General features: G+C 37.7%; 1 long non-coding RNA gene across 1 annotated transcript; it reads right to left on the bottom strand.

Annotated features, from left to right (window-relative positions):
* Positions 1-1089: 1089 nt before the first annotated feature.
* Positions 1090-58730, bottom strand: LOC145509480 (uncharacterized). Its single transcript, XR_014056109.1, has 5 exons — positions 58503-58730; positions 56475-56611; positions 49045-49190; positions 23607-23822; positions 1090-2668 (listed from the first exon to the last, which is right to left on the bottom strand). It is a non-coding gene; the product is annotated as an uncharacterized LOC145509480 (long non-coding RNA).
* Positions 58731-72089: the final 13359 nt, after the last annotated feature.

Genomic DNA, 72089 nt, shown 5'->3' on the forward strand with positions numbered 1-72089 from the left:
ATCTTATGAATTTGACTCCTTTGAATGCCTCATATAAGTAGAATCGTGCAGTATTTGGCCTTCTGTGACCGGTTTATTTTACTTAGCATAGCATCCTCAAGTTTCTCTCATGTTAAAGCATATGGCAGGATTTCTTCTTTTTTTTATGACTGAATAACATCCCATTGAATGCATATACCACATTTTCCTTATCCATGCTTTGGTTGATATACATTTAAGTTGTTTTCATCTCTTGGCTTTTGTAAGTAATGCTGCTGTGAACATGGGAGTGCACGTATTTCTTTAACATCTTGATTTCAATTCTACAAAATTAAACATACTATTACTATTTGTTGTTCATTCTCTCAGTTGTGTCATGTCCAACTCTTTGCTATCCCATGGACTGCGGCATGCCAGGCTTCCCTTTCCTTCACCATCTCCTGGAGTTTGCTCAAACTCATGTCCATTGAGTTGATGACACCATCCAAATATCTCATCCTGTGTTGCCCCTTCTCCTCCTGCCCTCAATCTTTCCCAGCATCAGGGAAAGTTGGCTCTTTGCATCAGGTGGAATGTGATCCAGAAATCCTACATCTTGGTATTTACCCAAAGGAGTTGAAAACTTATGTCTACAAAAACCTGAACATGGATGTTTATAGCAGCGTTGTTCATAATTTACAGAGCTTGGAAGCAATCAAGCTGTCCTTCAGTTAGTGAATGGATAAAAAACCTGGTATATCCATACAATGCAATATTATTCAGTAGCAAAAAGAAACAAGCCATCAAGCCATGAAAAGACACAGGGAAATGTTAAATGCATATGAGGAAGTGAAACAAGTCAATCTGAAAAGGCTACATATTGCATGATTCCAACTATATAACATTATGAAAAAGGCAAAACAATGAAGACTATTAAAAGATCAGTGGTTTTCAGGGGCTGGGGAAGGGAAGGATGACTAGGTAGGCACATAGGCTTTTTAGGTTGGTGAAACTACTCTATATGATCCTAAAATGGTGGACACATCAGTAAATGTATCTAAATCCATAGGCTGTACAGCACTAAAAGTGATATATCTGTGATATCAAATCTATGATATTATTAAATTTCAATTTTTTTTTTTCTACTATTTTGTCCAATTACTGAGCGACTTTCACTTTCTACTTTTTTTCAAATCCGTAAACAGTATAGCACTTATAGCACTTAGATATAGTGATATATCTGTGATGTCAAATGTACTGACATTATTTAAATTTCAATTTTATTTATTTTTTGCCTACTATTCTGTGCTACTATTAGAGAAGTATACTGAAAATATCACACTTCAAATTAAATTTTTACCAAATTCTCCTTATAAATCTGATACTTCTATTTTGTGCATTTGGATGTATTGCTTGCTACATATGAATTTGTAACCTGACATACTTTCCTTATCACTTATGCCTTTTCTTCCTTATAGTCTTTTTATTCCATCTAGTACTTTTAACCAAAAATTCTACCTTTTGATAAAAAAAAATCACATCTGATTTTTTTTTCTCTTAATTGTTTTTTGGTTTATCTGTCTCCTTCCTTTCAGCCTTCCTATTCAGTATTTCACATTTCTTTTAAATGTATAATTTTAAGTAAGATAACTGAGTTTTGTTTTATATTTGACCTGTTTGCCTGATGATCTCTTTCTTTTAATGAGAAAAGTCAGTTCTTTCATGTACTGTATAGATTGATAAAATTTATTTTACTTACATATTTTACTTGATGCCTATCAGTTTTTAAAGTTATTGTTTGCTTTTCCCATTTGTGTTTTCTTTTTCTTTTTTCGATCAAGATAGTTCTCATTTTTCCTTTATAACTCTGAAACTTTTATTAAAGTTGCTGCTGCTGCTGCTAAGTCGCTTCAGTCATATCCAACTCTGTGTGACCCCGTAGACAGCAGCCTACCAGGCACCTCCGTCCATGGGGTTTTCCAGGCAAGAGTACTGGAGTGGGGTGCCATCGCCTTCTCCGTTATTAAGGTTACTATATTCAAATTAAGAACACATCATGTAAAAAGGAATATTAATAGCAATCTCAACAGAGAAAAGAAGACAGGGAAAGCAGTATGAGGAGGTTGTGTATAAAGAGGAAATAGTAGCCCAAGCCACCTAGTTTAAGTAACTGAGAATGTGGCATATATTACATGCAAGAATTCAGGTTTGCCTTAAATCTAAATAGAGTTTCTTCCCCTCTCCACTATGAGCTGCCTCTCAGAATCTCTCCCAGTCAGTCAGCATCTGGAGTGCTCATGATGTGGAGCCTGGCTTCAAGGGCCATTCACTGGGTATGAGGCTGGTGGATTTTATAGCTATTGAACTAAATTTCCCCTAAACTCCTTCTAGCTCAAGAAAGTTTGACTCTGTTAATACAACTAGCCTCGTCTTTTCTGGAACAATTAAAATTCTGTATCTGCTACCTTTTTCTAAAATCTTAATGAGAAAAATTCAGAGAAAAGATATAGCAATGTCCTTTCACTCAATGATTACTCAAGATCTTTTACCTTTATTACTTTTCTTCCAACCTGTGCCTTTCCCTCTTATTGCTTGGCACCTCTCCCTGATCCATGGAGCATGCCCCACTGGAAATGGAACATAGATTTTTACTATGAGGTTTGGGCAGCAAAATGAAGTGGAGAGCTGGAAATTTCCAAATGAAGAAACTCTGCAATGGTAGGAAAACAAAACAAGTATGAAAAATTATTTTTAAAATATCAATTTTAATGCATTAAATATGAGTTGAACACATTTTAATTTCTTTAATATTTTTATTTGGATATGTAAAGAATATATTTGTAATAGTAACAGAGGTAAGGTCACATCTTGTGATTCCTGAACCAGTTGTACATCACAGTCTCCTGGGCACGTTATTATTAAATGGGAATTTTTAGACTGTACTCTAGAGAGTCTGACAGAAGATTTCATGCGGGCTCCATGAATCTGTAGTTTGAAATTTCTCCTTGGATGACTCTTCATAGAAAGTTTGAAGAACTACTAAGAAAAAGGCAAAACCTAATTTGCCGTTTTCTTTCTCTAAGATTCTAATACATGAAACTTTATACTCAAAAATGTTGATATTTTTGAATGAACTGTACAGCCAGTATGAATAGGTCAGAGTAGTGCTAGTCGCTCAATTGTATCCGACTCTGTGACCCCACGGACTGCAGCTCGCCAGACTCCTCTGTCCATGGGATTCTCCAGGCGAGAATATTGAAGTGGGTTGCCATTTCCCTCTCCAGAGGATCTTTCCAACCCAGGGATCGAACCCAGGTCTCCTGCATTGCAGGCAGATTCTTTACCATTTGAGCTACAGGAAAGTCTACGAATATGTCAAATACAATCAAAACAAATAATTATGTAGTCCAAGTGTCACATTTAAAGCAGTTGTGAAATTTACTGGAATCTTTCACTAAAACCCAACAGAGTTTCTATCTTAATTTAATTCATCTTAGCAGATTTAGCATGATCCTTTTTTCAGTCAGATCACACATAACACCAAAAATAGTAAACAGTATAGTATAACACCAAAAATGTAAAACAGTAAAGGCTATGTTAAAGTGGAATAGCAAATCACCATTTACTATATACATAGCAATCTTGTTAGAACCAAAATATGTAACTACGGCTTTGATTCAAATATGTCATTGGTCACGGAGCAATATACTTATTCCAGTTTTTTACATGCCAAAATGCAGTGACTTTTTAAAAAGGAACTGGTGATAATTGATATTGCAAATTTGCATGGCCACCAAGAACATGGAAATACAAGCTGAGGTAGATTATTGATTACCGTGGATGAGCAAGCCATTCTTTCCATTTTGGTCTCATATTTAGAGATTTAAAAATATATATATATATATATATGTATATAGAAAAATCCAATGTAGCATCAGAGATTAATGTTTGCAACTGGATTTGAAGCTGCATTTTTACTTTTAACATGTATCATGTATTCAGATTTAGTTGAAATTAGCATCTACTAGCACATAAATGGACTAATCCAAAATTGAAATTACATGAAAATAAAAACCATCTTTTCACCCAAAATGTATCTTTATTTTAGTTTCAGACATGAGCTTGCTATCCTCCATCACCCCTGACCTGGATCAAGGACACTTAGAACATTTAAGAATGTGAAGAGCAGCTATTAAGCCAGAAGAATAATTATTATCAAAGAAGGAAAACTAATCGAGTTGTTTGGAGGACTTAGACTTAAAAAATTTCATTGTTGTTCAGCATATCCCCACTCCTCTTACTGAGTGAAGTATTGTAACACATAAACGAGCTGTCTCGAATGGTGTTTTTAGTGTTTGATACACAGGGCCTCAACTTTACAGCTTATCTTCCTGATTATTCACATCTCTGAAGTGAGTTACTCATGATTTTCATTGGCACTTGACAAGTAATTTTGATTGAAAATTAATGCTATGTATATTGTATGTTGCTTTTCAATACTGCAGTTGCTTCTTTGGAGAAACTAAAGTACCTTGGATGTTATATTGATATTTTAATCTACATGAATTCCATGGAAAGTATTACATGTTAATAAGAGGACCCATAGTTGTCTGAAAGTACCAATGGTCCACTTCAGCATCAAGTACTCTCATGTTGCCCATTCAGTGTGGCACACTTGAGTAGCAGATATCTAAGAAGTATTTGATCCAATGAGAATTACAATGGTTCTCATGCTCCAGACACTACAGGCAGCAACACAACCTGCTAAGCAAACAATTCACCAGGTCCCAGGGACCCTTTATTGTCTCATCTCTTAGACTGTATTATCTTTAATCTTTTTTTGTTTTAATTAATTTATTTTTTAATTGAAGGATAATTTCTTTACAGAATTTTGTTGTTTTCTGTCAAACATCAACATGAATCAGCCATGGGCTTCCATGGTGGCTCAAACAGTAAAGAATCTGCACGCAACACAGGAGACATGGGTTCTATCCCTGGGTTGGGAAGCTCTCCTGGAGAAGGAAATAGCTACCTACTCCAGTATTCTTGCCTGGAGAATTCCACGGACAGAGGAGCATGGTGGCCTAATATAGTCCATGGGGTTTCAAAGAGTCAGACACAACTGAGCCACTAACACCTTCACTCTCACTTTTCAATCTTTACTTTGACCTGTCATTTCTCCAGCCAAACAGAGCAGAAATTCACTTTGCAAGGTTGTTTATGGGGAAAAACAGGAAATTTCCAGTTCTCCTAGGGATTCAGAATATTTATGAAATGATAAATAGCAAGTGAGAGTTGTATAGAGTAAGCACCAAGAGGATGATACAGAAAATTCATGGAAAGAAAGGCTTGTGAGCACAGGAATGTTTAAGAGAGGATGTGGACCTCCAGTTCATCCTTTAATAGTGAAAGTGTGTGTGTGCTAAGTTGCTTCAGTCATGCCTGACTTTTTGTGACCCCGTGGACTGTAGCATGTCCATGTATTCTCCAGGTAAGGGTACTAGAGTGGGTTGCCATTTCCTCCTCCAGAGGATCTTCCTGACCCAGGGATCAAACCCACGTCTCCTGTATTGCTGGTGGATTCTTTATTGCTGAACCACCAGGGAAGCCCCTTAATAGTGAGAGGGACTTAGGTCAATGTGGAAGAGAGAGAAGTGAAGGAAAGTCTATGGAAGATTAACGGCGTAAGCACAAGCATGGCAATGTTACAACCCTTCACATATTTAGAGACAATTAAGAAATCGGTTTGGGTAACTATAGGTTTTTATGACAGAAAAAATGAAAAAGCTGCAAAGGGAGGTTAATGCCAGAAAATAAGCAAAGATATGAATAGATAATTCATAGAACAAATTGAAAATGTCAATTAGCATATGAAAAATGTTCAAAGTCATATTGGTTAGGGAAATGCTAATTAAGTTATCAAGGTTACCATTTAAACCCCTCATTGAGGCAACAATTTGAAAGATTAAAGTACCAATTCTAGAGAGGATATGGAGTAAAAGGGGATGTAATAGAAACACCTTAGTGTACACTGGTATCTGGTCTTTCTTGCTGGGCACACAGGATTGCAACCCCCCATCCCTTTGGAGTCCAGATGTGGCAATTTCACTAGTTCTGACTAATCACTGGGCAGTATGGACATGTGTGAATTCTGTGTTTGAGCACTTACTTATCCTTGCTGTTAGCCTGTCTCCCTTCTCACTTGCCATCATAATTGTGGATGAGACTTCACATGATTGAGGTTTCAAGATGACTATTGAGTTGATAGCCCCCAATTCAAAGAAGTCTGAGTCACTTCATAAGGGCAGTTGGCTTGGAGAATTGCCTAGGCTTATATATGATTTTGCATAAGTGAAATTAAACATTTTTGTATTACCCCCAGAAATTTCAGAATTGTCAGTTGCATAGCACTGTCGAGTCTACTCAGATGGATACAATTGTTCTCCCACATTGATGGAAGAAGTGTGAAGGGTTAAGCCTCTTCAGAAGGCAATGTAGCAGCACCTACTAAAATAAAAAAATAAATAAATAAACCTTTGATTGATCAAATTCACTGTTGGGAATTTATCCCATAGAAATAAAATGCCAGTTAGTAAAGCCATTACAAGGATACTTATTGTAGCATTGTTTCTTAATGGCCAATAATAGAAAATGCCCCTAAATCAGGAAATGTTTCCATAATTGTGCTTTTCAAACTCAGCTACATATCACAGTCTCCTAGGCAGATTATTTCTAAATGTTAACACATATAGCCCTTAGAAAGAATGAGTTTGAGTCCTGGGAGATTACTGGAAGAGATTTATGCAAGGTTTAACTATGTATATATTATGATCCTATTTTTTGAAACAATGACCAAAAAACTGATTAAAATATTTATACTTATATCTCTATAGGATTATGTAAGTATGGATAAAAATAGGGAAAAAAAGGTGTCTTATGTTGTTGACATTGCTTACCTCGGTAGGAATAGAGGATGGAGTAATGATACAAAAGAAGAAGGAAGAAAACAAGTTCAGCCTATCCTGATCTCTCTCTGTCTCTCACAGACAACACTCATGCACACACGTATATTCATATATATTTTACACATATGAAGCATTCATATATATGCATACTATTTTAAAATTTAGGAAAGGTTAACTCCCCTGTGGGAATGAGTTAGTAACTGAAGGAAAACAGTCAACTGATCACAAAGGATACATTGATCACAGGAGATCACGCTTCCATGAGTCCCATTCTTCCTGAAACAGCCCTGCAAATACCTAAGGCAATGAATTGTATAGACCTTTAGAAAAGACCCTGATGCTAGGAAAGATTGAAGGCGGGAGGAGAAGGGAATGACAGAGGACAAGATGGTTAGATGGCATCACTGACTCAGTTGACATGAGTTTGAGCAAACTCCAGGAGATGGTGAAGGACAGAGAAGCCTGGCATGCTGCAGTCCAAGGGGCTGCAGAGAGTCAGACACGAGTTAGCGACTAAACAACAACATGGAGTGTATATATTGAAGGACATCTGGAGGAAAAGATATTTTGGCTTCATGGGCTTCTCCCACATGTCATCTCTCTAGAGCTCCTATTTAATATCAATTTAATATCAATATCCTATTTTAATATCAATGTATATGAATATAATTTTAATATTAATTTTGAATTTCACTTAAGATAGTTCTTGCTTCTTCTATACTTTGAATCTTAAAAAAGAAAATTTGGTCTCAAATTCTGTACTATCCCATTTCTACATTTTTCGTCATATTTTTATTCTTTGAATTCTTTCAGTTAGTATTTCAAAAATATAAATTTTTACCTGTAGTCTTCTTTTGTTGAAAGATAAACATTTGATCCCTTTACCTTTATTTTAGAGGCATGCTAAGAAGATTTTCTAAGTCAATTCTGTGTGTGGTCTCTCACAATAGTCTGACAATTTACTTTGTCCTGGAACATCTGAAGAATGCAAATGCCATATTTCTAGGGCACACTCACATGGATTATTTTCCACATCTCTTTGATTTTCAAAAGTCCTCCTATTACTTATTTTGATATGTCCCTTTCTTAAAGTCACATAATAAAGGAAAACAATAGGTTTTAGTTTTCAAAGATTTACATTGCTTTAGTGTTTTTGGCCAATGCCAATGATTTGGGTTTGATGAGACTGTGTGTTTGATCCATTATTTTTGACTTTGCAGAATAAATAGATGGGATAAGAAACAACTAACAAAATGATTCATTATGATTAGTACATCAAGGTTTAAGCCTTTGTCTGAAATTATTTGACAGACATGAGTTAATTTCAGTATCTTTCTTAAGAAGCTGACCAAGAATTTTGGTTGGTTTAGTAAATTCAAAAAAGACTATAAGAATAGGTTACTTAGTAGCATGTGCCCTGCTTATCTACTTTTACTTGACTGAGATTTTGTCTTATAACACTCATATTAACTGTATTTGAATACATATTAACATGTTGCTAGAGACGGAGATTGTTATGTCCATAAGGAAAGTAATTTTTTTTAACTGTCCGGTTTACTGTTTTTTAACTGTTTGGTTTACAGAAGCTAAAGCAATGCCCAGCACATGGTAGGAACTCAATAATTTTTTTTCAAGGAAATTAATGCTAATTTAGGAAACAGTGAAAAACGAATGTGATGAATCTAGAGTAGAGTTTAAATAAGACAAGCTCTATGGTGGTCACTGTGTTCTGGTTTCAGTGGTTGAGTGGGATAGAGCCTTTAGAAAGTGACGTTCAGATGGCTTGAGAAAATATCCCAACTTCCAAATTAGGGATACAGTAAAAGTTGTTTTTGTTTTGTTTTTCTTTTTTTAACTGTGGTAGAATACATATAATATAAAATTTACCATCTTAAACAATTTTGTGTGCACTGTTTAGTGTCAATCAGTACATTCACAATGTTGTACAACCATCACCACTAGCCATCTCTAGAACTCTTTCATCTTCCCAAACTGGAGCTCTGTACCCATCAAAACATTCCCTTTCCACCCTCCTCCAAACCTCTGGTAACCAGTATTCTACTTTCTGTCTCTACGAATTTGAGTATTTCAGATAGCTTGTGTAAGTGAAATCATACAACCTTTGTCCTTTTGTGTCCGGTTTATTTCATTTGATAAAACATTTGTTCTTCAACCTAGACATGATATACTTAATAGGTAATTTGTACTGGTTGAAGAGTAGATCATCAGATTTTTATAAATAGAGCCCCCTAGTCCCTTCTTAGAGTTTTCCATCAGGGGTGAGTTAAGTGGGCACTTTAATTGGAATTTCTTTATTGGAGTTTATGATAAATGCCTTGTTGCTATATTACTTGAAGCATAGTAATGGCTTATCCCTTGAGGGTGATATTGGATATTGATATTACTAGAATGAGGCCTTTTGGATATATTTGTCATGTCAAGAAGTTGTTTACTATGTTTAAGAACGGAAAGTTTATCAGACCTACTGACCTTTTGGAGTATTTCCCAATAAGAAAAGTTGCTCACAGTTCTTGGTTGTATTAATGTAAATTTAATTACTTGGTATGCCTGTGGTATAATTTTTCTTCCTTATAAAGGTAGGTCAGAATATTAGAAAGGTTAAGAATCTCATTCTAATTGGAGCCACAAAATATCGTTAATTAAATCCCCACAGGAGTCGCTCCAGATTGAACTATGTATATATATTGAACTCATAGAAGATTAAACAGTGTAATCCTTTTATTTCTCTAAAGGAGTATAGCATATTTTCTTTTTTCAATTATGATCTTTAACATGCACACTTACATCCTTTTCCTAGCTGACTGTAAGACTTGTAAATCTCTTTCACAAGAAAAATGTCTCTTCAAGTGCATATTCCATTAATAATACTAATACTATTAAGAGACCATGCAATGCTTTTCTCCCAAACCAAGATGCCTTATGAGTAGGTTCTCATGTTTTCTGATGGGACAAAATCATAACCGGGTTATCTTTATATCTTTCAAGTCCTTTTACAATAAATCCTTGTGTAGAATATAATAAAAGAATTTTAGGGTCCCATCAGAGAAATGAACTGGTCTTATCCTGTTCCTTCTAGCGAAATTGTGCTCATAATGCCGTGTACCCAACTTCCCAAGTGTACTTTGAAGCATTTTCACTGTAGGTAAATTCAAAGTGTGATTTTACCCTTCTTTATAGCTCCATTTGCCCTCCGGTGATCCATATGAAGTTCAGACAATTCTATACAGTTGTTTTAAAGTTTATATGATTTTCCATGGAAAGAGTTTGATGTGTCAATAACTAGCCTATAGAGTTTTTGGTTTTTTTTTTTTTTTTTACTGTAAATTGCAGACAGAATAGTCTATAGAACTCCCTATAATTGCTGCCCACCTGTGAAAGGTAAATGTCCAAACTCACTTGATAATACCAATAAAGCTGTTGAAGACTTTTTCAGAATGACTCAGACTGTTCCCTGTGGGTTCTGAGCCAACCACGACACAGGCATAAAGTTCAGATTCCAAATATAAGCTTCTCCCACCCCCTATCCCCAGAAAAATCTGTTTTGAAGGAAACAGCTTCTATTTATGATCAGAACTGCCATCTTACTACCTGAATCATCCAGTTACTGAGCTGAGACACCTTGTTCCCAGCCAACTTCTGGGTCCTTACCTATCACCCCAGGATACGAAAGCAGAAAACAGTTACTCAGTGTGCTAAAGCTTTAGCAAGAGGTAGGTTGAATCACTCAACACATTAATCCTGCCCCCAAAGGGAATATGAGCCCAGAATATGATCCCAGAATCGTTCCCTCTTGCCAATCAGATAAAGGATTAGGCATATGTTAGTTACAAAGAGCGGAGAAGGAAATGGCAACCCACTCCAGTGTTCTTGCCTGGAGAATACCAGGAACAGAGGAGCCTGGTGGGCTGCCATCTATAGGGTTGCACAGAGTTGGACATGACTGAAGCGACTTAGCAGCAGCAGCAGCAGTTACAAAGAGAGTTAGCTAAAAAGAGATGTTCTCCAATACCTCTAAGAAAAGGTCACAATTCAGGAAGAAGAAAGCAATGATGACCCCTAAAGAGGCCATCAATAAACTTGACTTTGCTTTTATTTTTAATTTTTTGTTGATTCTCTTGCCCCAGTATTATCTACGTTATGGTATGAAATAACTCATGCATTTTCCTTTGCATCTTATCCTATGCTCTCTTATTCTTTGCCTGCTGAACTGGTTATTATGTGTCCTTTATGACTCAGTTCAAGCACCAGTTTCTCCAAGGAGCCTTTCTTGACTCTATCAAATAGACAGGACTGTTTCATATGTCCTTGTGGTACCTTTATCCTTACCTCACTCTACTTAACTAAACTGACTTGCAATTGTTTTTTATTGTCCATCTCCCTAAATTGATTGTGAAAATAGAAAATATCTAGCATGTAATGCACTTATAATAAATGAATATATGAATAAGGAATGAAAACCTGTAAGCCCAGGGCTCTAATATTAGTTTTGCCACTAACTGTGTTATATCTATTCTTTTGTCAAATGAATGTATAAATAACCCTTTATATAACTTTTGTTGTTATCTGCCATGGATAACATTAGTTAATCAATCTAATAGACACATAGTTAATGAGCACCTTGGTATGTGTGTGTCCCATTGTGCTTTATGTTACATAAAATTAGTTAAGGGGGCAATCATGGTCTTATTCACTTGAGCTTACATACTAACAAAGAATGCTAAGAAAGCAAGAATGTTTTTATCAGGATAAATATAATAACTGTGAGCACTAAATTGAAGATGGAAGAACATTGCATATTAATACATGCTAGACTGCCGAGGTGTGGGGAACCAGGCTGTATAATTCATTCTGGCAGAAGTGTAGCTCTTCTGTGAGGTAAATTATAATAGCTAGCAATCATAGTTGGGCAAGTGACTCATTACTACAATCCCATTTCATAGATGAGAGCTAAAATAAGGTTGGATGTAAAGTAAGAGAATGGCTGACATATAACCTTGTATATTAAGTTAATTGGCTTGAATTTTAGTCTGTGATAGTGGGGAGCCATTGTTTGAATTTTTTAAAGCATTATCATATTTGTTTTTTTAGAAAGATTAGTGGCTATTAGCAAAATGCATTAGGCGGGAGAGGGCAAGACCTTAGCAACCCAGGGTAGGTGATGTCCATCTTAGTAACTGTTAGTATAACAAAGTAGAGAGTGTTGACTGGAGTGAAGTAAAATAGCAAAGAGACAGTAAGGAAGAAATAGCAGGTTGGATGACTCACTGGGTGTGTGGTGTGAAAAGTTAAGTGTTAGCAAAATGCCTAATGTGATAGATTTGGGAGCAAATGTTACCATTCACTAGGGAATACATAAAATAAGAAATATGGAGAATCAGGAGGTTCGAGTAGGGAAGACATATGTTTAGAAATGTTGAACTTGAGGCTCAGTGCATCACAAGTAGGAGTATCCAATTTGTATTTGTCTGTACAGATCTCACCACCTGCAAATGCCAGAGACGTAGGAAACCCAGGTTCAATCCCTGAGTTGGGAAGATCCCCTGGAGAAGGGAATGGCAACCCACTCCAGGATTCTTGCCTGAAGAATCCCATGGACAAAGGAGCCTGGCAGGCTGCAGTCCATGGAGTTGCCAAGAATTGGACACAACTGAGCACATACGCACATATAGACCTAGAGAGACAAGGGTGGAAAGAGACAATGTGACCAGTACTAGGGAACCAGTACTGTGAGAGCTCATAGAAAGAACTCCTAAGCTGTCATGGCTGGTGGCTAAACAAGGCTTTTCTGAGAACATGATCTTAAGTGAGATACAGAACATCTCAACAGCGTGGATTTTTTTTTTTTCAAATTTAAATCGAAACACTTGAAATTTCAACTTTTCACAAGTTTTTTGATACTACAACGGCACTCCTCAGAAATGTAATAAGAATTGACATCTGGTAGTCAGTGAAAATGACTTTGAAATGCTCTCATACTCAAGATGCCTTCTAAAACACATAAGAAAAATCATTATATGCTTGGCATAGTGTAACATTAAATATATTCCAGTATCTTTGAGACTAAAATCTAATTTCTGACAGATACGGGAGTGGTTCATCAAAATATTGGCTTAATAAGTATTATAATAGCTCGTATTTATTGAGTGCTCACAATATGCCAGTCAGTTTTATATGTTTCTTACATGGATACACTTGTGTAAGTCTCAGATCAACCTCCTTTTACAGGTAAAAAGGTTGAGGCACATGGTTAAGAGTTCATGGAAGAAAACCCATCAGCAGTCAGGCAGATTGGCTGCAGAAACTGCACTGATACTGATGACCCTGTGGCAGGCTCTTCCCCAGTCTCTCCAAGTAAACAGCAGATCACTTTCTCGGCTACCTTAAGCACTGATAAAAGTATATTAATAGTGAAATTTGAAGGCATTAAGTTTTAAACATTAGATTATCTGCCCAAAAACAAAATGGAAGGTATTTTAGTGCTTTACTCAGCGCATCTAAAATAACTGCACAGTCCTAATAGCTTCATGTTCTGCTGTGGTTAGACTCTGGGAATCCCACAAAGGGCTGAGTTTGGGGCACCTTTAATCACAGCAAGAAGAGTATATACCAGAAGAGTTCAAGAAAATGCAAAGGTAATTGAAATCCCACATTAATTTTTCTGCTAAATAAATGCTTTTGTAGCAAATAACAGCCAAAAAAAGGAAGACAGGGAAGAAAAAATGTGTTTGATCAAACATTATATATGCAGCGATGTGTTTGTTGGGAACCTCAAGTTTATCAGTAAGCCTCAATCGTTTTTAAACATCTTTGTGATTATATAATACAATAATGGGGACTTCCCGGGCAGTCCAGTGGTTACAACTCCGCACTTCCAGTGCTGGGGTCATGGGTTCAATCACTGGTTGGGAAATTAAGATCCCACATGTCACGTGGCAGAAAAAAAAATCAAAATGTTATTTGATTCATTAGTAGTTGCAAGAGAATTATTCTTCTGCAGCAAATGTGCTGAGTTTCAACTTCACTATAGGCTAAATGTGTGTTGGCCATGGGACCAACACTACCACCATTTACAACACATTTTTTGGGAGAAAATGCTGTGAGTTCCACACAATCAGTTTTCAAATGAACCACTGGAGCATCACCTATTTGTCAGCTGGGAACTGCCTTTAGGAGTCTGACTGTCCTGCCTGGCCCTGGGTTTATAATGAAAAGTCCATGTGTTTGGCTGACAACTGTCAACCTCAGTTCACAGAATGCAGTTTCACTCTTCTCCCTCAGCATATCATGCCTGAAAGCTTCTGACCAGAGCAGGAGTTTACAGGCCCTTTGCACATGACTTTAACACCAGCAGTATGGAACTGTATATGCCAATTTTTCATCTTTTAGTTGATAGATGCTTTACAGCTTCCTCTTCCTAATTTGTCAAGAACCTTAATAATTGATTGGTGTTGCCTGTATACATATATATAAATGTGTATATATATATTTATTTATTTATACACATACACATATTTATTGTTTGTTGTCCAGTCTCTAAGTTGTGTCCTACTCTTTGTGACCCCTTGGATTGCAGCAGGTCAGGCTTCTCTGTCCTCCACCATCTCCTGGTGTTTGCTCAGATTCATGTCCACTGTGTTGGTGACGCTATCTGACTATCTCATCCTCTGCTGCACTCTTCTCATTTTGCCTTCAATCTTTCCCAGTATCGTGGTCTTTTCCAATGAGTCAGCTCTTTGCATCAGGTGGCCAAAGTATTGGAGCTTCAGTATTGATGCTTCAGCATCAGTTCTTCCAATGAATATTCAGTGCTGATTTCCTTTAGGATTAACAAGTTTGATCTCCTTGCAGTCTAAGGAACTCGCAAGAGTCTTCTCCAGCACCACAGTTTGAAAGCATCGAATTGTGCTGGAGAGGCACCAGCCATCAGCGCTCAGCCTTCTTTAAGGTCCAGCTCTCACATCTGTACATGACTACTGGAAAAACCATAACTTTGACTATATGGACCTTTGCCAGCAAAGTGATGTCTCTGCTTTTTAATATGCTGTCTAGATTTGTCATAGCCTTCCTTTCAAGGAGCAAGCATCTTTTAATTTCATGGCTGCTGTCACTGTCTACAGTGATTTTGGAGCCCCCAAAAATAAAATCTGTCATTGCTTCCCTTTTTTCACCTTCTGTTTGCCATGAAATGTTCGAACTGGATGCTGTGATGTTAGTTTATTTAATGCTGAGTTTCAAGACAACTTTTTCACTCTCCCCTTTCACCCTCATCAAGAGGCTCTTTAGTTCCTTTTCACTTTCTGCCATTAGGGTGATATCGTCTGCATATCTGAGGTCATTGATATTTATATACATGCACACATATATATGTATATAAATTTGTGTGTAATTCATGTGTGTGTATGTGTAGATGTATACACATATATACAGTTAACCCTTGAAAAACATGGATTTGAACAATATGGGTCCCTCTATATGCAAATTTTTCTGTAATGTGTACTACAGAAATACACAATTTGCATTTGGTTGCATTTACAGATGCAGAGGATTGACTGTAAAGTTATATTTGGATTTTCAATTGTGCCAGACTGTGCCTCTAACCCTTGAGTTGTTCGAGTTTCAGCTGTATAGAAGCGTGTATTGGTGTGTGTTTACACATTATTTTTGCCTTTTGTATTTTGTTCACTATTTAATTCCAGAGCATAATCAGATATTTCTATACTATTCAGTAAGCATTCTTAGAAAGAGTCACAAATAGGCCTTAACTCGGTTGTTCAATGTATTTGTCCATATTTAGAGAGAGGTGTTGATAAAATAAGCTGCAGTAAATTGATCCACTTGCATTAATAGAGGCATTTAACATTTTTCTTTTTCTGTCATGAGAAACACACTGTAGTCAAGCAGGGGGAGAGACCAGAGGAACCATAAGAAGGATGTTCAGCTGTAATCCATGTGCAAGATCTCAATAGCTTGAATGAAGATGGAAGTGGCAAAAATAAGTGGTTGAATTCTAGATAGATTCTGAAGGCACAGCTGTCAGGATATGGAATATGAGAGAAGAGTCAACAGTTATTCAAAAGTTTTTACTAACTTGGAAAATCAAATTGCTGAAATTCTTCATGAAGAGTAAGTAGGGTGTGACTTGGTATCTACCAAGAAGTCATTGTTGGATATGTTTAGAGATTCCTAGAAGTCTTCTGGGGGCAGACATTGAGACAGAAATTGGATATATGGTTGTTTAAAATTCAGCATTATGAGGTCAAAGTAGCAGAAATTCAGGACAAAGGCTAACTCTGGTAATGAAGAATGTATACTAGCATAGTATATATCCAAGACCTAAGAACAATGATAGGTTGCTGGGCAGGGAAACTAAACAGCAAAAAAGAGGAATCTCATATTTAGGAAAGTTAAAATGACTTGTTCACAAAGAATGGTAAAGTCAAGATCAAGGCCTAGATCTGATGAGCTTGGCAATATGTTTTTACCCACTAGAGTGGCATATGTCATAACATTTAGCTTGTTTTTCTAAGATTTCTCCAGTGAAGAATTCTGCCGTCTTTTTCAAAGCATTTAACAATTATTTTGAACACATATGCCCACCTGATCCATCATATATTTTTATTGTGTGACATCATGCATTCACCAAACATTTGGTACTGTTTTTGGAAAGTTTTCTTTTTTCCCCATATTCAACCAGTATTCCAGATTCCCTATCCAACGTAAACACATTTATTTTAAACCCAGTGCTAATTACTGAACTGTTGTTGTTTAGTTGCTAAGTTGTGGTCAGCTCTTTTGTGACCTGTCAGATTGTAGACCACCAGGCTCTCCTGTCCATGGGATTTCCCAGGCAAGAATATTGGACTACCATTTATTTCTTGAGGGGATCTTCCCAACCCAAGGACCGAACCCATCAACATTGCACTGACAGGTGGATTCCTTACCACTGAGTCACCAGGGCAGCCCATTTAGTGAATTGAGTTCCCTCAAGTTCATATGTTGAAGCCCTAATCCCTGTGATGATAGTTGGAGATGAGAGTTTTGGGAGATGAGGTTTATTTGAGGTCATGAGGGTGGGGTCCTCATGATGGGATTAGTGCCCTTATAAAAAGAGCCACCAGAGGGCTTTTTCCTCTTCTGTCTCTTTCTGTAATGTTTGAACACAATGCAGAAAGCAGCTATCTTCTAGCCAGGAAAATAATTCTCACCAGGTCCTTACTATGCTGGTACCTTGCTCTCAGACTTTAAACATCCAGAACTGTGAGAAAATACATATCTGTTGTTTAAATCATCCAGTTTATGCTGTGCTGTGCTTAGTCACTCAGTCATGTCAAATTCTTTGTGACCCCATGGACTGTAGCCCACCAGGATCCTCTGTTGATATGGATTCTCCATGCAACAATACTAGAGTGGGTTGCCATGTCCTCCTTCAGATGATCTTCCCAACCCAGGGATCAAACCCAGGTATGCATTACAGGTGGATTTTTTACCAGCTGAGCTACCAGAGACACTCTATAGTACTTTGTAAAGCCAATATGCTGATTCTCCCAGGAAATGAGATGGAGTGCTTTGAATGCTCATCTAGGTACTATGCTATGCCCTGGATTTAATTTCTCATATGTATAATGCAGTTAGCAGTTTGTAAAGCACATTCTATGTCCTTCCTTTGGATATTTGGCTATGACAACAACCCTGGACAGTAGATTGTAGATCATGTATGTCTTAGTAGGAAAAGAGCACACTTTCCCTGGTCTCAATCTTGGTAAGTGGTGGAAGTGGATGGGAATGAAATGCTACTTTTTTGGTTTCAAGCCTCATGCTCTGTCCATGATTATAGGACCAGGGCCTCATTACAACCTGCCCATCAGGTAGTGATTCGAGAGAGAAGTAGCAAGGAAAGTGGTTAATAGCACAGGCCGTGGAGCTAGACCCTTGGTTTAAATACTGCCTCTACTTCTTTCTATATTTATGATTTTAGGCAAGATGTTCAAGTTTCTGTGTATCAGTTTTCTTCTTTTGAAAAAAAGATATAACAATAAAAATATCATGTGGATTTGAGGATCAAGTGAGTTAATTCCTGTAGAACATCTCAAACATCTTAAACATGGAAAGTACCCTATAATCATTAGTGATGATTAATATTATTTTTTGTTTTCATACATTTCTTAAAGCTGTGTACAGTGCCCTCACAGCATCCTTAGTACAAAAAAGCAAGAAATGACTGTTAAACTTCCTCTTTCTCATCTTTTGTTTTATTCCACAATTATAGTTACATATGGTATTTATCATCCTCTATGTTAATGCCAAATTATAATTCTCTAATTCCTCTGATGTCCAGTCTGAGAGACATTAGTAATCAATTATGGTCTCCTCTAATCATCCTCATTATGGACCATTTGGCAGAAAACAACTAATCTCTCCCTCTCCACCTTTGCCCTCTTTCTTTCCCTAGATACATTTTTCTATTGCTTACCATTTAATCATCATAAAATAAATCCTTCTCTCATTAAAAAATAAATTTATCTCCCCTAGAGATCATTATTTACTATTAATAACTTTCTAAAAATGAAGCCAGTCCTTCCTCTGGTTTACCTTTACCTGTCTGTTTTATTCTGTAGAATATTTTCATAAAACTTGAAATTATTTTCTCTTATTCTTATCATTCAGTTGAGCTATGTGTTTTGTTTGTTATCGGCAGTGTACTAAAGTTAGAATCTTTCTAATTATGATGCCAGTATTTTTGTACTATTTTACTCATTTTTTTTCTCCAAGTGCGCTACGATAGAAACTGTTGACAGAAGATGGAGCAAAGCAGAGTCCAGTTTATGGCTCAGTGAAATTGCATTTTAGCAGTAATTTGTCATATTGGAATGTAAAAGCAAAGTATGACTCAAAATGGACTGAGAAGCAGCTGTATAGCACAGGGAGCTCAGTTGGTGCTCTGTGATGTCTTAGAGGGTTGGGATTGGTGGGGAGAGAGGGAGGCTCAAGAGAGAATTGATGTATGTATCAGTTCAGTTCGGTTCAGTCACTCAGTCGTGTCTGACTCTTTGCGACCCCATGAACCACAGCACGCGAGGCCTCCCTGTCCATCACCAACTCCTAGAGTTTACCCAAACTCATGTCCATCGAGTTGGTGATGCCATCCAGCCATCTCATCCTCTGTCGTCCCCTTCTCCTCCTGCCCCCAATCCTTCCCAGCATCAGGGTCTTTTCAAATGAGTCAACTCTTTGCATCAGGTGGCCAAAGGATTGGAGTTTCAGCTTCAACATCAGTCCTTCCAATGAACACCCAGGGCTGATCTCCTTTAGGATGGACTGGTTGAGTCTTCTTGCAGTCCAAGGGACTCTCAAGAGTCATCTCCAACACCACAGTTCAAAAGCATCAATTCTTCAGTGCTCAGCTTTCTTCAGTGTCCAACTACATATAGCTTATTCATGATGTTGTACAGCAGAAACTAAAACATTGTAAAGCAATTATTCTCCAATTAAAAAAATAAAAATAAAAAAAATATTCCAATAGACGGAAAAAAAATGAACTGAGTAACTTTAATACTGCACCTGAGGATGTACTATCCTTGTGACTGTAAACATCAGTGGGCAGGTGGTAGGTAAGAACACAGTCTTTGGAGTGGGCCTGCCTGACTTTGCATCTGTCATTTCCATGCCCTGTCTCTGTGACCTGCCATGTCTCTGGGCCTCCCTTTTCTCATCTGTTAGTTCTAAGATGATTGGGGAGATTAGGGTGAGTTACATATGTGTTACAGGAGGTGTTGCTGTACTGTGAGAAACAACTTAAAATCTGTGTGTCTTAGTGCAACAAAGATTTATTTCTCTTTATATGAAGTCATCTGTGGAATGGGGTAGGCCTCGGGGGCAGTGAACATGCAGCTGCTCAGCCATCCAGCCTGCTTGAATCCTATCCCTCGGCCATCTGGACAAGAGAAAAGGAAAGAGACTGGCCCGGGCTTTTCCCTGGCAGAGCTGAGCAGTGACACCTGTGCCGCTTCATCCTCTCTGGGTAACTGAAAGAAGCTCCAAAATGAGGAGAGAAAGGGAATGTTTGAAAAACATCACTAGTTCTGCCCCAGGATGTGAAACGCTTAGAACAATGGCCACAGATTCTGGCCACAGAATCAAAGCCCTGTTCACACTCGCTGTTGCTATTTTCCACGGAAGAGAAGAATATGGTGCTCAGCAGTCAAGAAGCAGGCTGTGACCAAGGGGCTCTTTTTATATTTCAGTGAAAGGGGACTAGGAAATGAATTTGCATGTTTAGAGCAAGTGTTATAGGAAAACTATGTAGGTCCATCTTGGGGTTCTCATCCTCATCTGCTGTAAATTAAATTTTCCATTCCCGTTTCTGCTACCTAAAAATCTTATATCATTAGAATAGCCTTGTAACCTTTCCATAACTCAGTTATATCATCTGCAAAAGGGAGATAATTCTAGCTCCTTCCTCAGAGGATGAGTATAAGTGGCTGTTTGTTCTAATGTTTTAGATCACACATTGTAGGAGCTCATTTCAGTTGTTATTACTCTATGGCCTACAAACTTGGATAGGCTCTCGGTCATCTTTGTTCTCAGTTTCAACATCTCTATCTTGAAGGTATGATTGATATTATCTCTAAGAATGCCTCTATTTACAAACCACTGAGTAAATAATTTGGAGAAGGAAATGGCAACCCACTCCAATGTTCTTGCCTGGAGAATCCCAGGGATGGGGGAGCCTGGTGGGCTGCCGTCTATGGGGTCACACAGAGTCGGGCACGACTGAAGCGACTTAGCGGCAGTAGCAGAGTAAATAATTATTTTTCTAAATTTGAAAGTCTTTAGGCAGCAAGGTCTGTTTCTGTTGGAATTAAACTCACAAGATACCCAGTCTCCTGCCTTTCCCTTCACACTGAGTCATCCCCTAATTCACAGGATAAAATCTGACTGTCACTCCCTCTAGCCCTGATTTCCATCCCATCCCCATTCATGATATTAATTCTGATTACTGGGACCTACCTTTTCTAAAATTACACCCCCATATGTCCCATTGCTTCATCATGCAGATGAAGCCCATTAGGTCTTGAGCACCTTTCACTAGTGTAAAAGCTGAAACTCAATCCAGAGGCCAGAGCCTACTGCTCACTGATAGCCATTATTATCAGAAACGGTTACCTACATGTCTCTACATCTGAATATTACTACTTTGAATTCTTTAGAAAGATGCTCATCCTATTCGTTGAGACATGCTGACACTTCACTAACCACCTGATGACCTGGTCCATGGCAACAGTTAGGTGTATACTAGAGTGCCATGCAAATCCACCAGAGGTAACTGAGGGTATGATGCAGGATGTCTCTGCTGGTCATTTCTTCGTGATAAGACGCCCACACTGCACTGAGCCCCAAGAGGTCACGTGCATGGTAACTATCAGGGTGTTACTGACAGCATGTGTGTGCTCTGTGCTCAGTCATGGCCAACTTTTGGCAACCCCATTGATTATAACGTTCCAGGCTCCTCTGTCCATGGAATTTTCCAGGCAAGAATACTGGAATCGGTTGCCATTTCCTACTCCAGGGGATCTTCTGGACCCAGGGATTGAACTTGCATCTCCTGCCTGGGCAGGCACATTCTTTACCACTGTGTCCCCTACGGTCCCTTAATAAACATGCTCTATTCTCTGGGATGAGTTTATTTCTGAATTCTTTGTGGCTTTAAAATTGACTAAATTCTAACGCACACAAGCTCATGTCTCATTATTTGTCATACATTTTAAGAAATAATTTTCAAAACCATGTTTTTGCAAATGTTTTAAGTATGGAAGATTAGCCTAGATACTTACAAATTAGATGCAAATTTATATGCATAAAAATAGTAGATAGAAAACTATTTAAGTCTATTTGTTTTTATTCAATTTCTATCATGCAGAAATATTCATGAATTTCACATTTTAGCTTTTTCTATTCTTCTATGTTTTAAATAATTTTCTTTTTTAGTGTTCCTTTTTTCTCTTGTGAACTTCCTTTCACCTTTTTCCTTCTCTCTACATAAAACAGATGTTCTAATATTCAGGCATAAATATATATTGCTTGATGAAGGTGGAGAAGAAGAGAAAACAGCAGGAATCCTGATTTATTTCACTAGGCTTTTAGTAAGTTTTGAAGTATTATTTGAGTTGCCTTCTGATGTGGTCAAATGTTGTTAACTGTGTTTTCTTGTAATGTTACAGTTCAGACTCTTAGAAACGGGCTCCGTTCTTATTATTTTTGTTTTTGTCATTGAAAGTTTTTCAAACGCTACAAAAAGAACCCTGAAAATCTAAATGGGACACAGTTAAACATTATATATTTTAAAGCCCAATACTACAATTATTCTAATATAATTAAGCTTCAAGAATATGGTATGCAAATAAAATTGTCAAGAACTATACCAAAAAGAATTGTTCTTGAACACAGAATAGCTTGGTTCTGAAATTCTTATAAGGATCACTGTTTCATGAATTCCTAAGCAGAATATCATTTTGTACAATGGAAAAAATACTTCAAGCACATCATCATCAATATTTAATCTGCACATTTTTCTTGAAAGTGGCATGTTTTGATATAAAGAGGAGAAAATTTTTATCTGTGTGCAATGGAAAAGTTTGAAGTATCAATATCTATAAAGGGTTTAGATGTTAATCCTTTTTCCAGCTTTATGAAGATATAATTAACAAGCAATATTATATAATTAAGTATACCACGTGATGATTTGATATATGTATATATTATGAAATGATTACTACAACAAGGTAAGTTAACACATCCACACAACCACTACCTCACATAGGTAGCATTTGTGTGTGTACGCGTGGTGAGAAGTTTTAAAATTCACTCTCTTAGCAACTTAAAAGTACACCTGTAATGTTTTTAGTTATAGTCACCACATTGTACATTACATACCCAGGACTTATTCATCTTATAACTGCAACTTTCTGCCTTCTGACCACTTTCCCCTATTTCTCCCATCCCCTAAACCCCTCCTCTGGTAACCACCAGCCTGTTCTCTCTTTCTGTGACTTAGGGTTTTTTTTTTAGATTTCACATAGTAGTGAGATCATACAGGATTTGTCTTTCTCTGTCAGATTTATTTCACTTAAAAAACACCCTTAAGTTCCATCCATGTTCTTACTTTTTTTAATGTCTGAATAATATCCTATTATATATACACATTTTCTTTATCCATCCATCAATTGATGGACATTTAGGTTGTTCCTATGTTTTGACTAATGTAAACAATATTACTATGAACATTTCTTGGCAATTTAATTTACTTTGGATATATATGCAGAAGTGGAGTTGTTGGATCATCTGGTAGTTCTATTTTAAAATGTTTGAGGAATTTCCACACTGTTTTCTATAGTGACTGCACCAATTAACATTCTTACTAATAGTACAGAAGGATTCCCTTTTCTCTGCATCCTGACCAGCACTTGTTAACTCCTGTCTTTTTGATAATAGCCATTCTGACAGATGTTATATCTTAAATGTAAACAGTTTTTTTTCTTCAGGTGGAATATAATCTGATACACTGTGCTTCTTGAAAAATAGCTTCAACAGAGATATTTTATGTGGTGTTGATTTCTACCCTATAAATATAATAACAAAAAGGCAGGCTTGAGCCATCAGAGTGACCTGAAATCCTTCGGCAGTTATTTTCTGAAGGTTATGAGGAGCCATTTGGCACGCGCAGTGAGGAGGCGGTTGACAGCCACCTGGGTTGCTTCCTCTACTGTGGCGCTTCTTGCCTCTCACGTTGACCCAGGCCTCATGTCTGGCTGTTTGCTGTGACCCCTTTTCTGTTGATCACCCCTTGAACCTTCCAGTGTCTTAAGCCTTCAGAGAATTAGCCTAGAACAGAATCACAAGGAAATCAAAAGAAGAGCTGGTTTGTTTGTGACTTCTCAATTTTGTGATTATAAAATTAACTTTAGAACAAAGAAAAAGCTTTCCCAAATCCTATAACCCTGTCACCAAGAAATTATCTTTGATATCATTCTGATATTCTGTCCAAAGTTTATTGTTTTCTTTTTAGTATAATGCACACATTTCTTTTTTTTTTTGTAGTTTTGGATTTTTTAAACTGAAAATCAAATCCTATGTATGTATATTCTTGTGTTATTAAACATTGTTTTTTATATCAGTGTACCATTGGCCATATGGGAATAGCTTTGTGTAACGGCTCCGCCAGTGTTACACACGGGGTCTGAGGGCACTGGCAAACAGCTCCTAGGCTTCAACTTTGGATGTAGAAAAGACTAAAGAAAGCAAATGAAAAATCGATCTCCTGTCATATTTTTACATTTTTTCCCAGATCACAGTGGCATAGTCTATGAGTTCACTACATCTAAACAAAGTAAAAGTAGTTCAGTTCTTTAGGCACCAGAAATTGGATTATACCATGCACAACCTGTGCTTTCTACTCATGTTTTAAAAAATTACAGATTTTACTTTGAGAAGAATGAAACTCATTATTGATAGTGTTATCTGCTCAACCAAAAATGATGATTGATTGATGGCAGTGGGTGGTGTTTGAATTAGTTACTCTACATTAGCTTAATGAAATAAATGGGTGTACTGATACAGAGCTTATGTCAATTCATTTCCACCAGAGAATCACTGGGCTGCATACCTTGGCATCTCTTCCCCAACCTTCAGTTTTGCAATAAGATTATTTTTAAGATGAGTCAGGCACTGGCTAGGAGTCTGTACCCATTCACAACAGACTGACCTTTGCATGAGAAGACAATGGCTCAAGTGGAGACTCCTTTGCAGCTTAACATCTCTTTTGTCCACAGATCCCCAGAGGTCTTCTTTCAGTAGTTTCTGTTAAAACTTTTATTTTCATTTCATACTGGCTATTTATAGATGATAACTGAAGGATAGTTTCCTTGCTAAATGGCCTATAGTGTAATACTAAGAGCATTAAAGCCTACCATTGTTATTGTAGAAATTAGCGTCACATGGTGAAGGATGCAAGAAGAAGGTGACTGGGGGAACTTTTTCCTTCTTCCTCTGCATTACATCCCCAGCCCCATTTCTCTCCTGAGATCCTGCCTGTTGCTGCCCATTTTCTCTGGGTTGGCCTGAAAACTAGCTACCGCAAACTGAAATATATCGTCAGCACCACTTAAACCAACTCTTGATAGTTGATTTTTTTTTTTCCTCTCTCTCACGTGTTGGCTTCATCATCTTACCAGTCACCCAGATTGGAAAGCTGAGGGTCTCATGGTTCCTCTAACACCCTTACTCCTTGCACTTTATGAGCTGGAAAGTCCTGACATTTCCATCTCTACGTGTGTCTCAAGTTTGTCCCCTCCTCTTAACGCTCTATTTCACCTCATCACTCGATTGTGCTATTTTAATGGCTCCTAACTACTATCCATATTTCCCGACTTTTCCACTTTAAACTAATGGCTCCACAAGGACTTTCCAAAAAGAAACCTCATTTCTCAGGATACAACTTCTCACTCCTGCACCATCTGTGTCTTTTTTCCCAAGGGGTAGATTGCTAATCACCTGCTTCATAATTGCCTGAGGAGGGCATTGTTAAAAAATGTAGATTCCTGTACCGAATGCTTTAGAATCTGAATCTAGTGCGGGCAAAGTCCAGGAATCTGGATCATAAAGAAGCTCTCAAGGTGATTTTAAGTATTCAAAGCTGATGAATCACTCACCCTCCTCTAGAATAAAAGTCAAGTTCTTGCTCAGGACTGGTTCCTACCTACCTATTTAGACTCTTTCAGCCTCATGCCTGTTCCTATAAGAGGGATCTGTTTTCCACATTTCCTCAGATCATTGGATGTTTCACGTATGCTTGCCTTCACTCAGCTTTTGCTCAGGAAAGCACCAGTTCCCAGCTTCTTGGTGCAACTAATCATGAAGTTGGTGGGCAGGCATGCTGGTCTCCTCTAACATGGACATTTGGGATGCAGTCCTCAGACTTGCAGCTACTACTTACATGGGAACTTCTTAGAAATGTGCACTCTTGGGTCCCACCCCTGATGTACAGAACACAAATCTACAAATTGACAATGCTCATGTTATCTGTATCTACAAATACCTGTAAGAAAGCCTGCTTTGGAAAAACTTGCTAGAGCTCTCCAGTTGCACACAGCTGTACCTTTTGCAGAGCCCTCTGAATACACTCTCTGTGCATGTCTGTCTCTGCCACCAGACTGTGGGCTCCCAGAGGGCAAGGACTCTTCCTGATCATCTCTGTACTTTGAGTCCCTCTTTTTGCCCCTGGCCCATGGAGTGGTCAACAAATGTTTGTTTATTTAAACTGAACTGACCTGCGGGTCATCCTGGAACTAAAAAGCTGGATCCCTGATGCAATGTTCTTTTGCACAGATTGGTTGCACTTTCATTTTTGGATGCTTTCGCTTTTGGCTGAGCTGATGCTGGTTTTGCCTCACTTTCTAAATTCACAGATGGTCTAGAGCATTTGCTCTCACAGAATGGATTGCTGCCCGATGTGTATTGCTGTGGGCCAGGCAGCTGGGATTCCCTGTTGGTTACCAGCCAGGCCTTGCTGATTGAAATTTCCTTTAGGGACCAGGGGTATCTGTTATGCTTCCAGGATGAGTTTCATTTGAGCTCAGGTGTTTGTATGTGTGTGTGTTGGGAGGGCGGGTGGATTGGGAGCTCTTGGTTATGAGGATACTGTTTATCTTCACGCACATCTAGGTTACTCAAGTTGCTTATGCTGTTTTCAGTTCAAAACTCTTTAGCAAGAAATCTCCATGATTTGACTCAAAATAGCTTCATAGTCAATTTCTATTTTCTCTTTCCTATACCATTAGACTGAAAACTGCATAAAAGCAGAGTCTATTTTTGTGATCATTTTAGCATTATGTTTGGGAAACGTGTGGAATGAATGAATAAATGAATGACATCTATCAAGTTGCTAGTCTAGGTTATAATCTCAGGTACTCCTATATAGCCTTATATCCCTCTGTATGTATACATTTATTTAAAATAAAAATAATATTTTGGGGATATATTATACTTTAGAAGATATTATGCTTTAGAAGAACAATCTGATTACCATTCTTTAATACCAGTCAGTATATATAACCCTTTTTAATCCAAGAAATGTTTCTCTTGATTTAAATTGTACTCCCTCCAGCCCCTAGCAGCCAATGATCTGTTTAATTTCTTCATAAATTTACCTTTTCCAGGAAATCCTATAGTTGGAATTATACAATATTTAACCTTTTCACATTGACTTCTTTCACTTAGTAATATGCATTTAAGTTTCCTCTATGTCTTTTCATGGCTTGATAGCTCATTAATAAATAGCTGCAGATATTAATTAATTCAGTCATTTAAAAACTCTAAAGAAAAATCATAGAATGCAGATGCTATAATATAAAATTTAAGAGACTAGATTTGGTTCACACATACTTTTTTTTGATCTTACATAGTTTATTTTGAGATTGAACATCTAAGTGTTTTGGATAGACCCATACTCTGTAGTTTGATGCAGGACCCAACATCCCTGACTATCTCAAATGCAGCCTGCTTATTCCACCATTTTTTGAACTCTGAGAATGTTTAGATTTGCAATCCATAATGCAATCCAGGAAAACAAATTTGATTGGAGTCAGATTACCTATTTCTAATACTAGCTCTGGCTTTCACTAATCTTAAGGTCTCAGGTAAATCATCAATATGTATTTTATATATAAAACAGATAGAATATCAGTGCTTACCTTCTTAACAGCTGTAAGAAATTAGTAAATTTATCACAGACAACACTTAGACATTCCCCAAATAGTTTCTGAGCTCCTATAATTCCTTCGCCTTTATAAAACATCTAATGTATCTGCCTGAAATGTTCTTGCTATCTTTTTTGTGAAGCCTTCCTAGATCGCCAGAGTCAGAATTCATCAATCCTAAATCTGTACTCCCAATCTATATAGAATCCCTAGAACAAAGTTATATGTAGAACTTGTAAGTAGAGTTGAAAAACAGTATAGTTAAAAGCAGGCTTCCCTGATGGCTCAGATGGTAAAGAATCAGCCTGCAACGTGAAGGACCCAGGTTCGATTCCTGGGTTGGAAAGATTCTCCTGGAGATGGGTATGGCGACCCACTCCAAGATTCTTCCCTGGAGAATTTCATGGACAGATGAGCTGTGTAATGTTGGCCATATTACTGTGAAATTGTGAAATGGGGTAGTAATAAAACCTATCTCCTAAAGATATCATAAGCATTAAATGAATTAATCTATGTAAAAAGTTAACACAGGGCTTCCCTGATAGCTCAGTTTGTAACGAATCCACCTGCAATGCATGAGACCCCACCCAGTTCGATTCCTGGGTCAGAAAGATCCATTGGAGAAGGGATAGGCTACCCACTCCAATGTTCTTGGGCTTCCCTTGTGGCTCAGCTGGTAAAGAATCCGCCTGCAATGTGGGAGACCTGGGTTTGATCCCTGGGTTGGGAAGATCCCCTGGAGAAAGGCCACCCACTCCAGTATTCTGACCTAGAGAATTTCATGGACTGTATAGTCTATGGGGTTGCAAAGAGTCGTACATGACTGAGTGACTTTTACTTTCACAGTTTCATTATTTTATATATTCCTTTTGATCTTCATATTTTCTTTGTGTATGGTTAAAAACTGCCAAATAAGCCACCACTGAGAAACTTGACATTGGTGATTACCAAACCTCCCTAATGATTCCATTTCAGTAGCACTTACAACTGATATCAGAGAAGAATAGTTGTTGAAGACAAAGCTTTAACTCAAAAACCATAAAAACATTTCTGATGGGGAGTTTAAGATGCAGAAGGTAACTTAACCATCAGGGTATTTTGGCTGCAGTTCATGACAAATAAACCTGTTATGGATAATTTATGTTGAAGCTATTCATGTCGCATGGAAGAGGGTTCAATTTGCGCAGCACACGCTTTATTACCAGATGATTCATTGAAAATCACAATTTGCAATGATCTGCCTAGTGGAAGGGTAGCTGGTCATAAAAACATCACAGAAGAAAATTCAATGATGAATATTATTTATGCCAAAGACATACATTTGTATTAGCTACACACATCCCAATGTGTGTGCATTAAAATTATAACAGCATTGACAATTCAGATGAAACTTAGGGAAGGGTGAGTGTCAGCATTTCTGATAAGCTGTACAAGATAATAGCTTTTTATATAAAAAGGAGTGTAGCAATACATATACCAAAGGATATCTTTCTTAATAACAAAGTAACATTTTCTTATATACTACTAGTAGCAAAATAAATGAATACATAAATAACTAGGGAGAGGTACAGGAAAGACAAAGAAGTAAAGGATGATCTTTTATACCAGATATCTTGGTTTCTTGAAGGATTCCACTGTACTTCCATATATACAAGAGAGCCTATTAACTCATTCAAGCCCCATGGCTACCATTGAGTCCCTTCTAGAAGCAGTGGTGTGAAAAGAGGTGATAATACTTGCTAAGTAATAGTATTTACTTTGCAATTAGATTGTTAGTATAAAATATCTTCTACAGATAAAAATCTTTTTCTTTTTAAACTTTACCAAATCCCATTTTATTTTGATATGCAGCATTTTCTCCTTGTTAATTTTATTTTTTATTGTAGTTTGAGTTCTTCACACATATAGAAGAAATTGGATCCTTCTTAACCTGTTCTAATATGCTCAGGTGGATCCAAATATGGCAGGGGGACATGGTGGTTTTGTGAGACACAAATATATCCTGATGCACCTGAGTCACTCCACATTGTATATTCTTTATTAACCGGTCACTTTGTTCCCTATAGGTACAATCAGAAGTTCTGACAACCTCAGATGATAGGAAGTATTACAGTTTTATACTAGGTTAATGGTATATGTTGTAGTTACATGACACTTTTTAAATTCATGTGATTATGAAAACATGGAATAACAATAAAACAAAAATGCAAATCAAGAAAAAATTATAATATGTAATATTTGTTTCTAGCTGATGTACTAGTTTAAAGCTTGTCAACATTCTCTCATTTAGTCCTCAAAAAAGTCATCTAAAACAAATCTTAAATTTTTGTTTTACTAGAAATGTGTAGTTTTTTTTAAATAAAGCAAGTACAAGAAATATGAAGTGAAATTCTCTAATTCTGCTCTTTGATTTCCCAGATATAGTTAGAATTAACACTTTTACATAAAAGCCCTTTCTTTTTAGCATAGGTATCATCTTGCAAAAGAATATTATATGTTCTGATATGTGCCTTTTTTTTCATTTAGCAGTGGCTCACAAACTTTTTTTATGCTGGAAATATATATATCTTATATACTTTTGGGCTTCTCAGATGGCACTGGTGGTAAAGAACCCACCTGTAAATGCAGGAGACCTAAGATACGTGGGTTCAATCCTTAGGTTGGGAAGATCCCCTGGAGGGAGGGCATGGCAACCCACTCCAGTACTCTTGCCTGGAGAATCCCATGGACAGAGGAGCCTGGCCAGCTATCGTCAATAGGATCACACAGAGTCGGGCATTACTGAAGCTACTTAATAGGCACACAGCATGCATATACTTTTGGTATTATGTACCAGTTTTATAGGCAGAAAACTGATGCTTTGAAAGAATTAGTTTTCCAGTAAATGGTGTAGCTGAGATTGCAGCTTGCACAGTCTGATTCTAGAACGCATGCTTATAACCACTACATAACTGCCTCTTGGAATATACTGGAAACATCTAATTGTGGATATTCTGAAAACTAGAAAATTCTTTTTCAAATGTTTTTATAAATTATTTAAATTTTCCTGATCTCTCCAATTCAAGGTTATTAATGGCTCAAAATATATAACATTAATTTAAATTATTTATAATGTGATAATAAGTCTATTAGGGAATGGCACTGAACTACTCAAGACAAAATGAAATTGCTTTATCCATCTTAAAAACTGCATCTTTTTTTGAAAAAAATATTTTTAACAGCCTATATTCTATAACTAAAATTGGTGGTGTTAAAAGCAATGAGAACATTTTATTTCATGAAATAATTCTACCCTTTACTTTATGACTTGTCTGGATGGGATGGAGAGGAGATTGACAAGGAAGCCTTTATAAAGCACTTTCATAAGGGCTGTTAGAATATTCATTCATCTACTAGTAGTCATTGGCACTTCCTGTTTTCTAGGCACCAAGCTAGGCTCATGCATTTAAACTGAGAACAATGAGGACAATCCTGGTTTCTACATTCTATTGGACAGTTACATTCCGCTGGCAGTAGTTGGAGACTGGCTAAGAGCTACTTACAGCTCATTTTGAAGTTTGGTGTAAATTATAAGTAAATTAATTAAATACATACTTTAACTGATACTAACCACTTTTTCTTCAGTTTTGTTTTTTTTGCCTGGTACCAAAAGTTTTACGTGATATGTTAGATTAATAAATAAATTATGTCTAAATAACTTGAATACCTTCTCCTCATTTGTGCCAATGAGTTGATTAAGGCCCTCCGTTAACCTAATACTTGATATCACTAAGTGGTATGTCTAATTTGGTATCAGTAGCCAAGAGAGATTAGAGTTTTCTGGCTTAATTCTGGATCAGAAGGCCAGAAGACCTTAAAGTTCCACTTTGGAAATAAAGTGATTGAGAGGCATATTCCAAGAGGAACTCATCAGGATGGGCTCAGCCTCTCTGGTGATAATTTGGAAGTTGATGTTATTATTGGAGGTCAGATTAAGATCTGGCATTTTACCGAGCCAAATCCTCTGTTTAATTACAGAGGTGAGATAATTATCAGGGGGAGCAGTTCGGTTAATAATTACAGAAATCCTAATTTAGCAAGAAAAACAGGGTAGCATAAAAGCTGACTTCAGCCAAACTGATTGTCAGAAGTGTGAGGTTTTGAAAATTTCTTATCCTATGGAATCAAACTGAGTCACCTAATGGCAGTGGCAGTGCTACTGTGGAAAATCTTCACTCAGTTTCTCCTCCTATATTAAAACTGAGTTTTATTTGTAAAACAGTTGTAAAGACAAAGACCAGAGAGGAGGAAAACTATATTAGCAAGTTTTCTTTATAATAAAGGTGGGTCATATTTTACTTAAAAAAATAGAAATAATATTTTACTCTAATGGTTTACACTTCTGAGCAAATTCTAGACATCTATCTAAAAAAAAAGGCAGGAGTGCACAAAACTATTCAAGATAATGATTTTTTTTCCCCCAAATCAGTTAATTCTTTGTAGAGTTGACTCGCCAGGATTCATATTTTCATTTAATACTTAACATTTTTATTAAAATTTTTGTGATTATACTATATAGTGATACCTTTGATAAGTTTTATTATTTAGTTTCTAAGTTCTGCCCAGTTCTTTTGTGACCCCATGGGCTGTAGCCCACCAGGCTCCTCTGTCCATGAGATTTCCCAGGCAAGAATTCTGGAGTGGGTTGGCATTTTCTTCTCCTGGGCATCTTCCTGACCCAGGGACTGAAGCCACATCTCCTGCTTGGCAGGTGGATCCATTACCAACGAGCCACCTGGATAAGTTTAGGTTTACTTTAAACCTAAATTCTGTCTTTAGTTCAATGGTTGTTAAATGTAGAGCTTTAAAGAAGAGCAAAAAGTCGTGTTTAAATAGGAAAATGCCCATTTGTACTTAAAGTGTTTTGCATACTTACAATATTATTATATATACACTTATTATATATAGCTGTTGTATAATAATATAGCATTTACATAGGTAATTAGAAATATATTATTAACTTCTCCCTTAAATTAAGTAAGTTAAAATTTTTTTTTTTTTTTTTTTTTTTTTCTCGTTCAAAGCACTGGGCTGCATGTTTACTTTAAGCATCAGGTTTTCTTTTATACTTTTACAAAAGCATTAGGTCAGAGGTATGACATCTTCAGTTTCCCCTCACCCATGTTTACTGTCTCCATAAATCATTGTTGTCCTTCAGAGTTCCCTCTTAAGTGTCCTAGTGATGACATTGTAACTCAAGTTTGTCTCTGGGCTGTATATCACATTCCTCAGTTTATTTCTTTTTTTTTTTTTTTTTTATAAATTTATTTATTTTAGTTGGGGGCTAATTACTTTACAATATTGTAATAGTTTTTGCCATACATTGACAAGAATCAGCCATGGGTTTACATGTGTTCCCCTTCCCGGACCCCCCACCCACCTCCCTCCCCCTCTCATCCTTCTGGATCATCCCATTGCCCCGGCCCTGAGCCCTTGTCACATGCATCGAACATGGAATGGTGCTCTGTTTCACATATGAAAATACACATGTCTCAATGCCATTCTCCCAGAACGTCCCACCCTCACCTTCTCCCTCAGAGTCCATAAAATTGTTCCATGCATCTGTGTCTCTTATTCTGTCTCGCATATAGGGTTATCGTTACCATCTCTCAGATTCCATATATATGCATTAGTATACTGTATTGTTGTTTTTCTTTCTGGCTTACTTCACTCTGTATAATGGGCTCCAGTTTCATCCACCTCAGTAGAACCGGTTCAAATGTATTTTTTTTAATGGCTGAGTAATATTCCATTGTGTATATGTACCACAGCTTCCTTATCCATTCATCTGCTGATGGACATCTAGGTTGCTTCCATGTCCTGGCTATTGTAAACAGTGCTGCGATGAACATTGGGGTACACGCGTCTCTTTCAATTCTGGTTTCCTCGGTGTATATGCCCAGCAGTGGGATTGCTGGGTCATATGGCAGTTCTATTCCCAGTTTTTTAAGGAATCTCCACACTCTTCTCCATAGTGGCTGTACTAGTTTGCATTCCCACCAACAGTGTAAGAGGGTTCCCTTTTCTCCACACCCTCTCCAGCATTTATTGCTTGTAGACTTTTGGATAGCAGCCATTCTGACTGGTGTGAAATGATACCTCATTGTGGTTTTGATTTGCATTTCTCTAATAATGAGTGATGTTGAGCATCTTTTCATGTGTTTGTTAGCCATCTGTATGTCTTCTTTGGAGAAATGTCTGTTTAGTTCTTTGGCCCATTTTTTGATTGGGTCGTTTATTTTTCGGGAATTCAGCTGCAGAAGTTGCTTGTATATTTTTGAGATTAATTGTTTGTCTGTTGCTTCATTTGCTATTATTTTCTCCCATTCTGAAGGCTGTCTTTTCACCTTGTTTATAGTTTCCTTTGTTGTGCAAAAGCTTTTAATTTTAATTAGGTCCCATTTGTTTATTTTTGCTTTTATTTCCAATATTCTGGGAGGTGGGTCATGGAGGATCCTGCTGTGATTTATGTCGGAGAGTGTTTTGCCTATGTTTTCCTCTAGGAGTTTTATTGTTTCTGGTCTTACGTTTAGATCTTTAATCCATTTTGAGTTTATTTTTGTGTACGGTGTTAGGAAGTGTTCTAGTTTCATTCTTTTACAAGTGGTTGACCAGTTTTCCCAGCACCACTTGTTAAAGAGATTGTCTTTTCTCCATTGTATATTCTTGCCTCCTTTGTCGAAGATAAGGTGTCCATATGTGCGTGGGTTTATCTCTGGGCTTTCTATTTTGTTCCATTGATCTATATTTCTATCTTTGTGCCAGTACCATACTGTCTTGATGACTGTGGCTTTGTAGTAGAGCCTGAAGTCAGGCAGGTTGATTCCTCCAGTTCCATTCTTCTTCCTCAAGATTGCTTTGGCTATTCGAGGTTTCTTATATTTCCATACAAATTGTGAGATGATTTGTTCTAGTTCTGTGAAAAATACCATTGGTAGCTTGATAGGGATTGCATTGAATCTGTAGATTGCTTTGGGTAGAATACTCATTTTCACTATATTAATTCTTCCAATCCATGAACACGGTATATTTCTCCATCTGTTTGTGTCCTCTTTGATTTCTTTCATCAGTGTTTTATAGTTTTCTATATATAAGTCTTTTGTTTCTTTAGGTAGATATATTCCTAAGTATTTTATTCTTTTTGATGCAATGGTGAATGGTATTGTTTCCTTAATTTCTCTTTCTGTTTTCTCATTATTGGAGTATAGGAATGCAAGGGATTTCTGTGTGTTAATTTTATATCCTGCAACTTTACTATATTCATTGATCAACTCTAGTAATTTTCTAGTAGAGTCTTTAGGGTTTTCTATGTAGAGGATCATGTCATCTGCAAAGAGTGAGAGTTTTACTTCTTCTTTTCCTATCTGTATTCCTTTTATTTCTTTTTCAGCTCTGATTGCTGTGGCCAAAACTTCCAAAACTATGTTGAATAGTAGTGGTGAAAGTGGGCATCCTTGCCTTGTTCCTGACTTTAGGGGAAATGCTTTCAATTTTTCACCATTGAGGATAATGTTTGCTGTGGGTTTGTCATATATAGCTTTTATTATGTTGAGATATGTTCCTTCTATTCCTGCTTTCTGGAGGGTTTTAATCATAAATGGATGCTGAATTTTGTCAAAGGCTTTTTCTGCATCTATTGAGATAACCATATGGTTTTTTTCTTTCAATTTGTTAATGTGGTGTATTACATTGATTGATTTGCGGATGTTAAAAAAACCTTGCATTCCTGGGATAAAGCCCACTTGGTCATGATGTATGATCTTTTTAATATGATGTTGGATTCTGTTTGCTAGAATTTTATTAAGGATTTTTGCATCTATGTTCATCAGTGATATTGGCCTGTAGTTTTCCTTTTTTGTGACATCTTTGTCTAGTTTTGGAATTAGGGTGATGGTGGCCTCATAGAATGAGTTTGGAAGTTTACCATCTTCTGCAATTTTCTGGAAGAGTTTGAGTAGGATAGGTGTTAGCTCTTCTCTAAATTTTTGGTAGAATTCCGCTGTGAAGCCGTCTGGTCCTGGGCTTTTGTTTGCTGGAAGATTTCTGATTACAGTTTCGATTTCCGTGCTTGTGATGGGTCTGTTAAGATCTTCTATTTCTTCCTGGTTCAGTTTTGGAAAGTTATACTTTTCTAAGAATTTGTCCATTTCTTCCAAGTTGTCCATTTTATTGGCATATAGCTGTTGGTAGTAGTCTCTTATGATCCTTTGTATTTCTGTGGAATCTGTTGTGATCTCTCCATTTTCATTTCTAATTTTGTTGATCTGATTCTTCTCCCTTTGTTTCTTGATGAGTCTGGCTAATGGCTTATCAATTTTGTTTATCTTCTCGAAAAACCAGCTTTTAGTTTTGTTGATTTTTGCTATGGTCTCTTTTGTTTCTTTTGCATTTATTTCTGCCCTAATTTTTAAGATTTCTTTCCTTCTACTGACCCTGGGGTTTTTCATTTCTTCCTTCTCTAGTTGCTTTAGGTGTAGAGTTAGTTGATTTATTTGATTTTTTTCTTGTTTCTTGAGGTACGCCTGTATTGCTATGAACCTTCCCCTTAGTATTGCTTTTACAGTGTCCCATAGGTTTTGGGTTGTTGTGTTTTCATTTTCATTCGTTTCTATGCATAATTTTATTTCTTTTTTGATTTCTTCTGTGATTTGTTGGTTATTCAGAAGCGTGTTGTTTAGCCTCCATATGTTGGAACTTTTAATAGTTTTTTTCCTGTAATTGAGGTCTAATCTTACTGCATTGTGGTCAGAGAAGATGGCTGGGATGATTTCAATTTTTTTGAATTTACCAAGGCTAGATTTATGGCCCAGGATGTGATCTATCCTGGAGAAAGTTCCATGTGCACTTGAGAAAAAGGTAAAATTGATTGTTTTGGGGTGGAAACTCCTGTAAATATCAATTAAATCTAATTTGTCTATTGTATCATTTAAAGTTTGTGTTTCCTTGTTAATTTTCTGTTTAGTTGATCTATCCATATGCGTGAGTGGAGTATTAAAGTCTCCCACTATTATTGTGTTATTGTTAATTTCCCCTTTCATACTTGTTAGTATTTGCCTTATATATTGTGGTGCTCCTATGTTGGGTGCATATATATTTATGATTGTTACGTCTTCTTCTTGAATTGATCCTTTGATCTTTATGTAGTGTCCTTCTTTGTCCCTTTTCACATCCTTTATTTTAAAGTCTATTTTATCTGAAATGAGTATTGCGACTCCTGCTTTCTTTTGGTCTCCGTTTGCATGGAATATGTTTTTCCATCCTTTCACTTTCAGCCTGTGTGTGTCCCTAGTTTTGAGGTGGGTCTCTTGTAGACAGCATATATAGGGGTCTTGTTTTTGTATCCATTCAGCAACCCTTTGCCTTTTGGTTGGGGCATTCAACCCATTTACATTTAAGGTAATTATTGATAAGTATGATCCCGTTGCCATTTACTTTGTTGTTTTGAGTTCGTGTTGAAACATCCTTTCTGTGTTTCCTGTTTAGAGAAGATCCTTTAGCATTTGCTGGAGAGCTGGTTTGATGGTGCTGAATTCCCTCAGCTCTTGCTTGTCTGTAAAGCTTTTGAATTCTCCTTCATATCTGAATGAGATCCTTGCTGGGTACAGTAATCTGGGTTGTAGATTATTCTCTTTCATTACTTTAAGTATGTCCTGCCATTCCCTTCTAGCCTGAAGGGTTTCTATTGAAAGATCAGCTGTTATCCTTATGGGGATCCCCTTGTGTGTTATTTGTTGTTTTTCCCTTGCTGCTTTTAATATTTGTTCTTTGTGTTTGATCTTTGTTAATTTGATTAATATGTGTCTTGGGGTGTTTCGCCTTGGGTTTATCCTGTTTGGAACTCTCTGGGTTTCTTGGACTTCTGTGACTATTTCTTTCCTCAATTTAGGGAAATTCTCAACTATTATCTCCTCGAGTATTTTTTCATGGCCTTTCCTTTTATCTTCTTCTTCTGGGACTCCTATGATTCGAATGTTGGGGCGTTTCATATTGTCCCAGAGGTCCCGGAGGTTTTCCTCATTTCTTTTGATTCTTTTTTCTTTTTTCCTCTCTGCTTCGTTTATTTCCATCATTCTATCTTCTACCTCACTTATCCTATCTTCTGCCTCCGTTATTCTACTGTTGGTTCCCTCCAGAGTGTCTTTTATCTCCTTTATTTCATTATTCATTCTATATTGAATCCTTTTTATTTCTTCTAAGTCCTTGATAAACATTTCTTGCATCTTCTCAATCTTTGTCTCCAGGCTATTTATCTGTAACTCCATTTTGCTTTCAAGATTTTGGATCATTTTTATTATCCTTATTCTAAATTCTTTTTCGGATAGATTCCCTATCTCCTCCTCTTTTGTTTGGCTTTGTGGGCATTTCTCATTTTCCTTTACTTGCTGAGTATTTCTCTGCCTTTTCATCTTGTTTAGATTGCTGTGTTAGGCGTGGCCCTTCTGTATTCTGGTAGTATGAAGTTCCTCTTTGTTGTGGAGGTTCCTCACTGCGGTTGGGGTTGGACAGGTGGCTTGTCAAGGTTTCCTGGTTGGGGGAGCTTGTGTCGGTGTTCTGGTGGGTGGAGCTGGATTTCTGCTCTCTAGAGTGTAATGGAGTGACCAGTATTAATTTTTGAGATGTCTATGGATTTGGTGTGCCTCTGGGCAGCCTGTATATTGATGCTCAGGTCTATGTTCCTGCGTTGCTGGAGAATTTGCGTGGTATGTCTTGCTCTGGAACTTATTATCTCTTGGGTGGAGCTTGGTTTCAGTGAATTTATGGAGGCTATTGGATGGTCTCTTATTAATTAATGTTTCCCCTGGCTTTCAGTCTTATTCTTGCAGTAGCCTCAAGACCTCTCCTTCCATACAGCCTCAATAATAAAACTTTTAGGTTAATGGTGAAAAGATTCTCCACAGTGAGGGATACCCAGAAAGGTTCACTGAGTTACATGGAGAGATGAGGTGGGGGGGGTGGGTTGAGGTGACCAGGAGGGGAAGAGGGGAATTCAAATGTGGAGAGAGCAATCTAGCCAGTAAGCACTTCCCTCTGTGCTTTCCACAGTTTGGAACCCTCAGAGTGATTCACAGAGATACATAGAGAGGGGGGAGGAAGGTAACAGAGGTGAGCATGAGTAGAAAGGGAGGAATTAAGAGGGGAGAGAGAGATCTGGGCAGTATCCTGTTCCTGAAGTGTTCTCCGGTACCCAGAACACCCTCAGAGATTCACAGAATTGGGTTGAGAAGAGAAGGAGGAGGGTGGGAGATAGAGGTTCCCTGGGGGAGAAGAAAGAGCATCAATAGGGGGAGAGAGTGATCAGGCCAGTGATCACACTCCTGAGTAAAAATGGGTCCTAAAGATTGGGTTCTTAAATGTACAAAGTTGATATCAAATATGTAAAACACAGATTAAAAATCTAGAGTAGAGGTTAGACTCTTATAAAACTTACAATCTAAAAAAAAAAAAAGAAAAAAGGGAACAGTGTAAAAAGAAAAAAAACAGTAAAACAGTAAAAAAAGAAACAGTAAAAAAATGTAGAACAGGAAAAAAAACATTAAAAAAAAAAGAAAACACAAAAGGTATAAGATATATGTATGTAGTTTGCTTCAAAAATAGGGGTTTTTTTTTTTTTGCAAGTTAATAGTGGGTTATGAAAATGAAAGTTAAAGGTGTAATAGAGGACTTGAAGAAAAAGGAAAGAAGAGAAAAAAAAATTTTTTTAATTAAAAAAAAAATTAAAAAAAAAAAATAATAATAATAGTAAAAAATACATATATCCCGGACTTTCTCTGGAGCTGTTGTGAGCAGTGTGGGATCTGCTCAGTTTTAGATAGATCCTTATTCCTGCTTATACTTTTCAAGATCTATAGGTCCTTTTTAATGCAGTCGGTATTAACTACAGGGATCTTAATCTGTTGGCCTGTCCCTTCCAAAGCACTTCCCTCTGTTTATTTGGCTTCTGTTTGGAGATCTCTTCAGTATCTAATTTCCGCCCTGCAACAAAGCGGTGGAGGTGATCTCTTTAGGTTCGCTTGTTCAATCGTGCTGTGGGGAGGAAGGAACACTGCAATTCTGGCGTGTGTGTGGTAAGCTCGCAGTGTCTCGGCCGCACTGGGTTCGCCCCCGCTCACGGCGTGTGTGCTTTCCCCGTCTACCCTGCTCAGGCTTCAGGTTACTCGGCCGGGGAGCGGGCCCTGAGCTGCGTGCACTTCCCAGGTCTAAGCCGCTCAGGTTCAGGCTCCCGGTTACTCCACAAAGGCGCAGACTCGGTTTTGCCCGCGGCTTGTGCCGTTCCCGGTCGGAGCTGCCCAGGCGGCCAGGAGTTTGGCGAGGGCGCTGTCCCCTGTTGGGGCGGTGCGGCTTATCACCTCCCTGGTCCCCGCCTCGGTTTACGGGCGCGCCCGGCTCCAGTGTGCTTTGTGTCGGTTCTGGGGAGCTGGTCTCTGGCTGCGACCCTCCCGGCTGCTGTCGACCCTCCGGGATCTCAGGCAGTCTTTGCTTAAAAACTGGGAGCCTGTTTGCAGTTTGGTAGGGGGTGCCCTCTCTGGAGCCGAGTTTGCCCCTTTCCGGCTCTGGCGGGCCCCGCCTGCCCGCTGTGTCCGGCGGGGGATGGCGCGGTCCGCAGCCGGCTAGCTCTCCTCTGGTATCGCTCAGTCCTTTGTTCTGTGAGCGGGCCGGCAGTGCCTTAGAGTTGGGCTTTTCGCGGGATAGTTCTCTCTCTCTCGCTGGCCCACAGTTTAGGTTACTATCTCACGTTAGCTCCCTCAGATTGCCCTCGGGGCACTCGGGCCCGGTCCTTACCCTAGGCAATGCCGCCCGCTCCTCTCCGTTCAGCCCCCACTTGCTGGTGGCGGATGATGCGAGCGTCTGGGGTTCTTTGCTGGGAGTTGCTTTAGGCACGTAATCTGTGGATTTTATTTATTTTTTCCTCCCAGTTACGTTGCCCTCCGAGATAAAAACTCCTCCCCCACACCCGCCGGTGAGAGGGTTTCCTGGTGCTTGGAAATTCCTCCTCTTTTACGACTCCCTCCCCGGGACGGGTCTCCGTCCCTAACTCTTTTGTCTCTCTTTTTATCTTTTATAATTTCTCCTACCTCTTTTGAAGATAATGCGCAGTTTTTGTGAAAGCCTGACGTCCTCAGCCAGCCTTCAGAAGTAGTTTTGTGAAGTTTGGTCAGCGTTCAGATGTTCTTTCGATAAATTTGTGGAGGAGAGAGTGGTCTCCCCGTCCTATTCCTCTGCCATCTTAGCCCCCTCAAGTTAAAATTTTTAAAAAAATTTTTTAAATATTTCCTCCTACTTTTAGGATACAGTTAATTGTAGCAACTTTTTTTCTATTTTCTTAATTAGAGAAAACATTATATCACTTCACATTTTTATTGTTTTTGAATATTTAAAAAGTCAGAGTCAATTTGAAAGACTTATGTATAACTACCTATGGTAGATCGGTTCAGTTCAGTTGCTCAGTCGTGTCTGACTCTTTGCGACCCCATGAATTGCAGCCTGCCAGGCCTCCCTCTCCATCACCAGCTCCCAGAGTCTACCCAAACCCATGTCCATCGAGTCGGTGATGCCATCCAACCATCTCATCCTCTGTCGTCCCCTTCTCCTCCTGCCCCCAATCCTTCCCAGCATTAGAGTCTTTTCCAATGAGTCAACTCTTCTCATGAGGTGGCCAAAGTATTGGAGTTTCAGCTTCAACATCATCAGTCCTTCCAATGAACACCCAGGACTGATCTCCTTTAAGATGGACTGGTTGGATCTTCTTGCAGTCCAAGGAACTCTCAAGAGTCTTCTCCAACACCACAGTTCAAAAGCATCAATTCTTTGGCCCTCAGCTTTCTTTATCGTCCAACTCTCACATCCATATATGACTACTGGAAAAACCATAGCCTTGACTATAGATGGACCTTTGCTGGCAGAGTAATGTGTCGCTTTTCAATATGCTATCTAGGTTGGTCATAACCTTCCTTCCAAGGAGTAAGCGTCTTTTAATTTCATGGCTGCAATCACCATCAGCAGTGATTTAGGGATCCATTTAAAAAAGATATTAAAGCTGAGCCAGGAAAAAAAAAAAGAGATTCTTCAATTCTTCTTTACAATATTATATAGAATATTTGAAGATGGGGGCATGAGGGAAGGACACAGCTCTGGCATTGTGCAATGTAATTTTATTGTAATGTACCCTTCCAAAGAAAAATACAAGTCACTTCTGGTCATTTCTTCTCAAAATCGCTTAATAGCTTCATGTTGGTTTGGGTTATAGGAGATGCTTGTAATGGGAAATGCTTATAAGGCTGTTGTGATGGGCCTTGTGTGACTTGTCCACACCCACTTTTCTCTGCATCCTTTGGATGTCATTTTAGCTTTTGAATGTGCCAGCTTTCTCTCATTGTCAACTGTTCAGATCCTCAGTCTCAAACATTCCCTGCCTGTCTCTCTGCAGAGCTAATTCATACATATTCTTCAGAACTGAGCTTTACTCACCGTCAGCACTTTGTGGGACCTCTTCTGAAATCTTACTCCCTCTTTCCTGCCCTTTTACTTGCACAAATAGAACAGCAATGAAAAGCTGGGGTAGGTACTTTTATTTGGAGCTGTCAGAGCACATGTACTTCTGTAACATAGGAACTGACAGTAATTGTTCATTTAATGATCTACCTTCTCTAGTATAGACAGTAATTATAATTTAAAATTAGAGTGTATTTCTATTAGGTGTATCAGGTATACTAACAATGTGTTGAAAATACTTGCACAGTGCCTGACAGAAAATAGGTGTTCAACAATATTTGTTGAGTGGTAATATATGGGTCTTGTTCATAGATACATAAAAGCTAAAGGGGATAATTCCTAGCTCAAAGGCTATTTTGAAGTATAAAACAGATAATGCCTAACACAATGCCTGACTCTCTCAAAATGTTACTTCCATAGCTTTTTCTTTCCTTCCTGGAAAATATTGTTCACTCTACCAGATGACATGTTAATTTGGTTGACATAGATCTCCAACAAATGCCAGTTACCATCTATGGAAAAGAAATGGAATGTTTAATTTTTACTTGAAACATATTTAGAACTTTGGATAAGGCTAGATGAAACCAGATGATAGGATCTTTATAAAGGAAAAAAAGAAATCTTGGACTGATTTTATGTCTCTATGTTTTATCAGTTTGACCAGTTATATAGTAAGGGATTTGGGGGAAAACTCCATTTTAAATAGACTATTTCTATTTTCAACCAACTCTAAAGACCTCATTTACATGCATCCTTTGTCCTTAGGCTGCATAGTTCCTCAAAGGAAATGGGAAACTCTTATAGGAAAGGAATTTGATAGTGATATTGATGGAATTAGTAATAGTGGAGGTTTTCAGCTATTGGCATTAACTATCATTAGTCTCGGTAGAGCATCAATTCTTAAAAAGATATGTATTTATTTTAGATTTTATTTATCTTACATTTTCTGAATGTAGAATAAGCCTACTATTTAATGATAATTATAAAATCAATAAAAGATGCTGCATTCTTACAAACAGGTTAAAGAAATGGCAAACTCAGCTAGCGATGTTGTGTCATAAGAAGAGTGAATGTTTGCCTCTTCACTACACAAAAGCCCTTAAAGATTCACTGGACAGTTAAGACACTCTAAATTTTTCTCATCAGAAAAATAGCCAGCAAACCCAAATGATTTGAAATGTTTAGGACCAGATTTATAGAGTGGCAAAAACTCTTGCTAAGAAAGAGAAATTGTATGTGCACACTTGGTAGATAATCGTAATTGCCACATAAACTGAAGCTTTGATTTCATACAGATACTTTTTGGTGGCATGTCCATGGTAGGCAGGGTATTCTTTCCTTCCTTTTGTAGGAATGATCCATGATGGATGAGTATTGGAGACCGAGATCCTCCTTGGCTTTAAAAAGTATTCTGTTTAAGTCATATGCAAATTATTTTAAATTAACTCACATGGAATTTAGACTTAAAGGTGAAAATATGACACTGATTACCTGCCTGCTTTTCTCCACATTCCCTACCTCAATAAATGGCATCACATTTCAGCATGTTTTCTTGTTTTTAGTTTCCTAAAGTTTAATTATAAAGTGTCTTGGTATAGATTTCTTTGGGCTTATTTTGTTTGGAGTTTGACCATCTTCTTGGTTCTGTAGTTTTGTGCTTTCCATAAAATTTGGGATGCTTTAGTCATTAATTCTTTGAATATTCTTTTAGTCCCCTCTCTTTTCTTTTTCTGAGATTCTGATGATGTGAATGTTGGATTCATTGTTAGTCTCATACAAATCTCTAAGGTTCTGTTTATATTTTTGTCTTTTTTTTTTCTTATTCTATTTAGATTATTCGATTCTCTCTATCTGTTCTCCAGTTCACCCATGAATCCTCTTTTGTTTCTACTATTGAGTGTATCCAACAAATTTTTATTTCTATTGTTGTATATTTTAGTTCTGTAATAGCCACTTGGTTATGTTTTTATGACTTTTTTGGGGGGGAGGAGTTGTGCTGGGTCTTTGTTGCTGTGTAGACTTTTCTGTAGTTGTGGCGAGTTGGGGCTCTTCTTCCGTGTGACGTGCAGGCTTCTTATTGCGGTGGCATCTCTTATTGCGGAGCACAGGCTCAAGACTGTTCGGGTGTCAGGAGTTTCAGCATGTGGGCTCAGTGGTTGTGGCTCCCTGGCTCTAGAGCACAGTCTCAATAGTTGTGATGCATGGGCTTAGTTGTCCCACGGCATGACGTGTGGGATCTTCCTGGACCAGGAATTGAACCAGTGTCTCCTGCATTGGCAGGCAGGTACTCTTTACCACTGAATCACCATGAAAGTCCAACTTCTTTTTTTTTTTTTTTTTAACACTGAGGATTTTCTGTTTTCCCATCTATATCATAACATGTTAATTGGTTACTGAATCATTTCTGGGAAAGCTGCTTTAAAATTCTTGTCAAATAATTAAAACATCTCTTCCATCTCAGTGTGGGCATCAGTTAACTGTCTTTTTTTCATGCAAGTTGTGTTTTTTTGGTACTTTTGTATCACAGATAATTTAGGTGGTTTTCTATTGTATCCTGGACATTTGTTCATTATGTTTGGAGACTCTGAGGTGTATTTAAGTTTTTTGTTTAAGCTGTTTTATTTACGTTGTTTCTGTGGAAAATTCTGAAAGACATGGGAATACCAGACCACCTGGCCTGTCTCTTGAGAAACCTGTATGCAGGTCAGAAAGCAACAGTTAGAACTGGACATGGAATAACGACTGGTTCCAAATAGGAAAAGGAGTACGTCAAGGCTGTATATTGTCACCCTGCTTATTTAACTTATATGCAGAGTACATCATGAGAAATCCTGGGCTGGATGAAGCACAAGCTGGAATCAAGATTGCTGGGAGAAATATCAATAACCTCAGATATGCAGATGATACCACCCTTATGGCAGAAGAACTAAAGAGCCTCTTGATGAAAGTGAAAGAGGAGAATGAAAAAGTTGGCTTGAAGCTCAATATTCAGAAAGCTAAGATCATGGCATCTGGTCCCATCACTTCATGGGAAATAGATGGGGATACAGTGGTTGACTTTATTTTTCTGGGCTCCAAAATCACTGCAGATGGTGACTGCAGCCATGAAATTAAAATACGCTTATTCCTTGGAAGGAAAGTTATGACCAACCTAGATAGCATATTTAAAAGCAGAGACATTACTTTGCCAACAAAAGTCTGTCTAGTCGAGGCTATGGTTTTTCCAGTAGTCATGTATGGATGTGAGAGTTGGACTGTGAAGAAAGCTGAGCACCGAAGAATTAATGCTTTTGAACTGTGGTGTCAGAGAAGACTCTTGAGAGTTCCTTGGACTACAAGGAGATCCAACCAGTCCATCCTAAAGGAGATCAATCCTGGGTGTTCATTGGAAGGTCTGATGTTGAAGCTGAAACTCCAATCCTTTGGCCACCTGATGCGAAGAGTTGACTCATTGGAAAAGACCCTAATGCTGGGTAGGATTAGGGGCAGGAGGAGAAGGGGACGACAGAGGATGAGATGGTTGGATGGCATCACCGACTCGATGGACATGAGTTTGGGTAAACTCTGGGAGTTGGTGATGGACAGAGAGGCCTGGCGTGCTGCGATTCATGGGGTCACAAAGAGTCGGACACGACTGAGCAACTGAACTGAACTCATTTACCTTGTTTAGTTTTAGCAAGCAGGTCCTGGCCTAGTTTTTGTGATTCCAATGAAGGTTTAATTTTAGAGAACTTGCATAATTATTTTGGTCTGCTTTGCTGTTGCTGGTGCTCTTACAGGTCCCTATTGTTGTTGCTTGGGTTGATGGAAGATGTTTCCCCAGGAAGGGCTCACTGAAGATCAAACTGTAGGAGAGGGGACTCCCAGGCAAGTAATGACATGTGGCTTCTGGGGCCACATGCTCATTGTGGCTGAGTCCCTCTTGATGATGCTGCCTCCCAGCCTCAGATTTCTTGAAAGAGGTGGTATATCCCAGGCTCTCATGGTTTCTTGTTGGTTGGGCTGCCAGTTCATCCCCTGCACCAGGAGTGTCAGGAAGCTGATTTCAGAGGAGCTCCTTTTCTTCCCACAGAACTGGGCTGCTTTCTGTGGTTTTGTTGGAGTCCAGGAAATACTGTTCTTGGTTCACCTTCTATTGGGTTGGGTGACAAGACACTCTGATGCTGTGTTGTTCTTTTAGACTTGGAGTCAAAACTAGTTTGGCTTCTCCTTATCACCTTTCATCGTTCTTTTCTGATTGTCTCTTGCACAATTTACAGGGTTCATAGTTATTCTTAGAGTGGAGGGGAGAAGGCAATGGCAAACCACTCCAGTACTCTTGCCTGGAAAATCTCATGGACGGAGGAGCCTGGTAGGCTGCAGTCCATGGGGTTGCTAAGAGTCGGACATGACTAAACGACTTCACTTTCACTTTTCACTTTCATGCACTGGAGAAGGAAATGGCAACCCACTCCAGTGTTCTTGCCTGGAGAATCCCAGGGACAGGAGAGCCTGGTGGGCTGCCGTCTTTGGGGTCGCACAGAGTCAGACACGACTGAAGCGACTTAGCAGCAGCAGCAGGGTAAAGGAGTTAGAGAAGGCGAGGTTCGGAAAGAGAAGGAGATCTGTTTACAGGAACAGACCACCTTTAATGAGGTGAGAAGGGGCAGCAGTCAGATTAGTGAGCTGCTACACTAACCCAAGAACAGAGTAAGTTATATAGGCATAGTCTTAAGGAGGCCTGTTCTTCTCCAAGGTTGTTCGGAGAAGTTATCTCTTTTTTGGTTTTGGTGTAAGATTCTCTTGGCATTTTATATATGCTTAAGAGTGAGCAGAAGATGCTCGTATCATCTTGAGTCTTGCCCATTAGCAAGGGTTCTGAGTAAAGAGTCATTTTATTTTGCTGAGAAGTTATCTCTTAAATGGCTGGGGCAAGGAATTCTGGAGATCGGCCAGAGGCTGGGACCAGCTGGGAGCTGGGCATAATCAGTCTTAATGTCCGTTTTTTTTCCTTCTGGTGAGAGGGTTCTTTGTTTTGCATAGAATGATGGGGAGGACCAAGAGGGTAGTTTAACTCCAGGCTATTTTGAGCCATGTAACTTTCCTTCATATGGAATTGAAGTTGTCATATTAGTTATTTACTTTTTATTTTACATGTTATTTTTAGTGGAAGAGATTTTCAAAATCTTAGATAGGAGGGAAAAGACACTACTTTTTTGAGTATTTGTTATAAAATGGATGTACATAAATTTGAATTAGGTCTAATTACCTTTATTTTACAATGAAGAAACTGGTACTCAAAGAAATCAGCTACTGTGATTCAGTGAACGTGAAAGTGTTAGTCACTCAGTCGTGTTTGACTCTTTGCGACCCCATGGGATGTAGCCTGCCAGGCTGCTTTGTCCATGGGATTCTCCAGGCGAGAATACTGGAGTGGGTTGCCATTTCTTTCTCCAGGAGATCTTCCTGACCTAGGGATCAAACCTCGGTCTCCTGCATTGCAGGAGGATTCTTTACCATCTGAGCCACTGGGAAATTGATTCTGTGAATATCTGTCAAAGCCAGGATTCAGACCCTTTTTCCTTTCACTCTAAAACTTTGATCTTTCTTGTGTATCATGCTCACTGATGTTTAATTGTTGTTGTTGTAGTTAAAAGAGAGAGTGATCCTCCTTACTATTCTATTTAGCACATTTTTTTCTAGCTGGTGAAGCTATTCATAATCTTGCTCAGTTGACAAGTAGTACTACTGTTTTTGCAGGAGTTTGAGCTCCGAACACTATAAAGAACATAATGGTTTAATTAAAGGTTTGAAAACAGTCGATTTGAAAATGTGACGGTTTTACATGCTCAAATTTCCTCCCCAGAACCAATCATATCTGAAAATAAAGACTAGAACTGAAAATCCTAAAACATAGCTTTTCAAACATTCACTGAGTCTGTTTTTGAATACATGTATAATAAGCAACACTTTTGTTACAAGTATGTCCCCAAGAGAAAATTAACAGAGCATATTAGATTATAAATGTTAATAAACTGGTATTAATATTATCACTTTCAAGCAGAGGACAGGGATCCTTTGGTGCTGTTTCTGAGACTATAATGTCTTATCAGCTTCTGTGACAAACCACTCTTAATATCTACTGTCCATTGTAATTAGTTTATAGCCTACCAGCCATGTGTCTACACAGAAGACAGGAGAGTCTATTCAAAAATGCTCCCTGCTTCTCATAAAATGCAAACACAAGCAATTCTTATTTAACATAGACGCTAATGCAGGGAAATATAATAGTGTCTGGCTTCCAGAAGACAAGAAAAATATATTACTGAATTAAATTGCACACATTTTTCGAAAGTTGGTATAAGATTTGTATCTAACTTCAGAACTTCTAAAACGCAGCCTTACCTTACTAATCCAATGAATGGGGGGAAAATCTCTGAGAAAGAGAATTTGAATGCTTCAAAATGCCCCAGTCAGCTGCAGGCTTTGTACTAGTGATACCATAGCAGGACCTAGCCTGGTCAATATGTATTTTTAGCTGAACTGCCATTTCCATTACTGGAACTTTTTTTTTTTTTTATCAGTTTATAACTAGGACATTTTCTTTCTCACCATCCTGAAACTTGACAGAAATTGTCAGACCACATATATTTTGAAGAATACAATAGATCTACTTTGATGCATAGGCAATTTTAACCTCTAACAGTTGCTAGGTCATTTGTGAGAACTCTACTCCAAAAACAAAGGACAGGTATTAAGATGATTTGGGTAAATGTCTTCTTTTTTAAAAATAGTAATATATTGCATTGCCTTCTTTGCTTTTGGCAAAACATCAAACTCACCTTGTAAGGATGAGAAAATTTGTAGGGGTTTGTGATGCCAGCTTCATCAATTTGTTGTAAGACTAATGGGAGATGACATAGGTCAGGTGCCCAGAACAGGTCCAGCAGCCTGCAGCCACTGAATTCATATGCGTTTATCTTCACCTCTGAAAAAATAGAATGCCATTGCTTCGGGTTATTAAAAGAAAGTAAAAGGCAATACAGCAAACCCGCATTTCAAAGGAATTCACACTTAATATGAAGTATAGTGCTTGGTAAAGATACTGTCACGTTTTAGTTAAACTAGAAAAAATATAAGAGCAATTTAGAGAGAGAAGCAAATGCTAATAGATTGGACACTAACTTTTAGCCATCCCTTAACTAAAATTATGAATTTTATTTATTAATAAGTTATAAAATCACTAGAATTTCTCAGTATGGTTTGCTTCCTGTGAAAGAGCTGGCAAAAGTTCGTGAATAGCTAACTAAAGCAATCACAGGTAAAAACAAGTGCAATAAAAAGGAGTCATAATCTCTTAGGATGTATATTTCTAGACTTCTTCTGGGAATTCGAATTAACTCTTTCACCACAGGATGATATAGCTCTATGTGATCCAGTATCAGATTAACAGAGAGCATTCTACCTAGCAGCTTTGTAGAGGTGCCAGTTTAGAAGCAGGAAATAGCACAGGCTCAGGTGGAGACTTGTCCAATATTCTTAGATGACCTATGTCGTCTCCTGTCAGTCTTACAGGATAACTGAGATTGGTTTTAAAAATTTTTTCGGTAGATCTAGAAAGGATGTTACATGATTTTCCTGGGATATCTGATCATGAAGAAAAGTAAGAACAATATGACCTTTTTAGAACTGACTGACACTGCTGAAATTCTGCCCCATAGGGCAAAAGTCAAATTTATTGTTTTGTTTTTTTTATCCTTTAGTGGAAAATCAGTAAATGTAATAATCTGCAATGAATTACCCCATTTCCAATGCAGAATTAGCCAAAGTTGACTCTATCCTTGGATCCCAAAGAGAACCAGCATGGGCTCGTTTTCTATGACAGTGCCTGTCACTTCAAAATTAAAGTGGAAAATTGAGGCAACAAGTCATGGAATATAAATTCATCAATACTTGCTCTTACCTCAGTTTACTGGGCTATTTTAAATAAAAGATTAAATCTTTTAAATAAAAGATTAAAGTGTAAACATGTTATGAATATTAGTGATTCTAAGTAGACTTAGAGACTGTAACTTGGGGGTATCATAATTCTGTGTAAATAAGATATTAAGGTAACCCCCTAAAGTAAGAGTAGATAGATCAGTGAATTTGGTACCAAGTAAGTGATATGATAAATGATTGAACTGTAAGTCAAGTAGTAATGTGGGTAGCCTGTAACCATAGTCACACATGAATGGTGTAAAATTTGTTGAGATTAGAAGAGTGAACTAGAAAACCTTTAATGGCTTTTATGGATCAAATCATTTCTATCTCGAATATAGAATGATCAACTAATGGTGCTGCTGCTGCTGCTGCTAAGTCACTTCAGTCGTGTCCGACTCTGTGCGACCCCATAGACGGCAGCCCACCAGGCTCCGCCGTCCCTGGGATTCTCCAGGCAAGAATACTGGAGTGGGTTGCCGTTTCCTTCTCCAGTGCATGAAAGGGAAAAGTGAAAGTGAAGTCGCTCAGTCGTGTCCGACTCTCAGCGACCCCATGGACTGTAGCCTACCAGGCTCCTCCGTCCATGGGATTTTCCAGGCAAGAGTACTGGAGTGGGGTGCCATTGCCTTCTCCGAACTAATGGTGAGAATGTAACAAAATTAAGTAGGTGATGGTTGAGGAAACAGAAGAGTCTCATAAATATACTTAATTTTCAGAATGTATTTGTTATTGTTGTTCAGTCACTCAGTTGTGTCTGACTCTTTGCAACCCCATGGAATGCAGCATACTCCCTGTCCTTCACCATCTCTTGGGTCCTGCTCAAACTCATGTTCATTGAGTCAGTGATGCCATCCGACCATCTCATCCTCTGTCATCCCCTTCTTCTCCTGCCTTCAATCTTTTGCAGCATCAGAGTCTTTTCCAATGAGTCAATTATTCACATCAGGTGGCCAAAGTATTGGTACTTCAGCTTCAGCATCAATCCTGCCAATGAATATTCAGGCTTGATTTCCTTTAGGATTGACTGGTTTGATCTCCTTGCTGTCCATGGGATTCTCAAGAGTCCAAGAGCACAGTTTGAAAGCATCAGTTCTTTGGCACTCAGCCTTCTTTATAGTCCAACTCTCACATCCATACACAATTAATGGAAAAACCACAGCTTTGACTATATGGACCTTTCTTGGCAAAGTGATGTCTCTGCTTTTTAATATGCTGTCTAGGTTTGTCATAGCTTTTCTTCCAAGGAGCAAGAGTCTTTAATTTCATGGCTGCAGTCACCATCTGCAGTGATTTTGGAGCCCAAGAAGATAAAGTCTGTCACTATTTCCCCATCTATTTGCCATGAAGTGATGGGACCAGATGCCATGATCTTAGTTTTTTGAATGTTGATTTTAAGCCAGCTTTTTCACTCTCCTCTTTCACCTCCATCAAGAGGCTCTGTAGTTCCTCTTTGTTTTCTGCCATAAGGGCAGTATCATCTGCGTATTTGAGGTTATTGATATTTCTCCTAGCAGTCTTTATTCCAGCTTGTGCTTCATCTAGCCTACCATTTTGCATGATGTACTCTGAATATAAGTTAAATAAGCAGGGTTACAATATATGGCCTTGACAAACTCCTTTCCCAATTTTGAACCAGTCCATTGTTCCATGATCAGTTCTAACTCTTTTCTTAACCTGCATGTAGGTTTCTCAGGAGGCAGGTAAGGTTATCTGGTATTCCCATCTCTTGAAGAATTTTCCACAGTTTGTTGTGATCCACAAAGTCAAAGGCTTTAGCATAGTCAGTGAAGCAGAAATAGTTTTTCTAGCCTTCTCTTGCTTTCTGTATGATCCAACAGTTTATGGCAATTTGATCTCTGGTTCCTCTGCCTTTTCTAAAACCAGCTTGTACATCTGCAAGTTCTCTTAAAATGCATAAATATTCTCTTAGGAACACTGTTATGTCTTTTTATTTTTAAAAACATAGTAAACTATCTTTGTTTCATTGCCAGCTTTCTGTAAAGATTACTTCTATGCAATAGCAATGAAATTTTTTTAATGTTTCATAGTTAAATAAAACCTATAAATATGGTTCATGAATTTATAGTGATGGCAAAATTTTCTCAGTCCCTCAGAGATTTAGATCAGCTCTAAGAAGTTCTTAAAAGAGCACTGAAGAGACATTTACATCAAATAACTCATTTTGAATCTGGTATCCTTTTTAGCACACAGACCAACTCTGGCAGTTCAGAATGTGAATTTTTAAAAATTTTCCTAGCCTTCTGTTTGCTTATTTTCCTTTGTTTGGTCTGTGAATATTTTAGTGAGGATTCACTTTAAAAACAATCTCAGTCCTTGTTGTTGCTTTGCAATGTTTGAGAAAATGACTAGAGGAGCTTTAATGCTGTCTTGTTCATCAGCGTGAATCAGATAAAAGATTAAAAACAATACCTAGAGAGCAGCTCTTAACTTGGGTTTCTGTCTGTTGAATTTTAATTCCATAATAAGATTCTTGTTCAGACAGAAGGTAAATAAATAAATAAGTTCATAAATTCCACTGATTTCAGCAGGCTATGTCACAGGGGATGCAGTATTTTTAAGCCAAAATATCATCAGTGTTTTACATGACTGCATTTGAGACTCCAGCCCTCCATGATTCCTTTCCAAGGCTAGCACCACCTGCTTACCACACAACCACACAAAGTCTTTGAACATTAACGGAGGAAGCAAACAGAGAAGTCAATAAGCAGTCTCCACAGACAGTTGGTAAGGATATGACACAGACAAGTCACAATTTATCTTCTTGGGCCTTTCAGACATTTTAGCAAGTACCACTGGTTCCCACTGCCTTCTCTTCTGTGGTGTCTCCTGCTTAGGGAGACAGAGAACAGTGGGTGTTAGAATTGAGGCGGAGGCCATGGAATGTGAAAACATAGGCAGCCTTTGGTCCCTAAGTGCCAGTCACTTTGCCTCTAGAGCATGTCAGAATTCCTGACTGTATTTACTTCTCACCTGGCTGGGGAGGAAAGGAGTGTGGCACTAACATCTGTCAAGGAAATTACAGATGCAAGCAATTATTGGGGCTGGGGGCATTAAGGAGAAACAATTATATGCATTTTCAGTCTAATTTGATGAAAGCCTCAGGTTTCTGGAGCCCTGCCAGGCCGGTTGCCTGAGTTGTAAAACCTGAGGCACCTGGCTTTTCAAAGTTAAGGCACTCTCCGTTTAAGTCTATCGATTGGTTCACTGCAAAAGGAATGTAAAGGATGCTGCCTTTTTTAGAAGGGAGTTTGATAGAATTTGCTACAAAAGCTTACCTTGTAAAATAATGCTGTAGCAGGTTTCTAGCCTTTACTCTGGTTTGCACTCTGGAAATCTGTTTATATATTCGAGATTTATGTATTGCAGTCACCTGCAAATATTTGCTGAGTATATCCCCTCATATCACAGATATAACGATCAACAGCAATGAAAGAAACATAGCCCCCTTTCTCTTGGATCTTACAGTTGAGAAAGGACTGCAATTCTATACCAGTGATACATATGATAAAAGTTATTACAGATGTTGTGGAATTATGCAACTGGGGATACAGTTTGGTTTGGGGGAGAAGTATCAGAAAAGTTTCCTAGAGTAGTGGCTTTTAAGGTGAAGATTAAGAGATGAGTTGACCAGGGGAAGAGTGATAAAGAATACTTCAAGCATTGACATGACCGTGTACATAGGCCCCTCGATAAGGAGTAACTTGGGGAGAAAGTAAAATGTAACAAGTAAAATGGGGAGGTTGGCTCAACAAGAAGCTCGAGATGAGGTCAGAGACCAGCTTGCCTGCCTAGGACTTTGTAGCCCAGAGTAAGGAGCTGGGCTTGATTTTAAGACAAAGAGTAACTGCTGAGCGATTTGAGCATGGTCATTTGAAGGGCAAGTTAATGCAGTAGCAGATCTGAGCACCTACTGGATACCAGTCATTATGCTCATAATTGGGATATGATGACAGTGAGTTGGTCCCTGTCTTCAAGGAGCTCACCACTTTACATGGAAAACAGATAAGAAAAACTCTCATTACAATGAGAGGATTTAGATTTGCATAAAGGCATGAACCAGTCTTCCCTTGTGTCTTAGTGGGTAAAGAATCCGAATCCTCCAGTCAATGCAAGAGATGTGGCTTGGATCCCTAGGTCGGGGAGATCCACTGGAGAAGGAAATAGCAACCCACTCCAGTATTCTTGCCTGGAGAATCCCATGGAGCCTGGCAGGCTACAGTCCATAGGGTCAGAAAAGAGTCAGGCACGACTTAGTGACTAAACAACAACAAAGACATGAACCAAGTGCTGTGCGAAATCTCAGAAGAAACCCAGAAGAGTCTTTAACTCAGGCTTTGAGTAAAAGAATGTGTCCAGGAGAGATGGTATTTGATTAGAGTCTGGAAGAACTTGTAAAAGTTGGCCATGTGGATCAAGGGTCAGAACGGCCTTCCAGATATAGGGAAAAACATACCCAGTGCCCTGTTTGGCACACTTAGAGAACTGCCTGTAGATTAGGATAACCAGAGAAGGTATGAGTATGAGAAGGTATGAGAGAAGGAATGAGGCAGGAAATGTGGCTGGAGAAGTTTATGTAACATACTCTTGCCCTGTTAAGGAAAGAGATATTAAGGAATTTATAGGTTGTATCACCTTTCAATTTTAGTGAGCAGTCACCAAAGAAAAATTGCAAATTTTACCTTTGAAGACAAAAAAAGCCATTAAGTGGGCCAACTTTTAATAATAGAAGTTACTGTCTTAACCATTTCTGTCACTTTTCAAAAGTCTATAGAAATTTATACCTATTCAACAAAATGTTAATTTATGCTTCAGGAAAAAGATCAGTGGAACGTGTATATATGTTAAGGTGATCCCTTTTTCATTTTGGATCTGAGTTCTGCATCAACCTGAAAAATGGAATACATTTCCAAAAAAAGACGTCAAATACTCAACAGAGAGGAAGAAAAAGGCCCCTATTTATCATGTTGCTCCAATCACCACTGAGTGATGTATTGTGATTACAACTTTTTTTAATTGGCAGGCTTCTGGGATGCTATGGGAATTGGTGACACAATGATGAATCAGTTTCTCCATATCGTCTGGTTGATCCAACAAACCTAAAGCAGATATTGACATTTGTCATTCAACACTGGAGTCCTACAGACTTCTCTGCTGATTAGTCAAATACTTCGCCTCCCTTTAATTAATGTCTTAAGAGCAGAGCCTTACAGGGATGCTCAAGGGAGCAAAGTTTTACAATATAATGGAAAAGAAAGGTTACACGGTACCAGATGAATCAGAAGAAGTGGGCATGGCGGGGGGAAAGGAAGAAATCAATGACAATGTTTAAACAGCTTAACCCTGTTGGCCCTGCATGTTAATAGATTATTTATGCATCACTTTGCCAGTGAGAAGAAATTAGTATGATTAGCATTTTCTCTTTATTGACTGCTCATCACAAATTGGAAAAAATGTTTATATGTATTTTTGTTTATTACCTTGAAAAATCATTGACAAGAAAGGTCAGGAGAAGAACTCATCCTCTCATATAAACGCAAAGAATTTTATCCTAAAGAAAAGAAGAGTGAAAATGAACAGAAATATATTTCTCATTGTGCTGCGAAGAAAAAGGAAACTATTTTATTTCCAGAGAAAAGCCTTTTGAAATAGATTGTTAAAGAAGGAGCTTTGAAGTTTGACATGAGTCTAATCTCATTCTTTAGTTAATAGTCAAGGATTTTCAAAGAGTCTTTATGATGTTTGCAGAAAATTTTTACCTCTTCTGTGTCTCTCTCCACCCTGATCATTTGGAAAGTTTCTTTTACCATACCACTTCAATCATGCCCTTTTTGGAAGATAGCTGCAAGCTAATCCCATAATAAAGGCAGTGAAACAAAGATACTTAAGGAAGGATCCAGAAAGGGTTTAGATTTCTACCTTAAGTACCTTAAAAATTCACAGATATAGGTTAGGTGTTATTTAGGGAAAATGAATGTTGGCATCTAGGGTCCTGTGAATAACAAGTCCACAAAGATCTCTGCTGTATTTAGCAACCATAGGAGCAGGACCCAGATGTAGGATCCAAGACTTGGGAGAGATTTCCAGTTGTCCTGTCTTGGTATTTGGCAAACTAGACAAGTAGACTCTGGAGAAAGATTTGATACAGAGTCTCAAGTACCTTAATTTCCAGTAAGTAACCTTGGGCAAGACTTACAAAGTCGAAGCACCCTAGAGATGAGTTTTATTTTATTTTGTTTTTTTCAATCTCTCCCTGCCTCCATCTACTTACCTACAAGGAGATCCAACCAGTCCATCCTAAAGGAGATCAGTCCTGGGTGTTCATTGGAAGGACTGATGTTGAAGCTGAAACTCCAATACTTCAGCCACCTGATGCGAAGAGCTGACTCATTTGAAAAGACCCTGATGCTGGGAAAGATTGAGGGCAGGAGAAAGGGATGACAAAGGATGAGATGGTTGGATGGCATCACTGACTTGATGGACATGAGTTTGGGTAGGCTCTGGGAGTTGGTGATGGACAGGGAGGCCTGGCGTGCTGCGGTTCGTGGGGTCGCAAAGAGTCAGACACAACCGAGCAACTGAACTGAACTAAACTGAACTGAACCTATCATCTATATAAATACAAGTTAATTGTCCTTCCTTTCACTTTTCCATCCACTTGGCCCAGCTATTCATTGTTTAAATGAGACTGGTAGAGCAAAGAAGGATCGTAACACTTCCTGTTGTTGCTGCTTAAGCCTCCAACTTGCTAGGAATATGATGATTTTCTTTACTCTTATTGAAGCAACCACTGAATTCAGGATAGGATTATACATTTGGAATTCATATTGTTGAAAAATAAATACTTAGGATTCACATGACTTTAAAAGGCATTGTTACCTTTTAGGAAAATATTTAGGAAGAGTTTCTTGTGATATAAAATCACGTCTTCTTCCTAGAAATAAAACAAAGAACCATCTCATCTATTTTGAGAGTATGTTCTTCTGAAATCTAGTCCTGATCATCAGATTGAATGCTAATGTCTGAAATCTATGGTTCTCTAAAGTTAAAGAAGATACTGCCAAAACAAAAATTATGCTGCAAAACCAATATGAAAAGAAAAATCAATATGAGAAAGGTTTATACAGATTTTATTCTTTCAAACATCCTGAGAAAAGCTCTAAAATCAATTGTATCTAGTTACAGTTAAATGTGATTTTCACTTTATCAAAGAAACATGTAATATACATAGATTATAAAAGGCAAGTAATAGTACAAACCTTGTAAAAATCACCACAAATCCCATTTTCAAAAGTGACCCCTTTCATTTTTTATTCCCCCTCCCTCTTATTTCTAATTGTATTATTAAATAACATAACATAAAATTTATTGGTTTTTAATTTTAGCCATTATTTTCTTTTTGTTTTCCATTATAAAGGATTAGCATTTAGATCTTTTGCGTGTGTGTTAATACACATTTAAGCATTTCTCCTTGCCTATAGTATCCAAACCATTTTGGCTCAGTCAATAATCAGTGTTTATCTTATTTTAACTAAGGAAATCTTATACACAGAGGAGTTACGTGGTATATTATATTATATGTTTTAAACATTTTGTTTTTTCCTGAAGTTAACTGTTTTACACACACACACACACACACACACACACACACACACATACATGCATACATACATACATACATACATACAGTTTTCTATTTGTTGGCTGCTGATTCTGGCAGCTCTACCTCTCACTTATCTTTCAAGACCCATGTTTTTTGTTTTTTGTTTTCCACTAACACTTTCACCTTTTCCAAATCAATAGAAAGGTTGCCCACATCAAGTATATTTTCTACTCCAAACATACCATTTTTATAGAAAACATGTAAGCTCTGTATGCATACTTTGATTACCGACCCCAGATTTATTTACCTTTGAACCATATGTGGCTAAGGAGACCATATCTTTCCCAGCTTACTGTGAAGAGGCCTTTTCTAATCAGTATGGGTTTCTTTTTTCTTTTTTTTTAATTTTAAATTATTTATTTTAATTGGAGGATAATTACTTTCCAAAATTGTAATGGTTTTTGCCATACATCAATGTAAATCAGCCATAGGCATACATGTGTCCCGCCCTCATCCTGAACCCTCCTTCCACCTCCCTCCCCACCCTGTCCCTCTGTGTTGCCCCAGAGCACCGGCTTTGGATGCCCTGCTTCATGCATCGAACTTGCACTGGTCATCTATTTAGATAGCTCTTTGCTGGTAGAACACTTTGCAGACACAAGTTTAAAAATGAAGAAGGCTAGCTTAAAGACTTACCTGGAAATATACAATTTTTTATTTAATCTCGTATTTCACAGTGGTGGCATCAAATCCAGTCTGACATGAGATGAGAGTTTTTCCAGACCCTGAGCAGTTCCTTACTTGTCCTTTAATAGGGAAACACAGTGTTTCTTTCTTGTCTGCATTAATATTGAAAAAAAGAATCTTCAACACTGTCCTCCAGTGATCTATCTCCTTAAACCAGATGACTACTCTAGAAATTCTAGAACTCTTGCTGATACTTCACAGTTTGAATGTATTCTGTTTCCTTTTGTGATTCATTTTGCAGTTTAGACTTCAGTATGAGACAATGATTTTCTGTCACAATTTAAAGGCAGACATAAATGGAGAGGGATTCGGGATGTGACTAAGTGGGAGCCCAGGACCTCAGCAACAGCTGATACAGAAGGAGTCAAAGGTCATAGCAGGAAAAGCCAAGTTTTAGTATGCCAAAATCTGAATCTTTTATTAACATCCTCACGGTTTACATGTAACTCATCAACTAGAAAAATCTGCTGTTAGGTGACCCAGACATCCTGAGTCAGACCTACTGAAGTTTGAGAAGCACTGGTCCAGGTTAGTTACTGACATGGAACTTGGTAGAGAGTGAAAATTATTCAAGTATTTTTCTTTATCCAGGTTAGTCAGAGAAAGGTTGGGATTTGGAATTAAGGGAGAGAAAAGAAAGTTGCTAAAACAAACTGGGAAACATACATGCAAAAGGAAAATAGAAGTATATTAAACCAGCATAGTTTGGGAATGGAAAGGAACACATTATGACTTAAGAGTAGAGTGCAGGTTTAAGCTAAGACTGAAGGTATAGCAAGGGAGAATTGATGGACTTCCTCACATGTTTTACTAAGGACTTTAAACTTTCTCCTGGAATCCTTTGGAGAGTATTAAGAAGCAGAGCTATGATTATGTTTTAGGCAGGTTAATTTGTGGAGGATATTTGAGACTTGGAAAAGAGGCTGGAGAAAGAGACTATTTGAGAGATATTACCATTGCCTAAAAAATGTTGAAGATTTGAATTAAAAGAACAATAATGAGAATTGATAAGATGAGATACATTGGGGCCAAATTAAGGTTGTAGAATATTAGATTTGTGTGGCTTGATGATAGAAGTAGCTGGGCAATAGAATGAATTGCAGAAAAAAGTAACTCATATGATTCTAGTTTAGTTCTCTTGTTGGTAGAGTAAGCTAAATTATTTCATAGTATTAATAGACTTAATTGTATCCTCACAAAATACGGGTTTCGTAAAGATACTACAAAAATTACTGGAACTACCAGGGACATCATAAGGATAGAGAAATGTCATAAAATATTATAGTTTTGTAGGGGACTCTTGTCAACTGGCTATTCAGCATCCAACGCCTTTTTTCTCCTTCCTAAAGAAATTCTGATTCTGTTCATCTGTTAATCTCCTGTGCAGCCCTTGTGACTCAACCGATGCTTACCTCTTTACTGACTCTGGATGGGAATTTTGGTTAATCATGCTTGGCACTCACTTGGTGACTCTTTTATTCATCCGGGTGTGGACAAGTGGCTAAGTTGGTCCAGATTTTATATTTCATGTTTGAGAGAGCCAGCTCTGTTGCCTTCTCCATTCATTCATTATTAGCCTGTCCTTCTGTCTCTCCCCTAATATGAAAACAAGGTAGAGTTTTCCATTCTCTATTGGCAGCCAGCTAGGGCCATGAGGGGAACTAGTCTGAAGATGAAATGATATATGAATGATAGATCATAGATATGAGCACAGCATAGCTCCTTGTTGATATTTCTGAGCTAGTGAGTCAAACAGCTCTGAAGTTGGCCCTACTTACTGACTTACTGTTATATGAGATGGTAAATGTCCTGTTTAAGCACAAAGAGAGAGAGAAAGATGCTTAAGTCCTCAACTCTGGTACCTGTAACCTTTTTGGAAATGGGGTATTTGAGGATGCAAGTAGTTGAAACGGGGTCATACTAGATGAGGGTGGGTCCCGATTCAATGGATGGTGTCCTTAAGAGAAGAAAAGAGAACAAAAGGAGATGCTGAAACAAGAAGGTCATGTAAAGACCAAGGCAGAGATTGGGGTTGTGCTGCTATGGGCCAGAGAGCACCAGGAGCCGCCAGATGTTGGGAGAGAAGGCAAAAACAAAATCCTTCTTCGGAGCCTTAGGAGGGAACCTGGCCCAGCCAACACTTCGATTTCTAGTCACCAGAACTCTGAGAGAATAAATTTCTGTTGTTTTAAGCCACCCAGTTTGTGGTAATTGTTATGGCTGCCATAGATAGTTCTACTCATAATTTTGGAAGGATCTTTTTATAAATTTGTCTCATGAATGTAATAACAAATTGTCTAGAGCTTGTGATTAATAGACTCCTTTTGCCCTTTTTGGCTGAGAAAAAAGAGCAAGATGAGGTTTTTCTATTTTAAACTAATGTATCATTGTGACTGAGGAGGAAAGTGGATAGTCTTAGTTTTCTATTCTCAGGACAGAAGTTTGCAATGATTGGAGCACAAAACAAAACAACATGATGTTTGAGGTACAGGTTTAAAAGGAAAGGAAATGTTTTGTTCTACCAACTGTAAGTTTTCCTCTAAGGTTAATGAAGAGAAAATAAATTAATTAAAAATAATCAACCTTCTGCAAGGTTGATAATATTATCAAGAATTTCATCTATTAGCTGAATTGAATAACTTTAGAAATATTAAAAGTTTGCATTATACAGTTTGCTTGATTGATCTGTAGAGCTCATTAAAGAATTATATTGTTATTAATGCCTCTTATATTCATAGACTCCATACACAGTGTGCAGTGTTTGATTTTTTAGGTTAAATTTATCTGGTCAGTAAAGAGTGACCTCTGAAATGTCTTTAAATTGCTGGAATTTGCATAGGCTTACACTTTTGCTTTCTAATTTAAAGCCCCTATGAGTTCCTTCTTTATCTTGTCCTGTTTTTACTCATTACTGTCTCCCTTCATTTCCTTGAAATAGGCAAATAGCCACTTTCTTATCATTTTTATAGGGAGGGAGAGCTATGATTCTTGAACACTGTTATTGATTTCTCTGTGAATCTGTACTATTCTATTTAGATATAATTGTTTATTATTGCTTTGGGATTTAATTTTCTTGCTTTTGGAATGAAAAACCTAGAAGTACTCCCTGGTTAGTCAAAATATTTATATTGAAAGGATGAGATACTAGCATATATGCAGTGAATTAAGCAGGCCATTTATATAATATATGTATGCATAGGCATAAACACATTTGAATCCTGATGTACTTTTATGCTAAGTATGAACAAATGCATATTTTAGGTTTATGTAATTATTTAAGTGTGGAGTTGGAATACACAAATTTTGATTTCTGCTCAGAGAAGGAACAAGCTAGGGTTGCTATCATCACTCCCACATGGAAATAAACCTGAGAAAACTATAGAAGTGTTATAGGAAAACATATATTTCAGGAACCAACTTCAAAATAGAAAGCTGTAGGGGTGACGGAAGACCATCTTGAGTTGGCATGTATTGGGAAAGGGTATTTAGGTGCGTCCTGGGATGAAAGCCACTGGGGCAATAGTGAGAACAGGTTGGAAGAAAATGTTTAAAATTTTGTTCTTTCCTTCTCCCCTTATGGAATTGGGACAGTTGCCTTCCCCATCAGGGCAGAATACAACAGTAACATCTGCAGTTGGCCTAGTGTAACATCAGTGTATATGTACTGCTGACCTGAAGCTATAATGAAAATAGGACCTACTGATCAGATCTCCTCTACCCTTCTCCTCTTGTAAGCCCATCATGGCTTATGGATTATAACCTAGTCTTTCTGTTCCTAACGCTGCTTCTTCCAAAGAGTTTTAGAGTAAATACTGACCAGGTAAGTTGCCAGGAGCTGTGGCCACAGAGCCTGTGGTCAGCAGTTGCTCTGTGGTACATTATTTGTGATACCTGAGGCTTTTCCCTTCTCTTCTGCTTAGACCCAATGGGACTGAAAAAAGCAGGGGACATGGCCTTTCCCTAACATATACTACTGGACAGGGTAGCTAAACTTCACAGAGAACATGAGCTTATAAGCTGCAACAACTGCACATCTGGAAAGGAACAATATCTTCATAAGAGAGACAATGAGCTGGGCAATATGAACCAATTGTGATGCAATTAACAATAATTTGCACGAAGGAAGATAAGTATTTTTACAGAAATGGGGAAGACAACTGGACTGTGAAAGCCTGAGAAACTATGAAAAAACAAGTAGAAGTAGTAGATAAGAAAATATAATAGTTGAAATAAAGGACACGACCAAGAACAATAAAATAATGGATTCAGCTAAATAGTGAATTAGTGAGCTAGAAGATAAGGTTGAAGAATCTTTCCAGATATAACAAGAAAAGATAAACTGGAAAATGTATTGGGGAGCTATGAAATATGAAAGATATATGTAGAAGTGACAAGAAATATTTGAAGTAATAGTGATAAATTTTGCAGATTTAAACATAGAAGACTTCATTTTTTTTTCCTTTTTTTTTTTAAATTTATTTTAGTTGGGGGCTAATTACTTTACAATATTGTAGTAGTTTTTGCCATACATTGACATGAATCAGCCATGGGTTTACATGTGTTCCCCTTCCTGGACCCCCCACCCACCTCCCTCCCCATCCCATCCCTCTGGGTCATCCCATTGCCCCGGCCCTGAGCCCTTGTCTCATGCATCGAACATGGAATGGTGTTCTGTTTCACATATGATAATATACATGTTTCAATGCTATTCTCCCAGAACGTCCCACCCTCACCTTCTCCCTCAGAGTCCATAAAATTGTTCTATGCATCTGTGTCTCTTATTCTGTCTCGCATATAGGGTTATCGTTACCATCTTTCAAATTCCATATATATGCATTAGTATACTGTATTGTTGTTTTTCTTTCTGGCTTACTTCACTCTGTATAATGGGCTCCAGTTTCATCCATCTCAGTAGAACCAATTCAAATGTATTTTTTTTAATGGCTGAGTAATATTGCACTGTGTATATGTACCACAGCTTCCTTATCCATTCGTCTGCTTCATTTTGAAGAAACATATTGAATTACTTAACAGAGTAAGCCACAACCAGACGAATTATAATAAAATTCAAGAATATAAAAAATAAAGAATTCCAAATGTTTTCACAGAGTCAGAGAAAGTCCTGACACAGAGATTTAAAAGTAGAAAAATAAAAAAGTCATCTACTAAAAGAAAAAAAAATGATTGGAATCAGATTTCTCAAAACATTACCAGATATTAGAATAAAATAGAGTAATTTTTATTGTGGTAAAATGTACATAACATAAAATTTACCATTTAGCCACTTTTAGGTGAACAGTTCAGTGACATTAATGTCATTCACATTGTTGTACACCAATAGAGTATTTTTTAAATAACAAGGGGAAATGATTTTAAGCTAGAATTTTATATCTTACTAGAACTTTCTATATACGCTGATACAAAGGGGATGATAAATAGGATGATCAAGTTACAGATACATTGATAAAAGTTATTGTGGTCTTTAAAATATAAGACTACAATTTGTGAAATAAAACAATTCCAACATAACATTAAATCAGGTTTTTTATTTTTGTTTTTTTTCCCCATGATTTAGTGCCTGAGCCTTGGATTTCTCTTGCTTAGTTGTTACTTTTTTCTTAAAAGGCTAAAATACCTAAAGCTGTTTATTCTTCTCTGCCTCTACCAGCACATAATGCCATTTTTGGTCACTTTCTCTCCATTACATGTTTAAAACTGGAAAAGAGAGACTGTGTTTTGGCACAGAACACAAGTATAAGAAGGCAAGAAATCAACTGGCACATGTGTCTTTGTTTTAGTTTGCTAAGGCTGCCACAACACTCAGATGCTAAAGAATCTTCCTGCAATGGAGGAGACCTGGGTTCGATCCCTGCAGGGGAAGATCCCCTGGAGAAGGGCATGGCAAGCCACTCCAATATTCTTGCCTGGAGAATTCCTTGTACAGAGGAGTCTGGTGGGCTACAGTTCATGGGGTCACAAAGAGTTGGACACAACTGAGCAACTAACACTATACTATATACTATCACAATACCAGACTGGATGGCTTAAATAACAAACATTCATTTTCTAACAGTTCTGGAGGCTTGAGGCCCAAGATCATAGTGTGAACAGGTTTTTTTCTCCTGGAGCCTCTCTCCTTGTCTGGCAGGCAGCCACCCTCTCCCTGTGCCATGACATGACCTTTTCTCTTTCTGTTTCTGTGAGGACACTAGTCCTATTGGATTAGGGCCTTACCCTATGACCTTGTTTAACCTTAATAACCTCTATAAAGACCTTATCTACCAATCAGGTTACATTTTGAGGTAGTGGGGGTTGGAACTTAAACATATGAAATTTGAGGGAGCATAACTCATCCCATAACAGTCCTGTTTTAAAAACTTTTGCCCAAAAGACTTAAATGCTAATAGCAGGATAAGAATCCTGAGAGTCTGTGTCATCAAGTATCAGGTACATATGCTTCTGAAAGCTTCACGTAGATCATCTCATTCAATGCTTACAACAAGGCTGTGAAGTAGGTGCTCCCCTCTCCCTTTTTAAAAATTTTACTGGAGTATAGTTGCATTGGGCGTCCTTGGTGGTCCAGAGGGTAAAGAATCTGCTGGCAATGCAGGAGACCCAGGTTCGATCCCTGGGTCGGGAAGATTCCCCTGGAGGAGAGCCTTGCAATCCACTCCAGTATTCTTGCCTGGATACCATGGACAGAGGAGCCTGGCGGGCTACAGTCTATGGGATCACAAAGAGTCAGACACAACTGAGTGTTCACACGACAGTAGCCAACCAGGCTCCTCTGCCGTGATATCCTCCAGGCAAGAATACTAGAGTGGGTTGCCAGGCTCTCTTCCAGGGCATCTTCTCGACCCAGGGATGGAACCCACACCTCTTACAAGACATCTTCTGCATTGACAGGTGGGTTCTTTACCACTAGCACCACCTGGGAAGCCATAGTTTACAATATTGTGTTAGTTTATACAGTACAGCAAAGTGAATCAGCTACACATATATCCTTTCTTTTTTTGGATTATTTCCCATTTAGGTCACCACAGAGCGCTGAGTAGCATTCTCTGAACTACACTCATTAGTTCTCATTAGTTATCTATTTTATACAAAGTATCAATAGTGTATATATGTTAATCTCAGTCTCCAAATTCATCTGAATGCCCTTCCCCACCCCCCCACCTTGGTGGCCATGCATTTATTCTCTACATCTTTGTCTATTGCTGTTTTATAAATACATCATCTATCATAGTTTTCTAGATTCCACATATATGTGTTAACATATGATATTTCTTTTTCTGACTTACTTCACTCCGTATGACAGTCTCTAAGTCTATCCATATCTCTTTTTTAATCTTCATTTTACAGTAGAGAAAGCAGAATCTTTAGGTACCTCTCTACAATCAAAAAGATAGGAAAGGTGGGAACCAGGATTCAAAGCCAGGCAACCTGCCTCCAGCACCTCTCCTCTCATTCCTTGATCTAGTTCTGCTCCCTTCTCAAGTTGAGGAAACGGACATACATTTATTTATTTGACTTCACAAGCAGTGTTGTTGTGGATATTCTCTGTCAGAGTTGAGATGCTAGTTCAAAGAGCACTGGCTCAAGATTCTTCACTCACCTGACCCAAGGGGTTGTTTTGAAAGACCTTAAAGATGAGCTTAATTGAGGAGCACAGCTCTCCGTGCAATATATTTTGTACCAAGCAAAATAAACTCTGGAGTGTCAGCGGGAAAGAGTTGAGAGGAAGTTTTTCCTGTTTTTATCTTTAAGAAAATGAAAAAAGTGCATCAGAACACAAGCTCAGAAGCAGATCAAGGATGAGCGCTTTGAGGACAGAGGTAAATAGTTACTTCCTTGCTCCCGCAACTCCTTCTGGGTCTAGGAGTTCAGTGATGTTTTTGTAAAACCATAGAGTTCAGTGAGGCGCAATGTTAAGGTATATGTCTTGGGAGAAAAGATCTGAGAGAATTAATTTGTTGTTTAGAGGTAAAGATCAGGTCCTGTAGGTTAGCTGTTCTATTTTGGGCTCAGGGAGAAGTGATTAACATTTCTTTCTGTTCTAGCCGGCTGTGGAATAAGACTCGGAGTATAAACAGAAGGAAATATCACACTTCTTGCAGACAGAAATCAAAAGCAAATGGGAGCTAATCAAAGACCAGTAAAGACAATTCAGGCGTTACTCTGACTAGTTCAGGGGAAAAAAAAAAAAAATGCTGGGATTTAATTCAGTTTAAATAGGTAAAGCACATTTTGGGAAAAGATACTTCAGTCTTCAACTACTTTGTAAGAATTACTTAAATTGCTTAATGTATTATATGAGGAATCTGAATTAGAATGCCAGTGAGTGCTTTCTCCCTGAACTTAATCTCAAAATCCAGCATTAGACCTCTGTGAATGTATGTAGCTTTATATTCTCTAAAATATTCACTAGCCTGTGTAAGCAACAGAAAACTCCACTGAACTGTCTGGCTCATTCCTAAAGAAATAGATCCATGAAATAAGTAACATGAATGTCTTTATACTTTTTAAGTATCATAATTTATTTATGAAAACACTTTATTTGTAATAGGATTAAGATAAACATATATTGAAAATGTGAGTTTCTTTCCACTCTCTCATATGATGCCTCCAAAGGTATCTACAATTATTAATTTCATGTTTTATTTCCTAATTATTTTTCATATACTTGATATATGCTTACCGATACAACCATCTCATCCTCTATCATCCCCTTCTCTTCCCGCCTTCAATCTTTCCCAGCATCAGAGTCTTTTCTAGTGAGTCAGTTCTTCAAACTGGTTTTAGAAAAGGTAGAGGAACCAGAGATCAAATTGGATCAAAACATCTGTTGGATCATCGAAAAAGTGAGAGTTCCAGAAAAAACATCTATTTCTGCTTTATTGACTATGCCAAAGCCTTTGACTGTGTGGATCACGACAAACTTTCAAAAATTCTTAATGCACCATACTATATTTTTAACTATTGGCGCTTAAGAACTTACTCATCTTGTCTAACTGTAACTTTACACCCAGTGAACAACAACTCTCCATATCCTCCCTCCCCTACCCACCACCATTCTCTTGTTTGCTTCTATAAGTTTGACTTTTAGATGCCTCATACAAGAGGAGCCAAGCAGTATCTCTCCTTCTGTGATTTATTTCACTTTTAGCATAATGTTTTCCAGGTATAACCATGTTGTTGCAAATGATAAGACTTCCTTTTCTTTTAAGATTGATTGATATTCAATTGTATGCATATACTCACCAAAAGTAATTTACAGATTCAATGCTACTCTCATCAAAATGGCATCTTTTAAGGAATCCCAATGGCATATTTTATAGAAATAGAAAAAACAACCTTCAAATTCATGTGGAACCACAAAAGACAGAAGAACCAAAGTGATCTTGAGAAAAATGAATAAAGCTGAAGATGTTATACTTACTGATTTCAGAATACATTGAAAAGCTACAGTAATTAAAATAGTATAGAACTAGCCTAAACTTAGACCAATAGATCAGTGGAATAGAATATACAGCCCAGAAATACTCCTGAATATATAGTCAGCTTATCTTAACAAGGATGCCAAGAATACACAATGGGAAAATGATAGTCTCTTCAACAAACAGTGCTGGTAAATTGCATATCCATAGGCCAAAGAATGAAATTGGATTCCTATCTTATACCATACACAAAAATCCACTCAAAATTGAATGAATACTTAAGCATAAGATCTAAAATTATAACAATCTAGCAGAAAATACAGGGGGAAATCATCATGATATTGGTTCTGACAATGATCTCATTGATAGGAAACCAAAGGCAAAAACAAAAAGTAGACAAGAGAGACTGCATCAAATTCAAAAGTTTTTGCTCAGGAAATATAATGAGCAGGATAAAAGACCACCTAAGGGATGGGAAGAAATATCTGCAAATTATATATCTGATAAGTTGTAATTATCCAAAATGTATAAGGAAATCCTACAATTCAATAGCAAGAAACGAAAAACAAAAAAATCCCAAGGCAACTTGATTTTTAATAGGTCTAATGATACAATTAGACATTTCTCCAAAGAAGACTCACAAACGGCCAACAGTTATATGAAAAGGTCCTCAAAACACTAATCATCAGGGAAATGCAAATCAAAACTACAATGAGCCATCACCTCATAACTGTTAGGATGGCTATTATCAAAAAAGCAAAAGGTAGGTATTAGTAAGGTTGTAGAGAAATATGAACAATTACACGTTGGTAGGAACGTAAAAGACTATTTGGTAGTTGTATGATCTTGGCAAGTTATTTAACCTTTCTGTGAGTTGATTTTATCACTTGGAAACAGAGGATAAAATGAGTACTTGTCTTATAAGGTTGTTAAGAATATACAGTATGTATTCTATAGATGTGCACACCAACAATACTTCCAAAGTGATTACTAAAAATCAGATGATGACTTATATATAGATAGATGGTTAGGTAGCTGTATAGATATGTATTTATATTTATTTTAACTGATATATGTCTATATATGCATATTTATATCTATATATGTCTATATATGTGTGTGTATATATATATACACATGCAAAACATTTCCTGGTACATGCTAGTCAATTTGGAAGTATTGTTCTTTTGTATTAGTGCTTAGAACATGTGCATTTTTCTGTATTCTAAACCATGCTGAATATCTCACACTTAAAGAATTTTAAACATGATAATACATGAACAAAAATGCTATTTTTAAAGATTTATTATTTTCTGCTTCTGATAAGGGAGTACTGTTTTATCTATGTGGGTTATTATAATCTTCCTTTTAAATATTGCTTACTAATATTTTAGCCATTTTCATTGTTTTATTTACATATTATTGTTCTATTTGTTTTTCAATATATTTTCTTTTTTGCCATCAAATCATCATATATTTTATTTTTAAAATTTATTTTCATATTGAATTATAATTGATCAACAATATTATATTAGTTTCAGATGTACAACATACAGTTTCAATATTTTTATAGGTTATATTCCAATTAAAGTTATAAAAATAGCTGTTTTTACCTGTTCTGTATATTTTTGTTTTTTTATTCATACATAGTAGGTTATGCCTCTTAATCCCACACCATTATCTTGACCCTCCCATCTGGTAACCAGTAATTTGTTCTATGTATCTTTGAGTCTCTTTCTGTTTTTTTATATATTCCTTTATTTGTTTTATATTTTTATATTCCACATTTAAGTGACATCATATTTGTCTTTGTCTTATTTCACTAAGCATAATACACTCTAATTCAGTCAACATTATGGCAATGGCAGAAATTCATTTTTCTTTGTGGCTGAGTAGTATTCTATTGTACATATGTATATCGTATCTTCATTATCCTTTCATCTGTTGATGGGCACTTGGGTTACTTATTGACTTTTTTTTGTAGTTAGCTGGAATTATTTTTAAATTTTATTTTATATTGGAACATAATTAATTAACAATATCGCGTTAGTTTTAGGTTTACAGCAAAGTGATTCAGTTATACATATAAATGTATCTAATCTTTTTCATATTATTTTCCCATTTAGGTTATTACAGAATATTGAGCTGCATTCTCTGTGCTATATAATAGGTCCCTGTTGATTATCTATTTAAAATATAGCAATGTATACATGTCAAACCCAAACTACCAATCTGAATTTTGATGAGAGCCATTTTAACAGGTGTGAGGTGGTATCACAAGATGGTTTTGATTTATACTTCTCTAATAAGTGAGGTTGAGCATTTATTATGTGCTTGATGGCCATCTGTATATCTTCTTCAGAAAAGTGTCTGTTTAAGTCTTCAGTCCATTTTTAATTGAGTTTTTTTTTAATATTGAATTGTATGAGCTGTTTATATATTTTATATAATAACCCTTAATGGATATATAATTTGCAAATATTTTCTCCCTCTCCACAGGTTGTCTTTTCATTTTGTTTGTCCCTTCCTTTGCTGTGCAAAAAGCTTTTAAGTTCAATAAGGTCATATTTATTTATTTTTACATTGTTTCTTTTGCCTTAGAAGACATATTCAAAAAATATTGTTATATTTCAGTTCAGTTCAATCGCTCAGTCATGTCCAACTCTTTGCGACCCCATGAATCGCAGCACGCCAGGTCAACCTGTCCATCACCAACTCCCAGAATTTACCCAAACTCATGTCCATCGAGTTGGTGATGCCATCCAACCATCTCATCCTCTGTCATCCGCTTCTCCTCCTGCCCCCAATCCTTCCCAGAATCAGGATCTTTTCCAATGAGTCAACTCTTTGCATGAGATGGCCAAAGTATTGGAGTTTCAGCTTCAACATCAGTCCTTCCAATGAACACCCAGGACTGAGCTCCTTTAGGATGGACTGGTTGGATCTCCTTGCAGTCCAAGGGACTCTCAAGAGTCTTCTCCAACACCACAGTTCAAAAGCATCAATTCTTCGGCACTCAGCTTTCTTCACTGTCTAACTCTCACATCCATACATGACGACTGCAAAAACCATAGCCTTGACTAGACGGACCTTTGTTGGCAAAGTAATGTCTCTGCTTTTCAATATGATATCTAGGTTGGTCATAACTTTCCTTCCAAGGAGTGTCTTTTAATTTCATGGCTGCAGTCAACATCTGCAGTGATTTTGGAGCCCCAAAAAATAAAGTCTGACTCTGTTTCCACTGTTTCCCCATCTATCTGCCATGAAGTGATGAGACCAGATGCTATGATCTTAGTTTTCTGAATGTTGAGCTTTAAGCCAACGTTTTCACTCTCCTCTTTCACTTTCATCAAGAGGCTTTTTAGTTCTTCTTCACTTTCTGCCATAAGGGTAGTGTCATCTGCATATCTGAGATTATTGATATTTCTCCCAGCAATCTTGATTCCAGCTTGTGCTTCATCCAGCCCAGCGTTTCTCATGATTACACTGCATATAAGTTAACTAAGCAGGGTGACAATATACAACCTTGACGTACTCCTTTTCCTATTTGGAACCAGTCTGTTGTTCCATGTCCAGTTCTAACTGTTGCTTCCTGACCTGCATACAGGTTTCTCAAGAGGCAGGTCAGGTGGTCTGGTATTCCTATCTCTTTCAGAATTTTCCCCAGTTTATTGTGATCCACACAGTCAAAGGCTTTGGCATAGTCAATAAAACAGAAATAGATGTTTTTCTGGAACTCCCTTGCATTTTCGATGATCCAGCAGATGTTGGCAATTTGATCTCTGGTTCCTCTGCCTTTTCTAAAACCAGCTTGTACATCTGAAAGTTCACGGTTCACATATTGCTGAAGCCTGTCTTTGAGAATTTTGAGCATTATTTTACTAGTGTGTGAGATGAGTGCAATTGTGTGGTAGTTTGAGCATTCTTTGGCATTGCCTTTCTTTGGGATTGGAATGAAAACTGACCTCTTCCAGTCCTGTGGCCACTGCTGAGTTTTCTACATTTGCTGGCATATTGAGTACAGCACTTTCACAGCATCATCTTTCAGGATTTGAAATAGCTCAGCTGGAATCTCATCACCTCTGCTAGCTTTGTTCAT

This window comes from Giraffa tippelskirchi, chromosome 1, assembly GCF_054371585.1.
Source record: "Giraffa tippelskirchi isolate mGirTip1 chromosome 1, T2T-mGirTip1v1.2.pri, whole genome shotgun sequence".
In the NCBI taxonomy this organism is placed as follows: domain Eukaryota; kingdom Metazoa; phylum Chordata; class Mammalia; order Artiodactyla; family Giraffidae; genus Giraffa; species Giraffa tippelskirchi.